General features: G+C 44.1%; 3 protein-coding genes across 4 annotated transcripts; 1 reads left to right on the forward strand and 2 right to left on the reverse strand.

The window, feature by feature from the left end:
* Positions 1-20,842: 20,842 nt before the first annotated feature.
* On the reverse strand, positions 20,843-47,761 carry LOC8035028 (charged multivesicular body protein 4b). 2 transcript variants are annotated; one of them, XR_003916793.4, is made up of 6 exons: positions 47,387-47,761; positions 45,521-45,698; positions 42,722-42,836; positions 40,434-40,557; positions 34,395-34,531; positions 20,843-21,119 (listed from the first exon to the last, which is right to left on the reverse strand). XR_003916793.4 is itself a non-coding variant. In XM_029968366.4 (5 exons), the coding sequence occupies exons 1-5, from the start codon at positions 47,568-47,570 to the stop codon at positions 34,455-34,457; spliced, it is 678 nt and encodes a 225-aa protein (XP_029824226.2). In that variant the 5' UTR covers positions 47,571-47,737; the 3' UTR covers positions 34,095-34,454. The 2 variants fall into 2 exon arrangements, 1 of the variants encoding a protein (XP_029824226.2); XM_029968366.4 differs by lacking the exon at positions 20,843-21,119 and having other exon boundaries at positions 34,095-34,531; positions 47,387-47,737.
* Positions 47,762-48,101: 340 nt separating this feature from the next.
* Positions 48,102-50,639, forward strand: LOC8035027 (EKC/KEOPS complex subunit Tp53rk). Its single transcript, XM_002410899.5, has one exon. The coding sequence runs from the start codon at positions 48,234-48,236 to the stop codon at positions 48,918-48,920; it is 687 nt and encodes a 228-aa protein (XP_002410944.3). The 5' UTR covers positions 48,102-48,233; the 3' UTR covers positions 48,921-50,639.
* Positions 49,398-59,087, reverse strand: LOC121048341 (paired box protein Pax-1-like). The gene is made up of 3 exons (XM_042287401.1): positions 59,063-59,087; positions 58,697-58,945; positions 49,398-49,708 (listed from the first exon to the last, which is right to left on the reverse strand). Exons 1-3 carry the CDS (start codon positions 59,085-59,087, stop codon positions 49,398-49,400), a joined length of 585 nt encoding a protein of 194 aa, XP_042143335.1.
* Positions 59,088-69,753: the final 10,666 nt, after the last annotated feature.

Here is a 69,753-nt window from a genome sequence, read left to right on the forward strand (position 1 = left end):
CGAACTGCCCCTGCTTCTAGTGAGGTCGTGAGAGAAACTGGAGCACAGGCAATACCGCTCTGTAGAACCACATCTACTTTATCAGACAAGTTGCTGGAAGATGCACGGTCCTTTCTAAAAACTTTATGGCGACGTAGAACATTTGCGTGTGTGTCCCCAAGATGAGTGTCCTGTAGGCATATGGCCGCAGGTAGAAGCTCATCGAGAAAAAAATGATGTCATCAATATTAGAAAAAAGGTCGAGGCAATTCTACTGCATGATACTATAGTTCTTTACCATTTAGAGAAGAAAAATATATATACTACGAAAAGTGGCCTAAAAGAGAGGTTTGTCAAGGTTTAAAATCTGTCTTGACACGCGGGGTGCTCTGTTTTTAGGAGAATCTTTCTGCCTCCAAGTCTAGTCACTGGCGACAGAAAGAGTAGACTCCTATCCTGAGAGGGGAGCATCCCTATCGAACCTGAGCCCACTTTCTTTCTGGGCTCCCCTGTTGCCACCGGCAGCTGACCTTTGGAGATCGACTGCTTCGGCGGCTCCCCGGGCTCCCTCTGGCGAGCAGAGGCGCGAGGGGGTTGGTCTCGGCCCCGAGGGGGTCGAAGTGCCAGGTAAAGAGGGGGATGTCATGCCTTGCTCCGGGGTGGATTCTGACGAGGCAGCATCCACCCTGCTATTCGGAAGCGGTACCACTGGCACCGCTCCCGAAGAAACTGGAGACCGCAACGAGAGGCGAAGATCGTCCGGAGACGTCTGTGTTCCAGTCGAAACCATTGGCCGTATGGGTCCCCTAGGTACTGCCTAGACATAAGAGCCATTGGATGCAAAGGCGAAGCGCTCCTTTGCATAAATGTTAGAAATGTTTTCGGTAACCTTCAAGGTATAAAGATTTTTTTTTTCTTGTTTCCATTAAGGGCAAGATCGGGAGTATGCTGGATGCTTACCGTGACAGCTGTCGCTCTGAACTTCGTTCACACACACATCAACCACATGCTCCTTACTAGAGCACTTGGCGCAGGTGTCGCTACCTCGACAGTTCCGTGACCCGTGGGCGAACCTTTGGCACTTCAAGCAACGCTGGAGGTTCGGCACATAGGGCCGAACACGGCACTGAAGGTAGCCTGCCTTTACAGCATTTGGAAGAGACGTGGAGTCGAAGGTCAAAATAACATGCCTTGTTTTTGCGTTCTACATCATCGCGACAGATGGTTATGCGCCACGCTGCAACAACTCCCTGCCCAGGGAGACCCCAACTATCTCTGTATCTGTTGAATATCGTGCAAGTCATCTTCAGAGATGACATCTTGGACAGTATTTAACTTTCGGTGAGGGGTCATACTAACGTTGTATTGGCGGAGTTCAGGGCTAGCAGTGACTCACTTTTAAACATTTTAGTGAAAAACCCGAGACTGAGGTAATGACAGGCGACGACAAGAAAGAGAAGGAGAACGTCTCAATTGAGACGTTCTCCTTCTTTTTCTTGTCGTCTGTCATTACCTCAGTCTCGGGTTTTTCACTAAAATGTTTAATATATACCAGCTCACTTGCGCCCTTACGTTCTGCTCATTGACTCACTTTGTTTCTTTGTATTTATTTCAACAGGAACGTCGCCTGATCCCATCTTATTTGCGCTGAAGTTAGCATCAATAACACCTTCAAGCACTTTGGACACCAAAAAGCAAGTGGCTTTTCGCCCTCAGAGTGCAGAACAAGAAACTTTGGACATTTGAAAAGATCGGGGGACTTGGTGGCAAATTCAAGGACTTCGGTGCGACCTCTTTTCGGAGGCCGATCGGGAGGTTGTAGTATGGCACCCATAAACGATGGGAAGAAAATTCGGTGCCTGGGTGCACCGCCCACCACGGAGCCCGACAAGGGGGTAGGTAATGTGCCATAGCAAGAATGGCTTGTCTGACATAATTACACTACCAGTGCTGTCCTGGCACGATACCCGAGTGTGGTTGCAGGGACAGGACCTGCTTCCACCCAACGTTGGCCCTTGCCGCCTATTAAGGTAAAAAAGGAAGGAAGAGAGTGCAGAAGAAAAGAGAAAGAGGTGGAAGGAAAAGTGAAAGAAGGAAGAAAGAGGGTAGAAGAGGCGACTGATTGATTCATCCTGGACGGGCAAAACCCGTCTACGAGAAGCGGGGGCCAAAGTGGTATAATTGCCTCGCCCGGGGGGACCCGAAGGGTTCAAAGGTACCCCGGGCTTAGCTCAACCATCAGGATTCTCTTTTCCCCGGACATAGGTTAAGCCACGCCAGGCGCGTGTGGGTGAACCGGCACGGGGTTCGTGGTGACGCCACTTACCGAGCACCTACTAAAGCAAGTTCCTCCTGCGTGTGCGTATAGAGGCCTAAGTGGCTGGGGTCCGTAGTGACACCACTCATCAAGCACCGAACACCTAAAGTGTGGGCGCCCCCTGCGGGGAAAGTCAAAGAAAAAGCTCGAAGTTCCTGGTTTCAGCTGCAATGCAAACCATTAAACGCCTTTCAATTGAAACCACGCCTCGCTGTATTATTTTGGACTGATGCACAAGCACCGACGATTCTTTGGTTCACGTCCAAAATGTCCCAAGATTCGGTTACGTAGATTTTAGCTTTTATGAGACCCCCCCCCCCCTTTTAAAAAAAATCATGTGCTGTCGAATCGGGTGATCTTGGAGGTCGAGGCATTGGTGCTGCTTGTTCAATCCACCGATCTGGAGAGTTGATGTTAAGCCAACTTCCAGCGCCAGACGAAAAATGTGGTGGTGCTCCGTCGTGCTGAAACCACGCCTGTCACAGAGCTTGCAGTGTCAGGTCGCAGGCAAGGTCATCAACAAATTCATTGGCATCCACTGTGTACTTTCAGCCGGCGAGATTGCCCTCCAGAAAGTAAGGTACCAATAATCTTGTTGCCGAGGATGCCTCACCAGGCGTTGACAGACCAGTGAACCTGATGGTTGTGTTCTCTTAACAAATAAGGGTTCTGGTCTGACCAGTAATGCGCATTGTGAAGCTTCACAGTTCCGTCGCGGAAGAATTTTGCTTCATAGGTCCAAATTACTTTGTCGAAAAAGTCAAGGTTCTCGGGCCTTCGCTTTAATTAAAGCCCAGATCTAGAACTTAAGCCGTTTTTCAAAGTCCGCTTCAGTGAGGCCCTGGTGTAAACACACATGGTACGGATGCAGGTTATGCTTCCGTAGCACATTACAGACGGAAGTGACGCTGCTGCCGCACTCACGCGCAATCTCCCGGGTACTGGCGTGTGGGCGGACTTTCACGTATCCAGAGACGTCATTTTCATACTTTTCACTTACGACAACGGCCTTTCTGCGCCTTCTGTTATGTACAGAACCTGCCTTCCGAAAATTTGCGAGCACGCTCGCAAACATTTCTGGGAACCCGACGATCCGCTAACGAGCAGCGTACAGCCGTGTGGCCAGTCGGGAATTGTCGTTCATCTCACTCCATGCCAGGACCTGGTCCAAATTTTTTGTGACTGAATACCTGAAGCCTACCGGGAAGCCATTGCAGAACCGTTCTGTGGTACACTGAAGACAGGACAGCTGGGTTTGCAATAGCGCCCGTGCGTCGAAGACATCAGAGCAAAAGATAGCTCGAAGGCAAGAAGCCGGCTTTGCCCTTTAGCAGCACTATTTACGACTCTATAGAGATCCGAATCAAATCTGAAATCGTACGCCTTCCCTGTGAAGGAACCAGCTATTTACACGAACAATACTGGTGTGTCTCTAGCGACTTTCAAGGGTAAAGGTGTCATTTTACGAGTATTCGCTTACGTCTCGGACAGATACTGTTCGACGTTTTAATACTAGTAAAACAAAACTAACAAAAATAAAACACGTTTCTCAGTGATATTGCGCAGCAAAGCAAAGCAACTTGTCGCGGCCGCTAAAGTTGCTTATCGCTTTCGTCCGCCAGCTACGGAGCACCGACTGCAATCAGCTCCGGGGCGCTGTGACGCAAAATAGCGACGCAGATTTCGTCATTAACACGTGGCTGTCCGGCATCAAACGAGGGTTGTTCTTCAGGCGGGCATCGCGCGCTTCGTTTCGCTATCGACAAACTCCCGGACCAAAATTGAGCAATGAATAACTCCAACTGTGGGCTCGATCCAGGATTTTCAAAAACTGGGCTGGCCTTCGAGATTGATTGCCTCCATTTCTTCAATATGATCATGTTTCCTAAAGCATCTAATGAAAAGTTTAATTAGTGAAGTTTCGTTAGTTAGTCATTTTTAGTTGCATTCTCTTTTGAACATAATGTCCGCCTGGCCGTATAACTCACTTGCACAGACCACATTTGTGTAGCTTTCATGGCTTTCTTTATAAAAATCTGTGTTCGATAACAAAATATCCTGTAATTTTACGCAGCAGGGAATATTACGGGCCATTTTTATTGATAAAAGAGTGATTTTTAGGTTTTATAGTTATTTTCGTATACAAAAGCGAACTTATTTTTTTATATTGCTACTAGATCAATTTTACCTCCAATATGAATTGTACCAGTCAGCGAACTGTCAGAGACAAATGGCACGAAACAAGTATCAGTGAATAGCCATCATCGTAAGCTATCTGGTGATGTAACTTTTGTCTTAATGTTCTTTGCGAAAAAAAAATTGTATATAGCTCCAAACTTGTTACAGTTCTGAAAATTTAATATATTTGAAACCGATGATTTTCTTAAAAAGAATTATGTCTTTATTTTCTCCAAACTTTTTATTTGATAGCCCAAAAGGTCTAGAAATACAGGATATAAGTTTTGGGTTTAATATTTTTGTTGTATTTCGGGGACAACCTGTTAAATAAGCTAATTTTAGGACAGTCACTCAATCCTTGGTTCAACTATGCTGGCTTCACCGCAATGCTACTGGCGGCCTCAGTAATAACAGATGTTTTCATAAGCTACTTCACAATAATTTATTTACAGTGTGTTTATTTTTAAGCTTAACAGATTTGTTAAAAAAAACAAAAGCCGTGAAAGCTGCACTAATGCGGTTTGTGGAGGTGAGTAATACGGCCAGGGGCATAATTTAATGGGCAAATCGTCAAGCTAAATTAAAATAATTAACTAAAATGTGTTAATTAACTTTTTAATTAGTAAGAATTGACATATGGCTCCAATTAGAAACTTACTGGGTGTCATCGAAAAACACTAAATCAGTAATTTTTTTTTTTTTTTAAATCCTTTAAGCTCGTTGGAAGCCCAATAGTGCGCCAAAGTTACCACTCGTGAAGCAGGCACAAGGCTGGGGCTATGATATGAGATGGAACATCGTGCGGGCACGTTATCTCACGCTAGCCTCGCTCCTTCTGCACGATTGGTAACTTTAGCACTCCACCGTGCTTCCCACGCGCTCCAAGTCTTCCTAATATTGACTGATTTAGTGGTTTTCAGTGACGCTCAGCAAGTTTCTAATTAGAACCATGTTTATTTTCAATAATTAAAACGTTAATTAGCATATTTTTGTTAATTAGCCGACTGATCGTTACAATTGGACCCCTTTACTATGTCCCCCTGGCCGTATAACTCACCTGCACCAACCGCATTAGTGTAGCTTTCACGGCTTTATTTTTCTTAATCTTTAAAAGAAAACAAAATAATTTGTATCTGTTCATAGCAACTTGGCTATCTGGTTGCAATTTGTGGACATAGTACAACAAACCAGAAATAAGATATATATATATAAAGGCAATAAATAGTCATAAAACGACGTACAAAATTTAGAAAAAATCATATTGAGTTTTTGACACAATTCATCATCTGGCACTTCAAATTTTTCTTGTGTGTGAAACTGTTTCGTTTAAATTTTTTTTAAAGGGCAGTCTTGTTTTTTAGAAAGATAAAACTACTGCACACATCTAAAAAACAACTCTGAAACCCCCTCCCCCCCCCCCCCCCGCCCCCTCCCCCGGACAAGTTTTGTCCGAATTGAAATGAAACCACCCTCATATAAAAATTAAATTGAAAACAAAAAGATAGACATGACATACCTTTACTGTTCTTATCTGAACACATCCCGCATGTGTTCAGTATAATCCGATCGCTATACGACATTGTTTCTGAGGCCTCAAACCAAATTATTCTCCTTGCGGGAGACTTTAATTTGCCTGACTTAGAGTGGAGGGATGGCACTTGTGTATGCACGATTGGTAGCCGAAATAATCTTGAAATGAAAAACATTGTGGATACGTTTGGGCTTCAGCAGTATGTGAGTGAACCAACAAGGAATAATCACATTTTAGACCTCTTGTTTTGTAGCTCTCCCTATCTTATTAACACCGTTAATATTATCCCTGGTATCAGTGACCATCACGCTGTTGTGGCAAATATCCAAACTGAAATCAAACGAGTAAATTCATGCGAATCGAGGAAAGTCTTTTTCTTTGAGAAGGGCAATTACTCTGGGTTTTCTGAAGAGCTTCTTGACCGCCTTCCCGTATTTGAGTGTCTTTCTGAGGAATATGATGTTCATAATTTATGGGATGTTTTCAAGAAAATGTTGCTTCAATTAACGGATAAATATGTTCCCTGCATAGATTCTAGAAAGCTAAAAAAACGAAGAAAACCATGGGTAACTTCAAGTACTCTTAGGATAATTAAAAAGCGAAGGAGAGCATTTGATAGATATAAGAAGACCAAAAGTAGTAATCACCTTGAAAAACTGGCTGAGCTTACGCGTGAATATAAAAGGAGCATAAAGGGTGCTAAGGAACAATATCTTAATACACTCAATGACAGATTAAAAACCAACCCCAAGCTTTTCTGGAAGTATTTAAAGGGATGTGGATCGGATGCAGTAGGAATAAGTGAAATTACATATAATCAACAGACAGTTTCGGATGATACAGAAAAAGCAACGTGCTTCAATAATTACTTTCGGTCTGTCTTTTTGCCCAAACACAACTATGTTAATCCATCCACTGTTAGTACGGTGGAATTAATGCAGCCAGTTGAGCTTGGCATGAGTGGTATTGAGAAGGCGTTAAAGAACATAGATGAAACAAAAGCAACTGGACCGGATGGCATTTCTCCGCGTGTACTAAAGCGATGTGCTTACCCAATTTCGGTTTACCTTTATTTAATTTTTTCCAAGTCACTGGACACAGGACTTTTGCCAGATGACTGGAAGGTAGCTCATGTCGTCCCTATCCATAAGGGGGGTCCAAAAAAAAACGTCGTAAATTATAGGCCCATTTCATTAACTTCCGTCTCATGCAAAGTCATCGAACATATTTTATATTCAGAGGTAATCGGTCATATGATAAGAAACAACTTGCTGATTAATGAACAACATGGTTTTCGTAAGGGGTTTTCATGTACTACGCAACTTGTTGAATTTTATCATGACCTTGCATCTGATGTCGATGAGGGAGGGCAAATAGATTGTATATTCTTGGATTTTAGAAAAGCGTTTGACACGGTCTCACACTCACTTCTTCTCAACAAACTAAGAATGTTAAATCTAGACTCGGCTGTGTTTAGATGGATAGAAAATTACTTGTTCCAGCGTCGTCAATGTGTAGTACTGAATGGCAAGAAATCTGATTACGTTGATGTAACATCAGGAGTTCCACAGGGCTCTGTCCTGGGTCCACTTTTGTTTTTAATTTATATTAATGATATTTCTGTTGGAATTTCCTCTTGTATTCGACTTTTTGCTGATGATTGTGTAGTGTATAGAAAGATTAAGAGTTCAGATGATGTCGCCCAGTTGCAAGCAGACCTTGATCGTATTCAAAGTTGGTGCTCTATGTGGAAAATGAATTTAAATCACAAAAAGTGTGTTAACCTTTGTTTTACAAAGAAAAGGAAACAAATTGAATCTCAGTATTTTATAAATAATAACCCTATAACCAAGGAACTTACTTACAAATACTTGGGTGTCATATTGTCATCTGACTGTTCATGGAATGCCCACATAGAGGAAGTAGTCTTAAAAGCTGGCAGGGCAATGAATTTTATCCAACGTAACTTAAAATGCTCACAACCTAACTTAAAGACAACTGCTTATTTAACATGTGTTAGACCCATTTTCGAGTATGCATGTGCTGTCTGGGATCCAGCCCAAAAAACGTTGATAGATAAGCTGGAGAAAATACAAAACAGGGCGGCTAGGTTTGTTCTTGGACGATACGGGAGGAAAGAAAGTTGTACAGAAATGAAAAAAATGTTAAACTGGGAACCACTTTCCGTACGTCGGGAAAAACTGCGACTAAAATTTTTATACTCAATAGTTAAAAATAAAACGGGAATAAATAGCGAGACTTACTTAAAAGAACCCTATTATGTTTCTAGTCGTAATGATCGTAGTCTTAAAATTAGAGAGTACCGCGCTAGGACATGCATGTTTGCAAACTCCTTTTTTGTACGAACAATTGCACAGTGGAATCGGCTGTCTGAAGAGCAAGTGTGCTGTTTCAATGAAGACGTGTTCTTTTCATCCTTGTAACCCCCCCTGCTGTAACGCCCTCGGGCACTGCGGGGTAGTCATTGAATAAAGAATAAAGAATAAAGAATGTATTTGCTACGTTCCAGCTGCATGCAGGTTTGACGGTTGATATGAGTTCTCTGTGTGGACTTTTTAAAAGTAGTAGTCAAAAACACTCGGATATTCTTGCCAACTATATATGTGACGAAGATCTATTATCACATGACTGCACTTTTGAAGTAAAAAAAAAAAACGGCGTAAAAAAAAAAATCCGCGAAAGAATGGGTTTGTTATTTGTGTGCAGGCTGGATAGATAAAATCAAGATGATTTAAAATTGATTTATAATCATGACTTAAGTCATAATTTTCCGTGTATGGTTTAAATCAAACCTTCCTTTCCAGCGCTATCGGCAGGAAGGACGCACCGGCAAGGTTGCCTCCATGTCGTCATTCCCACAAGTTCGGTGCTTTGTGGCGGGCGGCGTCCGGTTGATTTGGGCTATTTTATTCTGACTGCCCAGATCCGGGCCTTTTTTAAACTCCTCTCGTTGACAGCATTTCAGGGTGAAAACCCGTCGCTGCGTGGAAACGCTTGTATGGCATCGTTTATCTTCAAACTTAGAAAGATTAAAGCTGTTTCCACATATTTTTTTATGTTTATCTCAGCGCCTCAAGTGTTGATGTATATTGTATAGAAGTATTCAAAGCTTGCTCTGAACTGTTTAAAGCATAAATAATGTTGCTAATCTTTAATACAGAAAAAAGATTGCCCTCGCTCTCAACAATAAAAACAGAAAGGCCATCAAGAGTGTCCAAATGAATTGTGAGGATTTACGGCATAATTACCATTTTAAATGAATTGCCGCGGTTTTTTTAAAGCTCGGGTACATTGAAAGAATCAGGTAATAATAAATTTTTGATGGGCAAATAAAATTGAAAAAAAAAAGCGACACACATTTAGGAAGGAGTAATTTAGATTTAACAGAACCCACAAAAACTTTTCAGTAAAGCATACTCCACTCTTGAATAAATTTAAACCTCTATGGATTATTCTTATTAACCTTCGGAAGCACATGAGAGGGTCGTGCGTGCAACTCATCTGAAACCATCCCCGTGACGTGGCGTAACAGATTACTGGGATTCCGTGTTTTCGGATGGTGTGTGTGTGTGTGTGTGTGTGCGCGCGCGCGTGTGTGTGTATGTGTGTGCGCGTGTGTGTGCGCGTGCGTGCGTGCGTGCGCGCGTACGTGCGCTGGCGCGTGCGTGCGTGCGTGCGTGCGTGTGTGTGTGTACGTGTGTGCGTGTGTGTGTGTGTGTGCGCGCTGGCGCGTGCGTGCGTGCGTGCGTGCGTGCGTGCGTGCGTGCGTGCGTGCGTGTGTGTGTGTGTGTGCGTGTGTGTGTGAAATTCGAAGGGTGTTTTTGGAGTTTATTTTTCGCTGAAAATCCGGAGTTTATCAGAGTTTATTTTTGTAAATTCCCAATTCTCCGAAATTCAGAGTTTAATTTTACTCTGTTCTTATTATTCCAAAATAAAAATATTTTCCGGAGAAAAACGTACACTAAATTTATATTTAAAAAATCACCAGTATCGAAAGATATTTCTGCAGCTTCATTTTACATTGGCGTCCTTGCAATTGACAGAATTAACTGCCCCACGACAAGTCTTGAAAACAAGTGTTACTTCTATAAACGTCGGTACTTCGAAATAGCCGAACTCCTGGACGCATAAAACCTTCAGCTGCCCTCCCTATGCTATGAAATCTACAGATCCCCATATTTTACTGTAATACAAACATTCGGCAGAGACCAGGGCCGTACCCAGAAAAAAATTTCGGGGGGGGAGGGGGGGGATATCGGGGCAAACGGCGGCCATTTTGAAAATGTCTATTGTCTTATTTTCGCCTATGAATCATGTGCATCGGTAGCATATAATAGAGAGTTATAGCAAACCGGAGAACCGGTCCCGGTTTGGTACCCGGTAGCCGACCGGTGCCACTGCGCGTGCGCAGAGGCCTTGACTGTAAAATCGGCTGGCTGCAAGTCCACCGACCAGGGCCGTACGCAGAAAACTTTCGGGGGGGTCAGAACCCCCTAATCCCCCCCCCCTGGTTACGGCCCTGGCAGAGACGCGTAAGACTGCTTCGGAATGCGAAAGAGTTCCTGCATTCTTACACGCAGCGCATTCCTACGTGCAGCGCGCCACGTCTTTTTTTTTTTTTTCGCACACGGTGCTCCGGCGGTGACATCACGCTCCCCACTGCGCAGGCGCGGCGAACCCCGCCGGCTTCATGACGGTTTCCGTGACGAAGCATCCGCATTGCTGTGCCTTTCTTTGTTTTATTTCTAAGGCGCGTCCGCTTTGTTTTTCAGCGCCCCCGCAGGCTTCCGTGACGAAGATCTGTGTTGCTGTGTTTTTCTTTGAGTTTCCTTGAGTATTTCTGAGGCGCGTGCTTGATGACGTATTGGTGTGACCATCTTTCGGGCACAACGCCGCCGCTTTTTCGAGTAATGGGACAAGTAAGGCTTTCGCCTTAAAATACAACCCTCCTCTTTTTAATGTACACAAAAACGATGGTCCAATCTGAAAACGTGAACAGTGGCTTTTGTTGCGGTCCAGAAGTACACGCCCACGAATCCGAGGGAAGCCTTTAAAGTGACCGCATAAATCGGCTTGGTATCGTGCTACGATTTACCACAGGGGTCTGCTATCCGCGTGTAGCCCGAAACAACCCATTCCCGTTTAAACCTGTCCCGTTTCGTCCCACTCCCGAAACGGCCTTCCCGTTTGAACCAGTTCCGTTTCAACCCGTTCCCGAAACGCCCTTCTTATTTGATCCCGTACCCGAAATGCTTTGCATTTGAACGCGTCCCCTTTCAACCCATTTGTATAAGGCCCTCCACATCGCAACCTCTTCGCGAAAAGCCTCCTTCGTTCTAACCCTGGACTGCGCACCTTCCTTTCAGACAAGCTTAAACGTAATATATTCCTACTTCAACCACTTAAAACAGCTTTTTTTCTTCTTCTTTTTTTTTTTTTTTTTTTTTTTTCAGGTGGCTTTTAGGACGTGCAAGCGCGAAACGGATTAGGTACACTGCGCGACACTGTTACCGCGAACACGACGGTGTTAGCGGTAACAAATGGTGTTAGCTAGTAGGCATAAAGTTTTAGCTTAGGCTAGTGGCCCAGATGAGCACTCCCAAAGACACTAATAGTTTTGATGGCAGCCTTTTGATTCCATGAATCAAAAGGCTGCCATAAAAAAATGACGGTAGCTTGTTCGCGCTAATAGTGTCGCGCTCTGTACAATAGGGAGTTTTCGTAGATCGTTTCCGCTGTCCCGCAACGCTCTTCGCAACCAGCTACGCTAGCCGGAACTCTACAGTCAAGGCCATCGGCGTGCCGGCGCAGTAGCGGCTGCTTCGTTGCGGAGGGCTTAGCGGAGCGGGAAACGCGGTCTACGAAAACTCCCTAATAAGGGAGTCTTAGAATAACGTACGCAAGCACTTTGGGTAAGCTAAAATTAGCGTCGCACTAGGTTTTACATCGCGAGGCTATTTTTGGGGTACCCAAAGCGCTTGCCTACGTTTTTTTTCTAAAACTCCTTAATAGTGAACTGGATATATTTGAGAGTGATAAATCAGACAGGTTGACAGGCATATGATTGGGACTTTATTTTGTTTAAAATTTCAAACCCTGAACCCTCGATCACACAGGAAAAAATCATAGACCAGAAAATGCCTTCGCCTTGTTGAGGAAGTCGAACAGGAAAATCGTGTGGCATTAGAAAGGCTACACTCGAATTCTGATAGTTTGCGGTCCTTGCTGGCCCATTTATGCTCCCTGGCCCTCACGGCACCACCATTTGCAAGTTGCTGCAAAGATGTCCTTGCCAAGGCCTAATGCCGTTTGATCAGATCGATGAAGCTGTAAATGTTCGGGTGTGCCCTCCCTGACACCGCGTTTATATCTTACCGTGCCAGGACTCTATGTCGTTGTTGGTCCGTGGTCCTCGGTTTTCGTTGCGGTTTCACTGTTGAATGAAAAAATGGCGATTCGTCCGGGTGCCATCAAAATAGTCTAGCACGAAAGAAGTCATCCTGCGCCGGTGTGACAGCGAGAACTGTTGTGCTTGTTTGCGGTACTGTAGGCACTAGAAACACCAGAAAAGCGTGCAGAAAGTAACTGCTGGTAATCAAATCTCTAAGGTTGTTTCAGGAGCGCGAGCAATAAGGTCACCAAGGAGGACAGACATTGGATGCTTGGATCGACCCAACTGATAACGAAGAATGGTCGATGCGGGAAGGTCGTTTCGGGATGGGGCGAAATGGGAAAAGATGAAACGAGAAGGTCGTTTGGAACCGGGTCGAAACGGGAAGGTTGAAATGGGAACAGATCGAAACGGGAGCCACCCTGCTATCCACGCACCCTCTGACTGGCGCCACAACCGACAGATGGCGGCAGCGGCCCCGGCGTTCCAGCGACGTTTACACTGAGAGAGTTTGGCCAATGGGCGAAGCTTGTCGCCCACTATAGTCGGATGCAACCTGAGAACAATCTTTTAGCTCCACCCACAAGCGCATTGCGCCCATCTGAAGTGCCTCCGCCGTCGAGAAAGTAGTTCGCTAGCAACGCTGCTTTTTCTTCCTCCAGGAAACGTGTCTTAAACTAAACTACAATATTTATTTAATTAATTCAGGACATTCAAATAAGTTAGAATACGTTTTTGTCAACGAAATAGCTGTTTAGTAAAGAAAGAAAGTCATGTCCAATGTACCGTCTTCCCAATTCATTTTCTGTCCAAGATACTGTCTAACATATCGTCTTCCAGCGCTAAGCCTTGCGCCCGCTTCGAAATTCTCGTTGGCGATAGCGTCGCTGGATTCTCACGTTGTCGCGCAAAAACTGCTGCAAACGCAAGCCGATACCATTAGGATTTCGTGCCGTAACCTCGGGCACGTAAAACACGGTGCAAAAAAGCAGAATAATTGTCACGAGAAACTAGCGTCGCGTTGCTACGGCCAGCAGCCATGTTGAGCTTTTTTTTTTTTTTTTTCAAAAGGATTGCGATTGGTCCACGGAATCGTGACGTCATGAAAACGATTGGCTGGCGTTTCTCGGCGTAGGATTACATTTTCCTCTGAGAGGCATTTCCGGTTTTTTCTTAGCCTGCAACCGACTATAGAACCAGCGGATTTCGCGGTAACACGAAATGGCGTTACTTCTTTGTCTTGTTTATTCCTGAAAAATCGCATAGAGTTCCTATGAGTCAGAACCACAAAATGGCGGACGGAACTAGTCATACCCCGGTTGTCAGACTACGCTGCTGTGGTTGCCAGGCTGTCAAAATCTCCTTAAATGGGTTATGACACGAAAATTAAACGGATAGATTATTCTTGAAATGGAATGCTCATCAGCTACTTAATTATACGCCAAGTTACGCGATTTTTAGAGCTCTGGTAATTGCAATAATCAATTTACAAATTTTTACCAATTTCATCTGGCGAACAGGCAACACTGCCCAAGTTAGTCACAAAGGGACGGAGCCAGAACCTCGGCAGGCAGGGGTTGGGGTTACGTAAGCTGAGGGAGGTCTCTGAGACAGTGCATGTGCAAATATGCACCATCTCAGAGGTCTGGGGACAGTCTTTTCAGATAGAGAAGCGGGTGGTGGAAGCTAACCGGGTGATAAGGGGGATGAGCCGACGATCTGAGTACGGAGTAATGGAAGTAAACACGGTGGTGTACGATGCTCGCTCCGACCATTTCACGTGGGACATCTACTACAGTGGAACCACAGGTAGCACGGTAGGCGATAGGATTGGACGTCACGTCGTACATTTTTTGGAGCGTTCCGGAGCCCTGAGGGTGCCGGCGTAAATGAGGGCCAAAATGTAGATCCAGGGGGGAGGGTTTGGGAGGGTGGGAGGAAGCCTTGCAGAAATAGGAAAAAGAAACAGCTTAACATAGGGTTCATTAACATGCGGGGGGGCCGGAACAGAATAAAGTGGGAGGAGATTGAGGAGCAATTAGAAAGCGAAAACTTTGCAGTGTATGGATTAGCAGAAACACATCTAAGGGACATGGAAGGACCACCATACTACCGGGAAATCATTGGATGGGATGCAATCAAGTCAATGGGGAACGCAAAAGAGGGGGATTAGGGGTGTTAGTGAAGGGTCAGGAATGGGAAAGGGAACAAGAGGGCTGCAGGGAACACATGTGAATCCTTTGTGTTGTGTATCTAAAAATAGGGAGTGATGCAGGGGAGGAAAACGCAGAACACTTAGCATGTGTATCAGGAGTCGTTAAGGAAATTGGCACTAACAAGGAAATAATTATCTTGGTGGATATGAATGCGCATTTGGAAGACTTTGATGGACATACGGACACAAGGAGGAAGTTAGAGAAGTTCTGCGAAGTTCTTGATCTGGTATACGCCTCGCAAGTGGGCTCATTTTCGTCTTCTGCGCATGAGAAAAGAAGTAGCGGTGACGTCAGAACGCCGAGCCCTAATTGGCTGATCGCGACCTCCTATCTGAGCGTCGTCTGCTCCTTTGCAACGTCGTCTGCTCGCAGCGTCGTCTGCGTCTGTCTTACCTTTCCTGCGACTTTCGGAAGTCGAGCGAGCTCGACTTCGCCTTTCAGAAAGGGCAGACGAAATAACTCGAGCGGTACGTTGTTTTTGCCTAACAACTAGCAGACGCGCATCAAGGAGGGAAGTCAAAGGACTCACTGGCGAGGTGTCGCGAGGCGCCGAGGTTTGTTTGCTAAGAACCGAGAGTGAGCGAGTTAGTGTCCCGCAAGTTCCCTCCCAAATACTTTTTTTCTCCTTTCGTGTGCGGCGAGACTCCTCACTCTTTAACGGCATCGGCGGGTTGGCGCAGTTAACGTCGTCTGCTTTACGTCTGCTAGTCAAAGCGATGGCTGCTTTACCTTTCCTGCGTCTGTCGGAGATTCACCGCTTTTTTACCGGCGAGAGTCACCGTTGCCTCGGAAAACAAGGAGATATGACAAGAGGAACAGATTGACCTCCTAATCTAAAATTGAGGTGAGCGATGAAAGTATAAGACGGGAAGGGTTCACAAGGGTCGCGCGGGCATATTCCATTCAGCACGCCAGCCGGTCGTGGGCAGACGGTCGCCGAGTCAGAGTGCCTGCTAGGCCTATCTGCCGAGCTCGCTTGGTCGTTGTCGGTGCAATCGTGGCCGTTGGAGCTATTCCCGGGGGTTTGTGGATCCAGCGTTCTTGTTCGTCGCCGTCTGTTTCAGGTACCTTTTACTTTTTTTCTTGCTGCTTGAAGTCGGGATGCGTGAGAAGCGCACGTAGAAAAATAAACGTCCGTTGGTCGTCGCGACCGCGACGCTGTCGGCCATGCTGATTTGATCGTAAGTGCGTAAGACAGCTTCGGAGCTGTTGTAGGATTTCGTCGTAACCTGCGCAAAACTTACGAAAATTTCGTTTCGTGAATACGAATTTGTTCTCAAGTTTTGTCTTACGCATGTTTTTGGCGTAAGATCGTTTTGTGAACCAGGCCTCTGGCCTCTGCACTTTCGAAAGTCGCAGGAAAGGTAAGACAGACGCAGACGACATTGCGAGCAGACGACGTTGCAAAGGAGCAGACGACGCTCAGATAGGGGGTCGCGATCAGCCAACCAGGGCTCGGCGTTCTGACGTCACCGCTACCCCCTGCGCAAGAAGCAGATGAACTTGCCCTCCGCATTGGTTAACGCTCAAGTAAAATGTGATGGAAAAATAACATAGGAAAGAAAGAACTCGCACTTGACTATTGACTACTGTTTAATGTCGAGGAAGATATACAACAGAGCAGATTAGGAGGTATGGAAATAGATGAGGAAGGCACAAAAAGTCTGGGGAGCGACCATAAGAGAATCAAGATCAGATTTGGCAAAGTAAAACCAGAAATGCAAAATCAAAAACAAAAGGGTGGGAATGACTTAAATGATAAACATATCTAAGCGAATCGGGAACATAGTATCCAAGCAACCCGAAAGAGATAGGATATATGAAGACTTAGTGTTTTCAAAAGAGAGAGAAATATCGAATCAAAGAAGAAGAAAGAAAACTAAAACGCAAGCTCAAAAGCTGTTGGGATAAAGAGGTTAAGGCAGCAATATCGAGACGCCAAGCGGCATCTAGAGAACACAGATGGGCAAAGAAAAAGGGGGCCACACTATAGTCAGTTACAGGTCAAGAAGGTAGCGGCAAATGCCCCTCAAAGGGAATCAGATATCCCTCCGCCACCTCCGCATCCAATAGCGTTCCACCGCTTCCGTGACGTCGCGGCCAACGCGCGAGGAAGGGCTTGCCTTTCTGTACATATTTGCTTTATCTTTCGACTTAGACTTAGCATTGTGGAAGCCACGAGAGGGAGATTAGAGTTCTCCCCCACCGACGGAAACAAATACGACTTTCGGGGATTAGCTTCCCCCCCGATGGATACAAAGGCTGCTTTCAGGGGCTCGGTTCCCTCTCTGATAAATACAAAGGTCGCTTTCTTAAAAAGTGGGATCGGAGACAAGTGGGAATCCATTGAAGCGGAACAAGGAGCGTTTCCAGTGAATTCTTCTTTCGACTGCGGAGGGACTTGAAACGGGCGCATCACGCTTGTGGGAGGAGCTTCTCCTACCTTCTTGACTTGTAACCGACTATAGCCGAAGTAACATCAAAATGGGAGTAATTTCAGGAAAGGAAGCGGGATGCATAAGCATTAATACAGGCCAAAATTGGGAGGGCAGGGGTCCAGTGGATGATAGAGATAAACCAGAAGGATAGGAATGCGGCAAAAGGGAGGTACCCAGTGACCGGAAATTGAGCAGGATGAGAATATTATATAAGGGCAAGGGAGACAAATACAGTTTTGAATCATGCAGACCAATCACAGTAACTTCAGTAATATGCAGACTATAGCTATGCAAATTGTAAAAAGAATGGAAGAATGGGCAGAGAGAAAGAAGGTTCTGGGGGAGCTTCAAAACAGTTTCAGGAGGGATAGACGGCAGATGATAACTTATTCGTAATCACTCAGTGCATAGAGATAGCAATGACAAGTCAAAGGCCATTATGGGTAGCATTTTTGGACATCAAAGGGCTAGGTGAATCAGGAAAAACTTTGGGACCTACTGAAGGGATATGGACTAGGGGGAACCATGGTCAAGTTTCTAGAATGGGTTTATACGGACAATAGAGTGGTTATAACATGGGAAGCCGAAACTACAAGACCAGCAGCAACAAAAAGAGCACTTAGACAGGGTGGCCCATTGTCTCCCCTGCGCTTTGATGTACCTCAGTGAGATGGACAAAAGATTAGGGCAGTGCAACCTAGGTTTTGACCTGACTTACATGGAGGAAGGACATAAAGTGAATCAAGTATGAATTAATGCATCCAGACGACATTATACTCGTAGCAGAAAGTCGTGAGACAATACAGGAACTGATTAGGATTTGCAGCAGAGGAGGGGACAGTTTCGGTTTAAACTTCAGTAGGGACAGGTCAGGTATAATAGTTTTCAACGACGAGAAGGGGGAACCCCTGGAGATACAGGACACAGTAATAGAAAACGTAGAAAAATACAAATATCTGGGAGTATGGCTAAGTGAGGGAAGTATCTAAAAGAACATAAAGATATTTCGGGACTAAAAACAGCGCAAAAAGACGGAAGGACTAGACGAAGTAACAAGGACGCAGCGCTGACTTACAAGCCCAGCCCCCAACCCCCCCCCCCCCCCCCCCCCCCCACTCCCCCCTTTTTTTTTTTTTTTGCTTGTTCGTTGTTGGTTTTTCTTTTATGATTTGTATTTTTGTCTTATATGTATAATACTTCACCCATGTTCGTGCACCACACAGTAGACCGCTAGGTTGTTTGTGGATACTGGAAAATAAAGCATTATTATTATTATTACTATATAATAACTATACTTACTCCGTCTCACTAAAACTGTAGTACAGCCAAAGCTACAAGGGAGAGAATGTATCCCGACCTGTTCAAGAGGAGGGAAAGGAGGAACGGGGGAATCCCAGCCCTTGTCTCCCGTTCATCCTTTCCCCCCTCTTGGAACAGGTTGGCATACGCCCTCTCCTGTAGCTTTGGCTGTACTGCACGGTTTTAGTGCTTTGCCCACGGTTTTAGTGCTTTGCCGTAAATTTCGAATTTTATCGGAGTTTGTTTTTGTTAGATACCACAATTCTCAGAAATTCGGAGTTTACTTATTTTGCTGTTTCCTATTTTTCAAGAATACAAATATATCCGGGTTATGTTAGATTGAAGCGAACGCGCGTGTATCTTCAGCTGTATTTCGCGTTGAGGCAATACTAATTTGTCGCATGACAAAAGTTGCAAACAAGTGCTGCTTCGACAAATGTCGATATCCTGGAGAAAGTCGCTGGGAAGCTCGCATTTATTCCATCCTATCCATCTCTTCATGGGGTGGAGTGGTAAAGGGTGCACCCCCTTCTATGAAATCTTTATGGATCATAGCTTTCAATGCTACAAAAACACAACCCCTTCTTCCTCGTGGCCCAAACTGAAAATCGGAAGTGGCTTTTGTCGTGACCCGAAAGTGCAATGACATGTTCTGAATGAACCTTGACAAGATAAGTGGTAAGACCCCTTTTGTCAATGGTCCGAGATTTAAAAGAAAACTGGGGTGGCATTTTTTTTCAGGACCATTGAACCTGTGCACTTACCAAACTTGAAATACCGACTTTTTTTTCGGGCATTGGTACATCAAAATTCGGAGCTCAAGCGATAAATCTGAATTGACGAGTTTTACCGGCGGGTGCATTTTGGAGCCCACAAGACCATTATGTGTCCCCCCCCCCCCCCCCCCCCCCCCCCGGGGGTTTATCAGAATGATCAAGACAATTAAAGAAGTTTTATTTCCCTCATACAGAAACCAAATAGCTGACCCATAACATGCGAACGTGTTCGTATCACACTTGCCTTACAATATTTGGCTGGATGTTGCCGATAACAAGACTGAAACATGAGGTGAAAACTTGCTTGTAAATTTTATTTTGTGAAAGGGAAAGGTAAAAAGAAGCCCAAACAAGTCATACAACCACCCGGTACCACTACTGTGGAGCACAGACGGTGCAAGCCATTTACCCTCAAAGTAATTCACAATTCAACAAATACAAACTCTGGGCGTACAACCAGCGATAGGCATAGTCCATTACCCAACACGAAATGCGCAAAACCCCTGCATTTGTCAATGAAAAACCTCGCCTTTCCTTATAACTTTTTTATCGCAAGCGGGTCAGTCCATACAACAGGTTTCTGAATGTGACCAATAGGTTTACTTCAGCAAAATGTGGTAAATGTGGCAATGGAAGTGCTAATGCAGATTTCAAGAAAGCTCATGTAGCTTTATCATGATTGGTTTTGTTCCGCTGTTTTCCTCAGGCTGATTGGCTTGGCAGTCTGTGATAACGCTTTGTCCTTCTGCTTTCCCAGCACCGCTATCTATTGATGGTAAATATGGAACTTGCAACTGTTGCGTTTTTTTTTTTTTTTTCATGGCGTCAATCTTTTTTTTTTTTTTTTATTGAATTTAGAAATATTTCTGGGCTTCTATAATATACATATGTGAGCCTTACAGCAGACTCCTATATGTGGTACCGCCTGCCTTGATCACTCGATTTGAAATAATTGGATCCATAACCCGAGCTTCTTAGCCATTGCTTAGCCAGGAGTGTTGGAAATGGCACTTCTCAGGCACGGTTTTGCCCTTTCACCCACAATTTCAAGCATGCCTTTGTGCACCATTAGAGCTAGGGTGTTACCAAGAATTAGTATAACCGGCTTCTTCCAGTGGCCACGCACCTAAAAAACTATTGCTTAATGTCTCTTAATCGGGATGCTAAAGTAACTTCCTGCTCAAACATTTTAAAATCAATATTTGCAATATAAAACTCACAAGTACCAATCTCCTTGAACTAATCACAAATTTCAAGGAAGTTTGAGGACTACAAAAAATCAAGGGCTTTCAAAATTTTGAAAATTACTTTCAATTCCAGGATTTTCAAGGACCCAACAAACCCTGCTTGTCACGACCACACAATGCCAAAAGTGAGACAAGCCAATACCCAGCCGAAAATACTGCCGCTGGTTCTATTCCTGCCAGTAGTTGCTCTATTGAAATTTTATTAACTATCTGCAACAACTCAGTAGACCCTAATCCTTAGTGTTGGCTATCATACATTGTTCTCCACTGCCGAGGTCACTGTAAGCAGTCAGTTGCTCGCTTGCCTAAAGCATTTATTTCCAATGATTACATCAGTCATTTTAATTTGTGACCATACGTCATATACCTGACAGTTGTAGCCAGGTTAACAGACAAATCATGCAATGCACAAAGCCAACAAAATGCCCTAAAGCTTCCAAGGACGCAAATTGCAGTTTGTCCTGCATATGCAGGTTATGAAATTGTATTTTATTAACTGAATATATTTACACAGCTGAAAACTAGAAAGGACACCCTACCATGCTAAGTCTGCTTAAAAGAACATCACAACTGCCCTATTTTCGTGAAAATACAGCAAGGCAGCAATTTTAGGTAGCATTTGGTTTCCATACAAAGCTGTACCGGCCACCCTTCTTGCAGCTAACCAACAAAGGTGACTGAATCATTGTTCCAGTGGCAGTAGCTCAAGTCAAAGTAACGGAACTCCTGAAAAGAAAAGAAGACAGTTGTTACCAATATGTCTGGTGTGCAAATCTGGACATTAATCACACAGATAATGAATTCCGAGAACATCACCTGCACCACAAATTACAAGCACCCTGCGCTGGGATTGACATAGTAAGTGAATATGTCTGAAGAGTGCACCATCTTATGTTGGATGCCCCCGAGCACTAGTACTTCAGCATAAACTGGATTGCACAGATCGGTGAAGCAATGAAACAAAGGTAAACAGGACATACAAGCATCTGTATATGTTGTATTTGCTGCTCTCAATCTTGAATAGATTTTTCAAATAAAAAGGTCAGATGACAAGGCGATTTTGCATATCGGCCTCCAGTACCAGATTCAAGAGTGGACATGTGGTTTTGTTTATCCCGGGTCTCCTATAGACGTTTGCAAGTACGGCCTAAAGACGCCACCATCTTGCTCGATTGGGGTGCGGTTGGGCGTGCCATAATCCGATTACGATGCCTTGCTAATGCATCATGATCAAATTATGGCCACACCCAAGCGCACCCGGAACGAGCAAGATGGCGGAGCCTTGAGGCCGTACTTGCAAACACATATAGAACAGAATTTTTTATGTTTTAGCACGTGGCCATATTTTGGCGACTGGGGCGCTACCCTGCGGGCATTTCGTGGGGACTGTGGTTGAGCAGACATTGTCCCCATTTTCGCTGGCGTTAAAGCTGGTGTTAAAACCTTATACAACGAAAAAACAAACGGCACACCCAAAGAAATAGTGTAGGCTGTGTGTACTGTGGCATACCACTACGATTTCTGCAATCCCCCGCGCCGCAAGCGCCGTTCGGTATAGAGAGTAGAGTGCCGCTCGCGTCTGCTAGCGAGGCTAAAAAAAATCTGGTCTATAGGCCATGCAGCAATTCACTCATGCCCACAAAGTAGGTGGGGACCATCCACCGATACTAACAATATGAAACAGAGGAAAGGCTAGGCACGGGCTCTCAACTTTAAAGGGCACTGTTAGAATCTCCATACGAGACCACTGTTTTTGTTTCTCAACTCGTGCTCAAAGTCGAGACTAGAGGGCTGGATACCACACATGAAAGAATGAGTTGAAGTTGTCAGCAGTTATTGTTTATCCTGGAAGTTGTTTTCTGCAGGTTCATATATTCTTAACATGTACCTTGAGCTCTCCGCTGAAGTTCCTTTTTACAGCGGTAGCAGTGAGTGCACCTTTCCAGCAAAATCCTGTTTGTACACAAAAGTCCACGTAATTGCAGGAAGAGTGATACCCGGGCCCGTTGACTCTGTCTTATTCAACCCGGGCACAGCCTGATAGGATGCCGACTTGATCCAGCCCGGCCTGAGCCAGGCCCGGATGGAGGTGACTCCACAGTAGCATAAAGCATGCCTTGGGCTCGCGAACAATGCGTGCCACCCAGCCCGTGCAGAGTTCTATGTGCTATCACTCTCTCCCCATCAACATCACTCGTCACACAGCTACACCATCCGTGACGAGATGCTCTTCTTCTTCCTCCCCTACCCCTTTCTTCCCTCCCCTCCTCGTTGCCGCCACCCTTGCAGGATTCTAAAAGTCTCCGCACATGTAGAAAAACAAAAAAGGCGAGGTCCCGGGCTCGTTCAGTTCTTACCCTCAGACATGGCCTGACCACACATTATTCACTCTGTCTTAGGAGCAGGAATGGAGCAAAGTAGATGGGCGGTCGCAGTGGCGCGAGAACGGCAAAGGACGCAGGGGCCCTACTGTTATGCGCGAGAGGCAGCATATAAGCTCTGCAGGCATCGAGACCCCCTTGTTCGCGAGGAAGAGGAAAAAATAAAGCATCAACGGCGAGCTGAAGACGACGGACTGCGGGAGTACAAGGCGGATGCAAAGTGGCGGAGATGGCGGCACATGCACGTCGTCATCCGCTTTGCTGCGGCGAGTGGCCAATTTCAGAAAGCATTCCTGCACCACCCCTTCGGGTACTCGTGCGACATAATAATTATCGAAATGCAAGAGCAAGGTATGCTGAACTTTCACTCTAAACCGTGTTGCAGGTTAAGGAAAGCGGGACCCAAGCTCCTCCCGAAAAGCCCTGCACTCTCTCCACTTTAGCCACGCTGGAGGAAGGCAAGAGAGTCCACTCATGTCCTCTCCAGCGCCGCTAAAGTGGAAAGAGTGCAGGGCTTTGGAGGAGGGGCTTGTCCTGCATTTCTTAACCAGCAACAGGGTATAGATGTGAGAATTTTGAACTGCTACACTGTTGTACTACCTGTGTTTGACACTTGTCCCATGATGTAACTATTGTCATTTATCTTCTATGAGGGCATAAGTAACAAGACTGCTTCTGTTTTTCTTTGCAATGAGGCAGCATTGTGCTAGAGTTTGTGAAGGTAATACATTCACATGTCTAAACCTACAGCTGGACATCATAGTCTTCAGTGTTCTGTCGCGAGTGAAGGCACCTCATCTGTGTCGTCACGGTAGACGACAATGACGTGTTTGTATGAATATGGCAGAAGTGCACGACTGAATTTTGCGGTGATTTTTAAAAAGTGCCAACTGCACTGTAACACTTCTCATATAGCCCAGACTATCGCCACGCAAGTTCAAAGTGTTTTCACCACCGAAAAAAGAAGAAAAAAGAAACTGCATGGAAGGAAGTTCTCTTCATACGATAAAGGGAACAAAGTCGCAGCTGCAACATTGAAAGTGATGTCGCAAAGCATTCTCCCACATTCCTTTACACTTTAAATCAGTATTACCAATGGTTTTTCAGCTTTGGTTTTTTAAAGTATTCTCTTATGCCCCAATCACTAATTACTTAGAAACGTGAAGCAGCTTAGCCATAGTGACAAACTTTTTGAATATTCTTTCAGACGCTACGCTACTGAAGTATCCGTCTGAGATACAATGACAAACACATGCATATTTGACAAACTGGGAAAGGTTTCTAATGTTTTACAAAATCCGTTTTAAAAAATTGGTATTCAACCTTTATCTCCAAAGTTCTATAATGCATGAAAAGCCGCACTTAAGGAGTCATTGAAATTTTGTTTAGAAGGCATTAAACTGACATTTCAGTAAGTGAAGAACCTATATATTAAAAATTTAAGGGGGAACTGACCTGGTGCATACGTCATGTGACATCAATTTTCCCACCAAATTTAGCGGGGAAACTGAATTTCTGCATATGTTCACAAGGTCAGGTCACGCGACATCAATTTCCCTTCAAAATTTAGCAGTTAAACTGAATTTGTGTATACCGTAAAATACCGGGCAAGCGCCCACTCAAAATTTAGAAATAATCTAGAGAGAATGGGAAATGGGCGCTTGCCCAGTCATAAATTTTACATATAAATGTACTGCACGTATTTCCTCATATCTTACAAATTTGCGAATGGGCACTAACGTGGTAGGTCACATGACCAGGGTGTCTAACCAAATATGGACTGAAAACCGGAACAAAACCATTAATTTTGACTGAACTGAAACAACTGTAACCAAAATTAAGCATATAATATTCTAGGTAAGCAAACGCAAAAGGAGACAAGGGACACAAAAAACACATCAGATACAGACAGCGTCCGTGCTCACTTGTGTCCCTTGTCTCCTTTTACGTTCGCATGCCAAGATGTTTAACCAACACGCTCTCCTAATTCAATGTTCATATACAGTGTAATCCACTTATAACGATACCAGATATAACGATATATCGCTTATAGCGATCAAATTTTTTAGATTTGATCGCTATTTTTTTAGATTTGATTTGATCCAGATATAACGATAATCGGCTATAACGATTGGATTTTGCGGTTTTCTCAATATCGTTATAAGTGGACTGCACTGTAATACTGAATCCGAACTGGAACGGAACCGTATATCATGTGGCAGTTAACGATTTGTTGGAAAACAGTTTGATGTAATAAAATGTGAGCTGTGCCTTCTTGTGGGTGGCGGCACAAAGTCAATTATATATTCGAGAAAATGGCATCAGCGGCGTAGTTCTGACTTAAGACGTGGAGACAGCTAAATAATAAAACAGACAAAAATATTTCACCTCTATGTGCAGCGCGACTTGGCATCAGCGAATCAGCACGATGGCACACACTTCTGTACTTTGTTTTACCTTAAGACGGTCAGCAAGGGAGACTATGATCCACCGGGGCCAATCCATAGCTCGAGGGTGTGACGTGCCCTTTTGGTTGGACGGTGCCATGCAGGGAGGGCGAAGTCACGTGACAAGCTACGGATGGCGTGGGTAGCTCATAGCATTTATCGTGGAACATCACAAGGTGAAAGAGAGCCTTCGCCTTGTCATTGTCCACCCCAGCGAGCCACAGCTGCGTGATGCACTGCGTGGCCGATAAGAAATACCGACACTGCAGCGTCGCCATTGGTGACGCTTGTTGCATCACCATAGGCCTTGATGGTGGACCGTTTCGCAGTGCTGAGCTCGCCGTAGATCTTGATGATGGTCCTGTTGGCCGTGCTGAGCTCGAAAGACATAGATGGATGGGGACCTTGAAAATGGGCACATGGACAGCTATCAACCTGGAGGCCACCACATTTTCGTCACTGATCAAATCACAAGGCAACGGTTCGTTGTCGACTGCGGCTCCGACATTTACTGCTATCTACGTGTCCATCTTTAAGGTCCCTGTCTATCTACGTCTTTCGAGCTCAGTGTGGTGAACCGGTCCACTGCGAAGACCTATGGCTCGCTCCATTTACACATTATGGATGTTGGGTATGCTTCACAGATTTTTATAAGCCCTGAGGGCTCTCCACTCTGCGGGGGGGGGGGGGGGAGGGGGGGGGGGGGGGGTGATGTGGCGACGTGTTATTTCCACCATTTCCACAGAGCCTTCGCCCTCTCTTCCCTACCACCGGCGACGCTTGTTGCATGTCCGGCGGTGGAGAATATAAAAAGCAGGCTGTGTGGCTTGAAAAACAGACTTGCTACCCGGATGCAAGAAGTGACGGTACGATCACCTACTGCTGCTGTCAAGGCAATAAACTGCCATCCTTTTTCTATGTTGCGATTCATTCCTCTGCCGACGCAACATCCCACAGGAGTATATCTCACTATGCCAAGAGACTAAAGAGCTATTCTTTGTGTTTGTGTATGTCATATGTGTTTTTCGTTCCTCTTACTGCTAAGTAATATTCTTCAAGGAGAGAAAGCAAACATAAACATCAAAACAAACACAAAAAGGCGACGGCCGTTGGCGTGTTTGTTCTGCAGAGGAAAATCTGAAGGCGCCAAGAGGCATAGCTGCGACGAGCATTTTTTTAAAAATTATTTTTAAGTTAGTTTTTAAAATTATTTTTAGACCGCTTTTCACTGCCTTCCTCTTCTTTAACTGTCATTCAAGCAAGGCGTCCAGGCCTGCGGGATGTGTAGTTTGCGAGTATGGTGCGTGCTGCCGTCACGGTGTCGCTGTTCATGTCGGCTGATTGACTTCATATGCAAGTACTGTTCTTTGGTACTATTTCTGAGTGCCTGTGAGCCCACTTAATTTGACGAGACCAGTGTTTGCAATAAAAAGTCAAGATCACAGACCGAAATTAAGCACATATTTGTTTTGCTGTCCTCGTTTCCAGGCACAGCTTCTGATGACTTTTTCTTAATGCAATAGACGTCGTGTTGAACACACTTTTACTTAATGACTACACTGTTCTAAGAACCGGCTTGAGCCAGTTTGCATTTAATGGAACCGGTAACCGAACCGTTTTTTTAAATTCATCTCTGAACCGGAATCTAACTGGAACAAAATGCAAAGCTACTCAGCCAGAACCCCATCCGGAATAATGACCAGTTCGACTCCCTGCACGTGAAATAAGGTCACAAAACATCGACTTCCCCGCCAAACTTGGAGGGGAAACTGAACTGATAGGTTACATGAAGTGAGGTCCCATGGCATCAATTTTCCCACTAAATTTAGCGGGGAAACTGCACTGGTGTATGGGGCTCATGACAAGTCACGCGACAATAATTAATCCCCATATCTTGCCGGGAAAAATTTGTGTTTGGGTAAAGCAACGTAAATTTCGCCTACTGAATTTTTAGTGGGAAATGCTTGAGTGGAACGACAGACGGACAAAATTTTGGGAGTTGTGGTGGGGGTGTTCTGTTAAAAAGCATTTCATGCCTAATACTTTGTCTAATAACAACAGCTAGACACCAAAGGATTTTGAGACTGCATGAAATTTGTGATACGCATTAGGGAACCATGGAGGGAATAATATCCAACTATGGCCCAAACCAAGAATTTGGCTTACTTATTTGCTACCATTGACTAAAGAAGAAATATCCTTTTCTTTCTCGAGCTGCCTGTTCTCCTATGCTCTTGCCCTTGTATCTCAGCTGCATACAACTTGAGATGGAGTAGAATACAAATGAGAGCCGACGGTAAACCGGCCTTGCAGCTACGGGAATACTGCCACACCAAGACATGTCGGGAAAGCTCCACCTCTTCTCAGGAGGATGGCTGTTCATTACAGGCAATGTTTGGAGACGAAAACTCAAAAGTTAGTCGCTAATAGGAAGTTTTAGAATAATGTGTGCAATTTTGGAGTACGCTACAAGAGTTTCAGAATAGCGTTTCTCCACCACGACGCAAAAGCCCAAGCATCTCACGCTTGTAACGCCACCAAGATAGTCCCATTTTTTATTTCACACACAAAATGCTGAAACGTGAGAAAAAAAAAAAAAATCTTTCAGCTTTTCCACTTTGGTGAAGAAGGAAGAGCAGCGGAGCTGTAGCTTCTGTTCTCGGCGGTGGCTTTCCAGGCGAGTGATCTGCTCTTCTTTCGCAAGGGAATCTGAAGCGCTTGACGCGGCGGTTGTGGACCCATTCACGCTGCTGCGTACGTCACGGCTCCCTCCGCACACGGTCTACATTCCCCGAAGAAAGGGCACGCGACCGATTCATCGTGAGTCCGAACCGAAAATGATAAGAGCGTAGGAAACAGCACGCAAAACAGACGAGGACAAAGAAGAAACACACGTGACGTGCGCTGCGCTCATCACGTGTGTTTCTTCTCCGTCCTCGTCTGCCTTTTGTGCTGTTTCCTACGATAAATTCCCACCAACTCGCCCAGCTACCCACTCTTCTATGATAGCTGGAAAGGTTGCCGCCATCTATGAGCGACGGCGGCAAACCAGACTGGTCGCCTGGTTGCCTGCCATCACTTATAGATGGCGGTAGCTGTCCAGAGGTTCGTATAGGTTTGTGTCGACATTTCTTTAGTACTGGACATGATCCTGGGGAACCTAGCCCTCAACAGCTCCGCTGTAAAAACAGGCTTTTTGATGCAGAGCAACATTCTAAATTTGTTCAAATATGAGTACGCGACAAGAGCAGTCGACCGGTCGTGTCCGCTTGCGTCACCTCGGCAAGAGGGGTCTCGTGTACTGACCTTAGCCGAGAAATTTACGCGCGTCGCAAGCAACAAATTTCTAGCAATCAATGCCCACCTTACTGGGTCTTCCAAACCGAGTGCAATGCCGTCCTGTGTTGAAAATCGCAGTCGTGTGGATGTCGCCGACGTCATGCTCACGATGCCGAAAAAGCAGCTGCAGCTACTGTACCGCAGCGACAGTCCTGGGAGTCTCCCATTTTTTTAACTGTGCTCGTCTTGGCTTTAGCCAATTCCCCATCACGAATCCTCTTTGGAGGAGTGCAAAGACTCTTTGCATATGCACGCAATTTCTGAAAAAGTAGCGCAAACTAAAATAGCACACGCAAAGCGCAAAGCGTTCGGCGCATGCGCAGTGGTGACAACGCTATTTTTGCGTACACAAGGCCTTTGCGTATGCTATACTAAAACTCCCTAATGATGCTTCGAGTAGCCATGCTAATGTCACAGTGTCAGAAGAAAGTTTTAGTATATCGGGACATGTTCCAGAAATCTCTTATAGCCATCAGTAGGTGCTGTGAATGCCAACAATAACCAACAAATGCGCAAGAGAAGATTGCTTTAATCTTTCCCTACAGAAGCCTCTTTACACGAAATATGTCTATGATAGTTTTCATTTAAAATTACACTTTGCCCCATTAGTTTTCCGATTTCAAAACAAACAGAACTCGGGGAAACTCTACCTAAAAGATGACATATCACATTGCATTTTAGTTACCAGAGCACATCTGATATAGTAACTCTGTTAAAAGTGACTTGTAGTGTTCACACTAATGAACAGTACAGAGTAAACATTTTACGGGTCTCTTTTTCATTTTTAGGCTAGGTGGCGCAAGCTATCGCCCATTTAAAGGGTACAGCCAATATGAGGGCCATGAAATGATTTTTAAATTTCTTCCTTCTTAGCTTTCCTCCTCAACTCCCAAATACAATAGCCGACCAATTTTTCGGACACCTATTTTTCGACACGTTCGATTATTCGGACGTTTCCGCCGAACTGTCACTCACCCCATTAACCAAAATTTTCAAATAAAGCTTATTGCTCAATATTTCGGACATAATTTGCGTGATTTCCTCAGTTTCCAGCCACAAAACAGCCACTGCAATAGCACTGCGAGCTTAGTCGCCACCATTTCGGTTGTTTTGATTTTGCCCTGTAGCCGCAATATTACGTCCTACGCAAAAAACAAGCTGGGTTGAGGCTATAGTCAAGTTTTCCGGTTCCATTATAGCCAACATGGCCGCCTTCTGTTCATTTTTATGGTTCTTCCAGTTGTTTTCGTGGTCCGTGTTTTTTGGGTGCAACCACAAGAAGGGCGACCGTTAGCCATTCTTGCGGTCTTCGAGCACAAAGGTTTTTTGCCGGTAGGCTTAGCATTGAAGCGAGCTTGGTAAACTAAATGTTGTCTCCAAATCAACTTCGCTGTTTTTGCCAACGAAGACATTGAAAAAGCACAGCACCGTGATCAAACAGATAAACAAACAAGTGAAAAGTGAACAATATAAAGTGGAAGTTGCACGAGAACTTAAACGTGACATCAAGCAAGTGGAAAGTGGCCAATACGCAGCGGAATATGCGCTGAGATTTGAAAATTTGACTGAAATCAATATTTCGGACCACTTGATCATTCGGACAATTTTGGGGTCCCCTTCGAGTCCGAAAAATCAGTCGGCAACTCTAGTGCAGCATTACCAAAGGTACAGGGGCACGAGTTTACAGCTAGCAGTTCAAGAGGAGGGAAAGGAGGAACTCCCCTCTTGCTCGGACCCTCCTTCGTGTACCAGCACGTCACCATTCTCCCCCTAGAATAGCCTGTCGCTAAAAATTTGGATATAACGTATTTACTCGAGTAATAGCCGCACTATTTATGAACAAGGCCCTTGCTTCTACTTTCCTGCAAAGCACATATACAGCCAATCATCGCGTTGCGCATAAATAACATAGCGAATAATTAGATCGAGAACACGATTCTCCATACAAATGCAGCTTCACAGATGGTATCTTCGCGCAAAGACGTTATCTCTGTCCTGTAAACCGCTGGAGTCATGTTGTCGATCGCGGTGATTGGCAATCAGCGTGCTCCACGGAAAAGTGAACCCTCGGGTTTTCTGCATAAATAGTGCGGTTATTACTCGAGTAAATACGGCAAGTTGCTTTCCCCTCTCTCCCGCACGTGGCTTCCGCGGTACCCCCGTACGCAACCATCCTCCATTCACCCCTAAGCTGATTGTGCTGTGGAAGCTACGTGCTCGTTGGGCCAGTCACACTTCTATCTTTAGTCACACGATCACGCTCCCTCGCACATACCCACGCGCACAGAATGGGGTCAGGTGATGGAAGGGAGACGGCCGATTGATCCGGCAAGTGTGTAGCTCCCACTGCACTGCTGGCTTAGGAGTGAATGGAGTATAGCGAGATAGTATAGTGAATCAGTGCTCTTGTCCAATGTGTGAGCTGGGGCCGGCTGACATGCTTTGGGTACCGCGGATGCACCACAGTGAAAAGGCAGAGAGCTTTTGAAGGAAAGGAGGTACCTATATAATAGTCCGCTAGGTTTTCAAATTTTCGTACCGGAAAGCAAGCTTTTGACTTTCTAGCCACCTTTTTTTGGATAACTAAACAATATGCGATTAGTAAAATCCCAATCTAAACTAATTTATCCCAGCCATAAATTAATTTCATGGTCCCTTTAACATCTATTCATCTATTCATTTTTCCCCCAGCTGGAGAAAGGTTAAAAAATCAGGGACACATGCCGAATCAAAGGGGTTCATGTTTCTTTGCCAACCAATCGCTTCTATTTGTTTTTTCCATTTGCTTCCATTTGTGAGGACTGACACAAACACGGGTTTGTGTCATTCTTTGCCATATCTGCATTTGCTCATAGTAATTTCTGAGTGATGATGAGAGAACCCAAGACAGTTCAACATCAAAGGGCTCAATGTGCATGTTAAGTCAAATGGTAAGGCTCGATGCGGCCACAAAGGCATTTCACCCAACACCGCCTGCTTCGTTTCATTTGTTTTCTACTAGCCCCAGCTTCAAGTCACGTCACCAAATCATGGCGGTATCGGCTCGTCTTCACGGTGGTTTCTTTGCGATAACATTAAAATGCTGTGGTCATCACTATCCAAGTGGCACACTGTGTATGATGTGCTCAAGTGACACCGCCCCTGCCAAGCTGCTTCACTTGACTGTCTCCTTCTTAAAGGAAATAAATAAAGGCTACATACTGAAATGACCCCTTCAAGATAGTAATTGTTTCATTTGTGAAACACTGTGCCCTTCCCAATTCCCATCTTTCTAATCAGCTGCATGGTAAACCAGCCAAGCAATGATTGCCTCATCCTACCCCGCATAAAGACATTATGGAACAGTCACCGTGACGTTGTGCCACCACCTACCTCTTCTCGAGCTAAAAAATCAAGCGGGACATTGTCGTCTCATTCGATCAGCAATGAGTTTCATTCTCTTTGCTCCCGCATGAAGCTGATGTTGCGAAGCAGACATACTATTGTTTCGACAGCGGAGACTTAAAGCAGGAGCATAACACTTGTGGGAGAAGCTTGTACTGAGTTCTGAATTTGGCACTGCCTATACGCCTTTTTCTATTCATATTTCTTGAGCACCTAAAGGTGCGTTCACACTTACGCCTAGCGAAATGCGACAAGCAACCACCATTCTTCACACTGCAGATAATCGGCGAGCAGCCGTCTATTACGTTCCTGCCCGCCACAGCTTGGGTTTGGGTTTTGCTGCTTTCCCATTTTCGTTCTCACAGCTATGTGTGCCTCATCGTTGTCCTACGAAAAACACTCGTTATGTTAGCCTGGGCCCTTCAAAACTGTACAATGAAGCACAATCGCTACATCGGTGTGCACTCGCTCAAGCTACGGCGTTGGATGTCGCAGTACGAACCTGTCAAGCCAAAAGTGGCATGGATTTGCTGCCAGGCCCTGTTCTTTTTTGGGCACTCATTTGAATCGGGGCGCTGCTAAAAAAAAAATATATTTTTTGCTAGCAGTGACCAGAGCCGCTGCAGAGAACTCCGTGGCTCTGTATCCGTGGCCACTACCGCAAACCGAGGCGTGTGACGAGCAACCGACGAGGCGTCGGTTGCTCGTCACAGAAACGTTCGGCGTGTCAGATGTAAACAAACGCGGGCCGCGCCACACGTCACTTCTGGGACACCTCCGATTGGTTAAACCGCCAGGTGACTCGGCGAGTGGCCGCAAATTCGGTCTGGAAGCGATCGCTCAAAAACGGTCAATTTTGCGACAAAAGTTCTTGCACGACTTGTAAGTCTGAACGTGCCTCAAGTGGAAAGAGATTTAGTTCAGGACTGCTATCAGCAACAATGATGCCAGTGTGTCATACTCTTGTATAGTTGGTATATGGAGGCTCTACAAACCTCTGCACTCATTTTGATTAGGAAGTGAAATTTGTATTGGATTTCTTTAGCATTTACACTGCAACACTTAATTGCGAGGCGATCGTAGGCGACTTCGTTTCAACAGCAGTCATATTTACAGCCTCCTAAAACACTAACATCCCGGTGGACTCTGCCATCCGTCACTAACCCCCGTCAATCATAAAACAACATCTCTATTGCTTCTGTCATAGCACCTCTTCGTGCATTTGCAGGGGGAAACATTAGGTTAAATTAAGGGAAGATACAAAATACAGGGGTGTCTGTCACTTCTGCTGCATTCTACATGTCTGGCAAAAATGCAATTTTTCAGAGACCTCATTACAAATGAGAACTCTGAAAACAGCGCCCATACACTTCATAAGCATGTTTAAACCGTCAGAAACTATGTGTGTCATCAGGTCACATGTACCCAGGGAAAACTCTTGGTAGATGGTAGCGTCCCAGAGTGTAAAAAAACGGGTAGCAAGACAGGGAAGGACAAAAAATTCTCTAAACCAACATTTTTTTTTTTTTTTTTCAGTTTGCAATTTTTTTGAGAGTGCTGAATCCACAAGAATTACCAAGTACTACTTGGTGTAATCACTTCTTTATATTTAGGACATGAATTTATATTTAGCTCCACCCCACTGCAAATCACTGGAGATTATCAAGAAGCGCACACCTTGTCAACTCGTGACCAAAACAAGTCGTCAGGTTATCTTTCGGTGCCTTGTGCTGCCAATGTTCATCACAGTCACGAGCCAGACATTGTTAGACTCATCATTTTCCGTAACTCAACTAATAGTCCACTTATGCGAATGCCAATATTCTCTGTCAGATTGAGTGTCACCGAGCGCAAGCCAAATCAAATTTGAGGGTTTTACGTGCCAAACAAACGACGGGCATCTGGCACGCCCCAGTGACGGACTGAGGATTAATTTGGACCACCTGGGGATCTTTTGACGTGCAACCAAAAGCTCGGTTACACGGCGCTTTCTCCGCAATAAGCCTCCGTCAGATTGCGGGCACCTTGGCCGGGATTCGAACCCGCCACATGGGGATCCGTAGGCCGGTGCTCTCGCCTCGAATCACCGAGGCGGCCACCGAGCGCAAGCCAACCGGTGATGCATGCTCCTGTTCAATTCACGAGCTACATTCAGCCATGATGCACCTTACTTTATTATTTTAAAAGATCCACAATGAAACTTGTGTTTCTGCCTCTTTGCCCCTGCCTGCTATGCAATGTACAGTTAACAAAATATCAAAAGTCAATGGACTGACACATCAATGATTCCCCATTATCACATCCAGAATAAGGAAGCAGCCTACTAATTACAAAACATTCTAAAAAAAAACAAATGCCACCAAAACATTGTTAGAGCCTCAGGAAAAATAATAAAACAAATTGACACCCCCCGCACAATGGTAGCTGAAGTGCACTGGAGAGATATTCACCAGGAGCGCTGCTTGCGGATGTCAAGACAGGTGTGTGTGTGTGTGAACAACATTATTCATTCAGGAGGCCCATTTAGCCAGCTCCATCATGTCTGGGTCTTCCTCCACTGCAACCTTTGCCTTGGATGCAGCTGCAGCTGAAGAAAATAAAAAATATGCATTTTAGTAATCTAACCATGTTCATACTGTACAAGCACATGGTATTCATACTTGATGAGCACACGATATTCACGCATGGCAATGTCATTATCAAAACACTCTTGCGATCGCCTCCAGAGCAGAAAGAGATACGAGCCCGAAATGGGAAGCTAATTTCTTGTCATCACCTCCCGACTTTCTACCTACAATAAAACTTCCTCTGAAAGCGTTGCAACTAAAAGAAATACAGCGTGTCCCCCCAAAAAAATGTAATTGTTTTTTTTCATGGCAAAAATAATCTCTACCTTGCCAAATGCTCAGTCTCCACCCATATGCAGCACTAGCAGTCTGGATCACATGCCAAAGTTTCAGAACTAAACGTTACCCAATTCAAGAGTTGCTGGTGATTTTCTTTAACTTGCAATGAGAAAATGAGACCCGTTCCCAGAAGTTGACACCAGTCATCCTCCTGTATTTGTGGGCTTCATTGGCCACCATCTTCCAATTGAAATTTTCCGAAAACCACTCATAACTCGAATAAGATAACGACTAGTTCTGAAACTTTGGCATCTGGTCCAGACTACTAGCACTACATTTAGGCGGAGACTGAGCGTTCAGCGATGCATAGTTTATGTTTGCGGTGAAGACACTGTAAACCGTTTTTCGGGGACACTCCGTATTTTGAGTAGGAACATAAGCACTAAAAATTGCTTTATATGCAGGTTACTACATGCACCAAAACTCGCAACGTATGTGCTCAAAGCTGTACTAATATAACTGTCATTAACGCAAGTAGTGAAAATATGCAGGCAAGCAAGTTCAGGAAAAACATGACGCAAAACACTTAATACTGTAAAGACAAATACCAACAGTCTGACAATGGCCAAAGTAGCTAAAAAAGGTCAAATAAAGTGTGACGTATCTCCCCCCCCCCCCCCCTTTCTTGGCACTTCAGATTTTTACAAAGCACCATTGTGTTCATCACAGGTTATTGAGCAATCATACATATTGTTTTTTAAAGATCCAAAGGCCCCCCAACATGTTTGGTCAAATGCAAATGCAATCACCCGTTTTTATTGCTCGAGCCTCCAGGACCGAGTTTTTGTTTGCCACTTTCAGAAATTGGAGCTTTGGCAACCACGGTCTACCCATTTTTATGTATCTACATACATTTTTGCACTTATAGCAGCCCAATTTAAAAATGTCAGCAACCTGGAATATAATGTATAGTGAAGTGCTGGATATTCCAACTTGCCAGCAGCCATTACATGCATTAACATGCTTTGCCATTGCATGATGCTTTGCCATAACAGCAAAGCACCCAGAGTAGTCATGAATGACCGTGTTGGTATCAGGGTCCTTCAATATGCTTCTGGTCACAGAACTTCCGGTTTGCCACAAGGAGAGAAACTGCTGCTAGATGCACCACTGTAGAGGGGGGGTTGTTCTCGTTTAGCCTCACCCTCTGTAAGCGAATCGAAACTTGTGGTGACAAGTAGTTTTATAAAAACAACTTCTCATACATTGACACTTTGTTACGCCTGTAACTGATCACTGTATGCAAGCACCAGTTATTCCTCATTGATCTCTAACAATAGAACTTACAAATAAGCTTTTTCTGCTTGTTTTCACCGAATGATACTTTCTTGAGCGAAAGAGCCAGGCAACTGATCGCACGGGCTCACAGTGCCTCCACTAGATGGCGCCCATTGCAGCGCTGAAATTTGGCAATGGTATTGAAGTCCTTTTGAGACAGAGAAAAAGAATGAAAGATGACATAATTTTAGGTGATCGTTGCAGAGAAGAAAGTTTAAGCAGCTGAGTGAGTGCACAGAGCTAAAGATGACCTAAGTGTGGTTAATTCAGAGTAGGCCTGAAATTCCGATAACATTTCCTGGTTGCTAGAGTCCCAGTGGTGGCGACCAGACCGGCGGCTCTCTCCATCCTTTCGTCGACGCCAGCGCCACGGCACGTTCCCAAACAAAACACTCCCATAGCGTTATTGAGAAGTTTCATGACCAGAAGCACATTGAAGGAATCTGGCAGTACTTGTATGATTAGAATCCATCCAGTACTTTAATGCATAGGAGTTGTAGAGCCATCTGGTGGGCACTTTTTACAACCACTAAAAATATTCCCATTTACGTTGTGGGGTTGTCTGTAAAAGGCAAGGCACAAAGACAATGTACCAATCAGGTTTTCGCTGCACAAGACAACAAAAACCAAGGTAGGAATTATGCTTCTCTCCTATTGTCTAGCAACTAAAACACTGCCACAACCATCAAGAGTACGACAAGCCACATGCTGGATAATGGCATTATTTCGTGCTAGCAAGAGCTGTTCTCTTGACAAATGGATGAAGCGCACACCTATAATAATTACTACTGTATTGGCCACTATTCATTTTTAATTTACTATATAAGTGCAAAGTCCCCAAAGAATTAATCTTCTTTAAAAAGCATATACTGAAAAAAATTATCCACTTGTAGGCTTAACATACAGTACATTTGATAAAATGCTACGTTCAGGAACGCTTCGTTGGAATCATATTACGATTGGGTGTAAACTGATCCATGAACACAACACAATATAAGTTGCTTTCAGTACACCAAAAAGGAACCACTCAGTCATGGCCAGATAAAGGGAAAAAAAACTTAAAGGAAGTCCTTCCTAAGATATGTTGCACAAGAACATGTCACCCACAGTAATGCAGTGGGTGACATGTGGCAACTTTGATCAAGTTCAAGTAAAAAGCTCAAGACACTGTTCACAAACAAAAGCACAAGAAAGTGGCACTAGCCAAATACAGTGCATCGTGGCTTGCGTACAGAGCAATCGACAGCATAACGAAATCAAGACAGGAGGTAACCAGTATCCAGCAGCCTATACAGTTCCCGACCGATTTTTTTTACTTCACAGAGACCGAAAAAACATCCTAATAATAGAACAGTCCGAAAAATCACCAGACTAAAAAACTTGCCTTTATTACATCTAAGCGGGCTTAAAAAAGCTGTAAATAGTGACTTGCTTCAGGTTACGCCTGCGCGCCTTGTTTCAAGTTAAGCCTCTGCTTGCATTCGGCAACTTTCTATTAGCCTGAGAATCACTGCCATCTTTTTTGGCATTACAATCGAGTACCTTCTGCGCTTTATAGCAACACATCGCGGCAGCGCAACAGATGGGGCTATGACGTCCAAGCCAGCATAGTCCCAAAACACAATTCACCGAGACGAGATTGAGATGAGAGGCGCAAATTCACGACGGCAATGGCGAATGAACAAATCAAAATGGTAACAATGATAATGATGACACGTAGCTAGAGAGAAAAAAAAAAAAAAGCAGCGCAGCGTCACCTAGCGGTACGACTTACAGTGATTGGCATAAGCCATTTTGGAGCACCTGTCGGAGCAGCTAAAACAGTGCTTTGGAGCAGCAAATGTGGCCTTTGGAGCAATGACAACGGTGTTTTGGAGCAGCAAAAGTAGCTTTTGTAGCAGCCAAGACAGTTTCTAGGAGCAGCAAAGTGGCTTTTGAAGCACATATTCTTATAAAAATAAAAATATTTGTTTTAGGTGCTGTATAAATGAAGGGCACTTTGTGTTTTGTTCTGATGTGACGTGTTGTGATGGAACTAGCTGCTTGCATTTTTACTGCTGGGACATCCCACAAGTGTACAGTGTTGTAGGCATTGCCGAGCAATTCCGAAAAACCACTTGCCACCGTTTTACTGGTACCCAACGTGCCAGATTTTTGTCGAAAGTAAGCAAACGTAAAACAATAAATTGCAAGCATCCCGGCTAGTGCCTCTGTCGCGCAATCATGTTCGCATGCACGTGAGGGCAACTTCGGCAGGCTTGCAGTTACGCATGCTTCTTCGTGCGAGCAGAGACAACGGCTGTTCAATTGAAACCGAAGCCATGCCTCTCCGCTCCGTCGCCAACCGATTCCCAAAATTGTATGCAAAATGTAACTGTCGAGCATACGACAAAAAACAGTCCAGCGGCGAGTGCTTGCCAGGCTGGCAAAAAGGTTCAGCAAATACGAGCCAGGGTCAAAAAGTTTTTGGAGCACTTTGTGCAACGACTGAACTCGAGAGACACAAGCGCGCTCTGCGGGTTCAGCGTGCAGGCATTGCCTTTTTTGTTTTAGCTCATTTCTCTTCACCCACTTTCTTTCGCGGCAAAATTTTCACGTACCGTGGTCCCTCTCGAAAGAAAGCACATTGAGAGAAACCTACGTGATCAATACTTCGATAAAGGAGTCTTTGAGTTAAAGAGTGATTTTTCTAGTAACGTACAATTTAAACAAGAACAGGTATGCATACCTGCCAACCTGTGGACTCTCAAATTCGTAAAACTCACGCGGCCGCGCAGGGGAGGGGGGGGGGGGGGGGGGGTCTTTAGGCGAAGCAATATGCAGTCACCCTGCGAAACGCTTACGTCACACGTGCACGTGCTAAGGAATGCAAACTTCTCTCCACTTTTGGTCGGCACGAAGCACGGGAATTCCGACGTGTAGGACTTTCAGGAACACCTCAAAGTACCTCTTTTGAGGTTTGGAGTTCGACATTGCGCCGCGAAGCCACCGCGACCAGGGGAATGCTACGATTACAAGTGCACCAGACACACACAGAAGCCGCATTGCTCGCCTCGAAACTGGCCGAAACAGAGAGGCCCAAACACGTTAGAACATGCCGAACCAACGTGCGCCGCCGAACACACGAACAAAGGCTTTGGGTTTTGGATTGGTTTCGGATCCGTGACTAAGGGATAGACGGGTAGTAAAAACCACGACGCTGCCATGGACGGTACTTATAGCCCTCTTGTGGCGGTACAAAATACCGCCAGCAACAATTTCATAAAAAAAAAAGTAAAAAAAATAATTTTTATATAATTTTTTTTTCGTAAAATTTGAAGCAAGGTTCGTAAAATCGTAAAGTTAGTCCCAATTCGTACATTTTACGAAAAATTCGGAAGAGTTGGCAGGTATGGGTATGTTGATGAACTTGAGGCGGTACTCAGTTTCATTTAGAAAGCACCATATCTGCAGCGACATGGGGACGGCAACACCCGATGTCGTGCGACCACGGTGACTGGAAGGCAGGGACCAAATATAGTTTTCCCACGGCCGTTGCTTTCAGGAGCCAGTGCTTCAGCTTGCAAAGTAACCCCCGCCGCGCAAAAACGTGGTTTCGTTTCATGGCATGGCGGTAATACTGGTACCCGGCACGCTAGTGTTTGAGCGTCCGCACACACCCGCGTCTATCGGGCCGCTTGCGCCACATAACACACGCTTGCTTAATTACGGCACTCAGTTTAGTTTCGGTTTTGAAAGGCGACCGAAATTGGATTTTTGGCACAGGCTTGGTGCAGAATACCCATATTTTGGCAAAATGTAGCAGGATGTAGCAGGATGTAGCAGGGTTAGCCCCTTGGTGCAGTTTGGCGCAATGGGCGCAGCAATCCTATCACTGGACTTCGCACTACTCAAGTAGTTCTGTCAAACCAAGCCAATCCATGTGCAGCCAACATAGAATTCAAAATGGCCACTTCTCGGTGGTGTTTTCTGCTGATCGCTCGCGACAATTTTGTCCGAAAAATTTAACATTCGGACTTCAAGCTGTTCGAAACATTGGTCGTGAATATGCACTATTTCTATTGGGTAGGTCACGGTTCATCCTTTAGGTCCGAAATATTGAACAAATCCTAATCATCGGCGTCCGAAGAATCGGTCGGCGATTGCACATACCTAAGAAGCCCAAGTAAAATATATTTGAAAACTGACAGTAAAGAACAAGTGAAGTAGTGCTGCCAGCTCGGAACCATTTCCCACAGGATGAAAGCACTGAGGCTTGTAGGCTAGAAAAAAGTAAAGGCAGACAATGGTTTCCCCAAAACTTACGGACGCGGGCAGGTTCTGCCGTGGGCACCTCGGGCAGGTTCTCCGTAGCTGGACCAGCCACGTCGATCAACTTCTCGTCCAGCTCTTCTTGCTCCAGCGACTCTAGCTCCTCGAGCAGCTCATCCTGCGTGAGCCAGATGGAAATTCTCAATTAATGCAATGCTGTGGCTACAGCAGCTTGGCATGACATGGGTAATCGTAAGAAACAGTTTCCAGTGCCACACACTGCTGCAACTGGCATTGTATGTTTACTGTTAAGTTCACTCCTCTGTAGTGCTCCGATTGCAGAAGTACACCTGCCTGCCATCCTAGATACAGAAAGAAGAGACAAGCAATCGAGCTACATCTGTGAATCAAATAACAGATATCAGACATGGAGACTTAAAGGGAAACTCTGCTCAATTCCAAAAATTTTGTGATTCCGAGTGATTTCACATTAAAAAGCACTAATAAAAGGCACTATGTCATTTGCTTCACGAAAAATAGGATATATCTTGTGAAAGCTTACTTTAAATATGAGCAGAAACCAAAACCGAAACTTCGGCCCCATCGGGCAACATAGGCCTCAGGCCGCCAAAAACATGGCTACCATGTGGTATGAGCGGTCACGGGATCCTCTACGCGACGACAACCGCCACGTTTTCGTGTCTAGGATATTTGACGACGTCTGCACCACTGCGGCATGAGTCTGCGCACGTAGCGTGAATGAAACTCGAGACAATAACCACTAAACGGCGAGACATTGACGGCGGCAATGGCGGGACGGCTCCCAAGGCTGAGAAACGCGCTGCGCAGGCGCGCTACGCCAATAATGTGAACACCGCTGAGCACCGAGAGGAAATGCTGCTGATGTCACCTGCTACACTTGCCCGGAGAAGTAAAGAACAAAAAGTAGCAATGTTGATGACGTCTATCTAAATGTTAGCTACACCAACACTGTAGCCTTGACTGAGCTGTTGATTGTGTCTCAATTCGCCCACTAAAGTCAGCCCATTTCGGCAACTTCGCGTGTTTGAAGGTTTGCCGGATCATTTAAGGAACATTTCAACAGAACTAGGTCGTAATATTTGATGTGTGGTCTTTCCAGGTGATACCAGAGAGGACTGCACTGTTATTTTTTTTTTTTTTTTTCAAAAACAAAAATTAGGCGGAGTTACTAATTAAGATAGAGCATGTAATTTTGGGCGTTGCGCACTAAACAAGGGGTATCCTATGCCCAGGAAAGAAGTGAGGATTAATGCAGATTACATAGGGATCTGCGACATGCAATTGAATTCTTGGGGACATGTTGCCAATAATGCAACCTGCCTCAGTCAGATTATGGATGTTTAAGCAGATTAGAACCTACCACTTGGAAATCCGAAGGCCAGCACTGTGCTTTGAGTCATAAAGGTGGCTTACGGACTTCCTAATCTCATTATCAACAAATAAATTGAACTGTGATGTTACAATAAACATGAGCTCAAAAAGAACAAGCAAACAACGATTGACAAACAATGGACTTGCAGCTGCTTCAACGTTTCTGAAAGAGATGAACGAAATTTTTATTCTTTTTCAAATTGGTATCACTCACTCTAATGAAAGCGAAGGGTACAGTGCACAATTCACTTATAATGACACCACATATAATGATGTACTACGCATAATGATCAGTTTCTAGAGTTTCTAGACTAGAAATGACCAGTTCCTAGTCCAGATACAACAATAAGCGGTTATAACGATCAAAATTTCAGGTTTTCTCATTATCATTATAAATGGATTGCACAGTAAAACTTTTCATTAAAAGTACACTGTCAATTTTTTCACTTCTGATATTACGACTATATTACATGCACTAAAGCTGTGGCATGTCAGCAAATTCATATCCTCCTTAGTTACACGCCGTTTATTGCAAATATAAGTATGTACAGTGCTCAACGAAACTAAATGAACCAGTGAAGCTCGTGGCCCGTACAGACACAGTAACTCTAGAGATTACTTGATTAACCAAATGGCAGAGCCATGTGGTTACTCTAGGCTAGAGTAACTCTATACGCTCCTCAAGCGACTTATACAAGGTTACTCTAGTGGGGCCAAATGCTGCGCAGGTCCGTTTCGTTTCGTTGAGCACTGTGAATTAAGACTGCGAGAATTTTGAATATTTAAAATTTTGGGACTATTCTATAAGCATTACAGATAAAACGCTCCATGAGAACATAATTGCAAAAGCTGCCAGTCCAAGAACTTTCAAAAGGAAAGGTGTGGTAGCACTTATAGAAAGTGTTAAACCACTGAAGAAAATTGCTTACGTCATCCACATCAGTGCCAAATCCAACAGGGTTAGAGATTGCCTCCGAAATTTCATTGGCAATTTCCTGCTGTTCCTGCACCTCATCCATGAGGTCGTGCACCTTGTCCACATCCCTAGAAAAGAACAACCTTGCGTCACAATATGCTCAGCCCCACACACAATAGTGGTCACGACGGCATGAGGTGCCTGACTCGTGCATATTGTGTTATACTAATAGATCATCATTGGCAATCAGAACATCCAGCCCAAGCTAATGTCACACATGTCCAAACCTTACACATACCTCTCAAGCCTATCGACCAGTTGAGAGAAGTGAAAGAAACCAGCACTTAATTAATGGCCTGGATTAATCTAAGAAACGGCGTTGCTTCTTTTTCATCCTGTGAATCTATTCTCATTGCCAAAGAGCTAGCAGTTTTAACCACAATAAATTTCTACGCTCTTTTCCGGTACAATCCTACCAATGGCACCTAAAGACCAGGCCCGCGCCACTCCTCGACATCACCACTAGCGGATGCACACAGCGCTGTCTACAGGCACGTAGCCAGGGGGGAGGCCCATGGGGCCCTGGCCCCCCCCCCCCCCCCCCAAAATCTGCCATTTTGCTGGAACCTCCTCTCCCCCCTCTCCCTCATACAGCATTTTGTCATGGGCGCCGCGCGGCGCCGCCGCCGCCCCCCCCCCCCCCCCCCCCCCCCCCGAACCAAAATCCTGGCTACGTGCCTGGCTGTCCAGCCAGCATCCATGTCGCCGCAAAAGCGTCTCTCAGCATCTCGTAACAAGAGTAAAGCTAGCACATGGCGACGCCAAGGCGCACGAGTCTGGCGCTTTGCTGCAAACTTTCGTCGAGCTGCAGCGCATTTGCCACGTGAGGCGGGCCAGGGATCCACTAACAATGACATAGTGTGCCGGCCTCCTAGATGATATAGCTTCTGTGGGGTACTTCTACATTATATGCCTGCCCAGTCCTAAATGTAGAATTCAATGTGTCATAGGCCATTCTCCAAACTGCATACAAGACACATTTCCATGTTCAGATAAGCTGATCAATCAGGAAGTTTCTTTACCTTTCGTACATGCATAAAGGTAACCTTTAAAATTTTAATGCAGTGGAGTATGATGTCAACCACTATTCATTTCATATAAACTGAATAGCTCGAAAGATGGATTGGTGCGCTGCAAACAACCTCACAGTGAGTGAACCCCACTACACAAGATCATGTCGGGGAACAAGCACACATTGGCGAGCGTTTACAGAGAAACCACCTACATCTGACAGCGGCTCGCACCATACAGTATATATGTTTTAGACCAACTAGCATGTTATATAAAGCAATTTGTACAACCGTGTCTCGTTAATACGGATCCCGTTAATGTGGCCATCACGCTGTATAGACAAAACTTTGGGGGATGAATGGGGTAAGTACATGCATTTTTGTCTCGCTATTATGGACGACTCACATTATGGATGATTTTTAGAATGAACAGTGGTGTCCATATTAATGAAAAATTTAACTTCCTCCTTAGAAATTGAACTTTGTCCTCAAGGATTTACATGACCAAGGGAAATGTTTCTTTGAGCTAATTATGTCATCTTCATAAATGAGGTAAGACAATACCTAAGGCAACAGCCACCATGTTTACCAAGAAAGGGAGGGAAGCAATGTGCCAATGAAAGGAAAGAGTAGTTCAAGGTCACGGATAGCTGTGGTGCATACAATCGTACAGCCATTTTTAGCAGTACAGTGTTTGCACCACCACACCAGTGCTGTGCGCTGCACAAAGTTCTAGACAAACACATGCAACCATACAACCTCGAACAGGCAAATGTTTTGCAACCACTAGTGCAGCGCAAGGCAGTGGAGAGATGAATGGGACACGAGTTTAGTTTCTAGTACCACTCAGAACATGCCAGTGTCATACAGTACCAAAAGTATACTCAATATTAACACCCGACTTGGGCAGCACAACTTTTGGGAAACAAAAAACACAAAAAATAAAAGCTAATAGAGAAATCACATGAATTGCAAAAAAAAAATGCTACCTTTCATTATATACCTTCACTTACTTTCAGTGTAACAACATGGAAGTGTTTATTGAGTGATACAAATAGAAATATGCAAATGAATCAACTGTATTGGTTGAATGAGAGAAATGCTACAAAGCCACTGAAAAAGAATCTTTGGTGGGGCCAGGAATCAAACTCCGGGTCTCACCATTGCCCTACCCCCGCCTTGTCTTTCGGAGTTCTCTTTCCGCGTTATAAATGCACCCAAACAGACAGTATTCAATCAGTGGTGTTCTGGAGGCACACACCACTGCACGGAATGCAGTACAACATTTTTTGGCACATTCAGCATGTTTGTCCCTTTTCATGCCAATATTAAACGAAGCATTATAGCAGCTTATATTATCTGTCAATGCTTACACTTTTGTTACAGGGCACTGTTTACATAGAGGCATCTGTGTGGTTTGTAGCATGAACCCAGAAATATGAGAAACTACTCGATACAAATGTGATAAATCACTCTGGTCTCCCTAAGCGATGCTAGGTGCTACTTAGTTCTCAGGGTTTTGCTTTCAGGGTAAAAAATGCACCCCCCTCCCCCCCACGTGTGAGCTTCTAAAATATAATTATACTCAAAACCTTCACAAGTTTTTATGGCACAATATCTATGAAGGCCACCCTGTCAAAACCTTAACTTCATAGCCACACCAAGATAAAGAGAAGCATAATCTATCTCAGATGAAGAGGACATAGGAACATTGTAGCTATTGCACTCAACATAATACTTACATGTTTTCGTGAGCATTCTTGAGGGCCTTGGCAGCCAGGCCCATGATCTTGAGAACTTCTGTGTTGGTGTTAGCATTTTCAAGTGCTTCTCGCTGAAACTCTATGGTGGTCAGGGTGCCATCGATCTGTGCAAGCTGCTTCTCATACCTGCGCTTCCGCTTCAAAGCAGCAAGGGCGGCTGAAATCCAGTGTATGCCAAACATTTAAGCATACAATAAAAAGAATCGTCACAGCAATAGCACAGCCTGATACAGCCAAATTAGTTTGAAACAGTTGTCACAATGCTGTGAAGTTCAAGTAAAATTGCTTCGAGCTTCAGGGTTCCAATGTGGCAGGAGTTACCATACTTAACAGCTCAAGAAATATATGCCAAGGAGAATATGTGCTGCAATAAAGAAAACCACAAACTACATCACATAGAGGTAAAAAAGACCAGTTCACCTAAAAAACAGCACAGAAGAAGCAAGCTTTGTTAAGAAGTATGTTCTGCCTCAGCCAATGAAGAATTCGTCAAATTTGCAGCTAGAAACCTCTGTAGTATGAACCACGTAACTACCTTGCAGAAGTACATGTGTGTCAAAGCACTTTGAAAAGCTTGCATTCAGAACTTGATGTTAGACTGCATTGTGATGAGACCAGAATACTATAAAAATAGCCTCGAAGAAGCATACAACGAAGCATAATTTGCATCCAACTTTAAAGACCTTCAGCACGCCTTCCCCCTTTTTGCAGTGTAACTCATATGACTGCCAGTTCATCGATCATCTCTATATCAAGTTCATTAATTATGGAACCAGAAGCTAAGAAACTATAATGGCTACAGAAAACCTTAAATAGACTAATAAATGTGTGTCTTGCCATAAGGCCTAGAAGCTGCTACTCCTGAACAACAAACTCAAGGGTGGCTGTTTGAGATTAGATAGATTTAACCGGATAAAATATTGTGTGTGTAAGAGAACATTGTAAATCCTACCAGTTTTTGTACAATTTGCTTGCAATACATGGTGGTTCAGATGATGTCAAAACATAAATTACTGGTACCATGTGTGCAATCACATTTTGTGTTATTTCCAAAGATTGTAATGACAATAAGTATAAATTTGGTGTTAGCATAGCACTGTAGTGAAAATCCTTTCACAAGTGGTCAAGTGGCATTACTGTCAGCAAGCAATACCTGCTAAAGAAAGGTAGTCTTACGAGATAAATTATGTTCCATAAATGGCATACACCAAACGTTGTCACTTAAATGTCAACCAAAGCATTGACTGCTTCCTCTCAAGGGAACGAACACACTAATTAAATTGATTAACTACGGGTATGTCTATTTATAATTCTAAAAACCTGAGTAGCAATGTGTTTCGGCAGTTAACTTTGAAACACAGTGGTTGTCAAAATGCCCCACAACACTAGCTACGTACTTCCGTCAGCTCCCTGGCTGCCGAGCGTTTTTTTTTTTTTTTTAGCTACGATGCGATTACACGCTCTAGTACTCGCAGTTTTGTTTACAGATCATTGGACGCTATTCACAATTAGTTAGTCAAAGATCGGTAGAGCAGTTCAGCCGTGTGACTCATTCAAGATATCTAACGTGAGACACATGATTACAACACCTCTTTGCAGAAGACGCAGTTGTAGGATAGGCTTGAAACGTGGTGTGTTTGTAAAGTTTGCTCATCCTGACCAACTTCCGCAGTTCAGACAACCTCTTTGCGAGTGTTGGGAAGCCACGATTAATCTACATACTGACACGTCAATATTAATCGCATGACGGCTGACAATGCGTGGCTTGAATCTCATCAACGACGCGACGGCACTTTCCATACGTTGCACACTGGCACGTCAAGGCACAATGCTGCTGCCGCTCACCTCTCTTGTTCTTCGTTCCGTGCTTTTTGGCTTGATCTAACTCTAGTTTTACCTTGGACTCGAGAAAATCCTGCTTCTTATTTAACATTTCCTCTATCTCACGCAATCTCTGAATTGCCTCTCCAGGGGAAGGAGCTTTTTCGCCGCCCTTCCCACCGCCAAACATTCTCGAGAAGAAGCTCATAGCTGCACGATTTCTGTTTCTCGTAGTTTACAAGTCAAACTCCGTAAATGACTGCCGACCTCAAAATGCCCCACACTGGTCAACAAAGTGCCAGTATCTAAAAACGCAACGCGAATCTCCACCCCAACTCGATCCCCACAGCCTACACACACCGTGGCCTACACCTAACAACCGATATTTGCGAAAGTTTCGTATTGCTACAGTGCTAACTGGTGGCGCTGCAAGAAACGCAAAGATTTAATTTTTTTACCAGAACTTTTATTAAAACGCTTGCATTAAGAAACAATAAAATTATTTTCGAATACATATTTTATTTAGATAAATAAATAGGACACATTAAAAAGAAATTTTCTAAATTACGAGAATCAAAATAACTACACTGTAGCTCATATTGGTTTATAAAAATAATATAACTTTTTTCAACACTTTACTTAGTTTACTTACCTGCAGTAATCTTTTGGTTTTACAGGTTTTTGCAGCATGTTTTATTTCTAGTTTTGTCGCTGAAACAGAAACGTGAGATACGTGGGAGCAACAATGGGTGAACATGGCGACGGTCTGTGATTTTGAAAAATTGCGTCCACGCCGAAGTCATCCGAGCTTGTACTGCTCCTTTTAGTCATTTTAGACACGCTAGCGAATTCACCGCTGTATTTATATACGATGGACGACTTTGATGTGGTATTGTTCAAACAAGGAGCAGAAGCGAAGGTATACAGGGGCGTGTACCTCGGCAAGGCGGCAATCTTCAAGGAGCGGTTCGTAAAAAAGTACAGACACGCCGACTTGGATAAACTGCTTACTGCGGAGAGGATCAAAGCTGAAGCCCGTGCCTTGCGAAGGAGTCGGCTAGGCGGCGTCCCGGTGCCTGCGGTGTACTTTGTTGACGTGACTTCAAGGCTCATCGTCACCGGGTTCATTGAGAACTCCGAAACCGCGCGCGATTCCATCGTTGCTCTTCAGAGGGACGCCACAAAAGACAACAACAAAAAGTGTTTGGAGTTCCTAATGGACAAAATTGGCGAACTGATAGCGCTCTTGCACAAGAACGACGTCATTCACGGGGACCTGACTACGTCCAACCTGCTGATCCAGAACCGCGACTCGCCTAAACCGGCCATGTACGTGATCGATTTCGGTTTGAGTTTCATCAGCGAAACTGCGGAAGACAAAGGCGTCGATCTCTACGTCCTGGAGAGAGCGTTTCTCAGCGCGCATCCGGGGATGGAGGTTCCCTTCCAGCGCGTTCTCAAGAGTTACTGCAAGCACTACGGCCACAAGGCAGGTGACATCATGAAGAGGTTCGAGGACGTGAAACAGCGTGGTAGAAAGCGAACCATGGTAGGCTGACGCAACGAGTTACGTTCGCTGGGTTATCACAGTGTGCTCAGCTCGTTTCAGCAACATCAATGAGGGCCTTTCACACAGCAAAATGTGTTTTTTTTTTTTTTTTTTTTTGTAAATGCTTTTTTTTATTATTATTATTTTTATTGAGAAAACATGACAATCCACAAACAATAAATGCAACTGTGACTTTATTTTAGGTGTAATAGTAATCAAACCTGTACACATCAGCCTTCATCAAATCTCAGCAGGTGTCAACTGCCTATGCCCATTGGAGATTAACTCGATTGTGACCACAACTTGATGTCAGGTTAGGTCATTCGTAACGGTTAAAAAGAGCAACAGGACAACAAACAGAAAGGAAGACGTGGCGCTGTGTCTGTGTCTTCCTTTCTGTCCGCTGTTCTGTTGCACTTTTTAACCATTATGAATCACCAACTCGCCCAACTCTCCACCCTTGTCAGGTCACTGTTGGCGATTGTTTTATGTGTGCCGGTCTAGGATATCTTTTATGAAGAAGGTTCTCTTTTGAGCACGGAGTCCAATGGACATGGGCAGATGGTGCTCAGTGTCGGACTGGCCATCTGCGCTGTGCCTCTGTGGCTTTGATCTTCCTAGAGTACGGCGTAAGATCCTGTTGATTGATGATATGCTTGGCAAAGAATCCCGTGGGCAGACTCCGTCGAACAGCAGCCGTTCTCGGATCTCCCACGCAAAGAGGGCACCATTTTCTTGCTTGTACTCGCGAATCTTGCGAATCACCAATGGTGTTGACACTCTGGGCTTGCTGCCACCTGCAGGAAAGTTTTCAGATTTAAGAGACTGGACATTTGGTTATCAGAAGGGTAACAGTCATGTCTTAATTCAGTTTGTGAAAACTGATAGACTTCGGAAATGGCCAATAAATTCTGACAGTTTTTCTTCCCGGCTTTCCCTTCCCTCCTTTCCCGATTGCTGCCAGTCAAGCGAACTAAATCTAAGCAACTTCACTGAGTCGACCCCAATGCTGCTTTTCTGCCTATTATGGATTATCTTGTCCCCGCATATTCCTAAAAAAGGGGCAGCTTCTTTCTTCTTCCATCAGCAGGTGCAAAAAACAAATTTCCCGCTGAAGAATATTTGGCAGGTAGGCTTTTAATGGCATGAACGGATTTCCCTCAGTATAAGTGTGGGTGTAGACCTATTGGCAAAGGTTGGACAAGTTCAGTGGCTCAATCATACTAGAGGTAAGACTGCAGGCTGCAATGCTTAAGATTTGCCGGATGACGCTCTGACCTTGTCTGTCTTTTCCTTTTCATTCCCTATTCCTGCTCTGTACTGTGATGCATAACAATGCTGCAGGGGCCAGGATTCCTTTATACTACAAGCCAGAATAAATATACAAGCTAACTTAATTCTTAATGAGCTTGAATGCAAATTAAGTACCAAGAGTTTGGTCAGGCCTACATGACTTTCTTTAAAGCTATGTCTTAAACCTGAAACAATACAGTAGACATTGGCATCACTTTCCCACGCAGCTGAAATGAATCTTTTGCTTGGCCACTTCTCCACAGTATTGCAGTGCACGTTGGTGTAAGTACTCCAGGGTAAGGAAACGTGCACCTCTATGTGCTTCTTTTGCTTGCATGCATTCCGTTGACGTGAAGGCGCTTCAACTGCATGGTGTCACCTTTTAGTCCTTGTTTTTGGTGGAATAAAATGTAGCAGACTTTTTGTGGAAACCTATTATCTAAGCCCTCATGCCAAAAATTTGTGAAAGAAACAATGATATGCAAAATAGAATTTTTAATATGGGCCTGCCTAGTGTCTTGATCATCTGTGTTGACTAGGGCTACGAAACTAGTCCAAACTAAAGCATTAGCTTGGATTTCTAATGTGCTGGCATATAATTCGTGTTGTTTAAAATTTTACAGCTACATCTAGAAATTTCATGGGGTAACACTGACACTTAAAATAAACGCTTGACGAAAATTCTGAGCTTGCTAGCTGCAGACGCTGATTGATGCCTCTTGCTGAATGGATGGAGGCCAAAATGTTTCAGTAGTATGATAATTGTGCGCTGTGGTGTACCACACTTCATTTGCCTATTCCCATCTATGTTGACTTTGCATCTTGTCCACTGCCTATTATATGACCACATACCACAATGATTGTCTTCACCCAACAGAATCAACTGAATGTATGATTTGTATAAAACACCTTGTAACCATTCTACTAAAACTACCAAAAGAAATGGTATTACTAAATAAATTAGGGTGCCTTTACACATCTGTCATCTGTAGGGTAGAGACAATTTGGCCATTTTCTATACATGGGTTGCACTGACATCAGATCGCATAATTTTGACCACCATGTAAGAGGAGGAGAAGGAAGCGACTTTTGTAAGACTTTTGAGTGACGGGTTAATATTCTATAATCTGGGAGGACAACAGCGACGCCTGTGCCAATCCGGGAGACACAAAAGAGGGTCCTGATAAGAGGGGAGCTCCTTGGCCTTGTCTCCGATGGTCATCGGAGCGCTCTTTGTATGACGTGCAACCCATGTATACACAAGCTTGCTGCCATTTGTGCAGCATGTGCAAACAGCAACTGATGCAGAAAAATATAATGTCCCCACCCTGAGACATACAATCGAAATCACAAACATAGTGGTCCTAAGTCAAAACAAACAGGTGCATTAATTAACATCACAGCCATTTTGTCCAAATACTTTGGAATCATGTCTAGGACAAAATGAAAGGCTTCATCAGCAAAGGTAATTCTTTTGACACATCTAGCTTATCTTCGGTGTTAATTTAGTACTAGGTGTTTTCATCTCAATTCAAGCACAGTTTTGGTGTCGAAATTTTAATTTTGACCAAAAATATATATGTTGTGGGGTCATTCTTGAATTGAAAGAGAGCACAAACGGCAAGCTTGGCGGATTTCTTATTTTTGAAGTGGTGGACCTTTGAAGTGGCCGAGGCGAAAACTGAAGTTCTTCCCACCGGTCGGGGATTGCATGTTTGACTGCTCACTATTTTCTAATTTCTCAATAAGAGCACTAGGCCTCTTTGTTAACACACTCGAAGTAGATTTCATAAATGTAAAGAATTAAAAAGAAACTTGTATTTTTAAATAATTTAAACAAAAAAATTTGTCAATCTGTGTTCCTTTGATGACTTGGCAAAATTTGACAATTTCTTACGTGTGGCCTATTTAAGATTTTTTAATGACCTTGGCATCACCAGTGAGCTCAAATCTATCTCTTTCCGATAAACACAAATTTGATATTATGCGTACAAAATAAAATTCTTCACATATAAACAGGAATGTTTCGAAAGTCTAGCAATTTCAAAACCGATTTTCTCAAAAACGCGCATTTTTTTTATTTACTTCTTTGTTTCATGAGCAGCAAGGTATAGTAGTGGTTTATTACAAAAAATATAAGTATAACATATAGTAGTTTTTTTTTATATAACCATAATTAAAGGGGCACTGACACCCCAAAGGTCGTATTCTTTTTTATTGTATAAAACGATGCAAGTTGTAGTCATAAACACGCAAAAAAAACCGCATCGCGAAAAAAAATTTCCCCGCGCGCGCGCGCGCCTTTTTATTTTTGGCGTTTATATTTCCCGCGCTCACCTCCTTGCTTCTTTTGATCGGTGACGTCAAAAATCAGGAAATTTAGAAGCTTTGTAGGCGACCTTTCTATAACATTTAATCACGGCAATCGTAAAACATGTTTTTTAACGCAATTGCGAACGCAATACGGCCTTTCTTTTTGAAATACCGAAAATAAGATTTCGGTGTGATGTCGCTTCCTGGATTTGTATGCTCCCTCGGAAAACTTGGCGGCGCTCGAGCGGAGGATTATCGGCGAGTCGGGGACGAAACCGGTTTTTTTCCCGCGCCGGCACCCTTCTATCCCGCCTGCTCGCCTCCTCCTCGCTTCAGGCCGCGGTAGCAACGGCGCTTAGCTTCACAGCGTGGAGCGGAGGTCCGAAAGAAAGTCAAGTCGCAGGAGACCGCAAAATTTGACTCACTGCACCGGCGCGGATCGCGCGGGAACTTCAAATTCTGCATTTGGAAATTGTTTTTTTTAATTCAGAAATACTGAATTCCCAAGTTTCAAATTTTGAGGGTAATGTCCAGGCATCGTTTTCAATCGTTTCGGATAGTAAAATAAAATATGATTTTGATGTGTCAGTGCCCCTTTAAAGCTTGAACCTTGTCAGATGTGCGTTGCAAAAACGGCAAGCTTTGTTACGGAGTAAAATGCCCTTAACTCCGCATTACGCACAATTAATTTTTAAGGTTAGATATTAATTAAGGTAATAATATTAGGTAATTGGATGGACGGATGGATGGGTGCTAACGGCTGTACCTTTTATAACGGGCGGTAGCTTGCGCCACCTAGCCTAGATATTAAAAACCAAAGCTATGATTCCTCCCTTCGCCCTTCTAAGCCAATTTTTTTCACCAGGATGACCTTTGGAGGACCGGGAAAACAAACAAATTAAAAACACTACTTCCTGTTTCTTCCCCTCGGTGAGGGAGTCGCCAATTTTCCTCTGGTCAAATCTAGTCGGCGTTCCCCCAGCGCCGGGCCCACTGGGAGGCAGGGTTGAGTCTTTGGGCCGGAGTCACGCGGGAGGGAGTCTCAATTTTCCTTATTCCGCCTGGGACAGGTGGGACAGAGGAAAACTGGGGGAGTTAGTTGTTACGAAATTAATCCCTGGAGAAGGGGAAGAAGGGGGACAAGTGACTGATGCAGGACCGAAAAAATCTGCGTAGTCCTGTTGTCGAATTAGGGACCTCTCCATTTCAAATGGAGAGATCCCTGGCTTCGTAATTATTGTCCAGCTCGCTTGCACCTTTGCATTTAATTGCATTATCAAACTTAGTTAGTTGTACGTCATTTCATTCTTCCTAGATAATTTTCACCAGTCTTCTAATGTCCTCTGTTATTAAAATGCACTTCTCATCCATTCTTGCATTATGGTTTGCAAACCTCAGCGCTCCGGCTGAATCATTCGCCTCCTCCGGGAGGGCGGGAGCAAGCCCTGTGCACCTCAGCACAACATGTTGTCTAGTCATTCCCTTGGCATACGGCACATCGCGTATCCATTTCCTCATAGTTTGTCCCATATGTCCTAGACCTCAATATTACTGTTCTAGCCTCGAATAACAACGACCTCCTACGTAAATTATGATACCAATGTTCCTTTCTTATTTTCTGTTTTAAAACACGAGGGAAATGAAAAAAATTGGGTGTTCGAAAAAAATCGGTCTCAAGTTTGCTGGATTTTCGAAACATTTGTTCCTTCAAATGTACGTAGCATATCTTGCTTTAGGCATTATGTATTGAATTTATATTCAATAAAACGAGCTAAGCCTGAGCTTTCCGGCGATGTAAAGGTCATTAGAATATCTTGAGTAGGTCACAGTTTAAAAATTTGCCAAAATGTGCCGAAAATCATCAGAGACACAATTCGACTTTTTTTTTTATTGCAATAAAACTAGTCTTTTTTACTTCATTGAGAGTAATACATCTATTTGAGAGTGTTACAGAAGAGTAATAGTGCAGCATTTTGAGAAGTAACAAAATAGCGAGTAGTCAAACATGCGATTCCCGACAGGTAGCATAAAAATCGTTGTCTGTCTTTGATGATTTTTGGCAAAGTTTGACATGTCTTTAAGTGTGACCTACATAAAATAATTTAATGACCTTAACATCACCGCAAAGCTCAGGATGAGCTCTTTTTATTGAATACAAGTTCAATATAATATCTCCAAAATAAAATACGGTACACACATTTGAATGAACTGTTTAAAAAATTCAGCAAATTCGTGAGAGATTTTGTTTTTAAATCCCCATTATTTATTTTCGTTGTAATTTATTAGTGTAAACTATGATTGTGGTTTATCAATAAATATAAACAGAAAATATAGTATACTAGTATTATTTGTATGACAGCAATTAAAGCTTAAATCTTGTCAGTTGTTCGTTGTGTCTGCATCCTCGCATGGTATATTCTGGCCAACATTGTAGTGTGCTATCTCATTATTTATAACATACTGCAGGCCAGAAACTGGCCGAAGCAGCAGTGGATAGTAATAAACACAAATACATATAAAAAACACTTGTCAAAATCAGAAAAAAAAATTTTACTCTATGAGTAAAACTTCGTGTTTTCGGAGTTTATTTCTCGTGAAATTCGGTGGGTGTTTTTCGGAGTTTATTTTTCGCTGCTAATTTGGGGTTTATTGGAGTTGATTTTTGTTAGATTCCCAATTCTTTGAAATTCGGAGTTTATTTACTGTGTCCTTAAATTTTAAAAATTCGAAAATAAAATAAATAAAGTCCGAGTACAAGACACTTTGTCCTGAAGGAACCTCGACGTGCTAAAAGGCAAACTCCTTTTGTCCGTAGTTCTAGGGAACTGAAGCGGCATATCCTCAGGACCAGTGACCCTGTGCTCTTATGAAGTTTATTCGTAAAACACCTTCTTTCTTCCTTTTTATTTTGTCGTAACTTCGAAATTCGGAGGTTTTCGGGTAAATCCGAATTAACAGAAAATTTGTCGGGAAGTGTTTATCAGATTTTTTTCCGAAAATACGAAATCCTAATTGTGAGGCAGCACCAGCAGTTGTACAGGCATACCTGCACATTTATAAACTCAAATGTCATGCTAAAAAAGAAAAAAAAAACTAAGAAAAAAAAAAAGAAAGGGGGGGGGGGGTTGACTTACAAAACCCAAACTAAGCCGAAATACGCAGTTCACTAATGTAAAAATATTAAGAAAAGTAATTGTCAATTGGCATCACAAAAATTGTTAGCCTCATAAATGCTAGAAAATAAGGAGTTCCTTTCCGAGATGGCGTGGGGAAAGAATGAAAACTTTAAACGATTAGTGCGTGCAAATACTTGTGTTAATGAGTATCGGTTATGGTGCCGTGAAGGTCGTGATATTAGTGGGAAAAGATAATTATGTGTATGAAGTCGAACATTGTTTTTTTAGATCAAAGAATAAGAATTTAAACTTGGCTAGCTTACTGCGCCCTGCGCAGTTCAAGCGTTGCTATGCTATTTACTTCCATGAGCTGTGATGGAGGGTCTAACCTTTTAAGTTTTCCATAGATGAATCTGACCGCAGCCTCTGTACCATTTCTAGCTTTGAATTTTCTTCTTTTTTTTGTGTTTCTGTGTGTGTGTGAAGGTTCCAAATAAGGCTAGCGTACTTGAGTTTCGAGGGTATAAAAGTGTTGTAAGCTAAAGGATTGACACTGGATGGTATTTTCATTAGCTTGCGCTTAAGGAAACCATGGTTTCCGAAATGCGGATGAACAGAGATTATTGAAATTAAAGATTTAAAAAATAAATATTTTTTAGAAATGGTCACTTCGAAATACTTGTACTCAGAAACTTTGGAAAAAGGGGAGCCACAGATATCATAAATAAGCCCAAACGTAATTCTTTTTTATTTCTTTTAATCAAAGTGAAAATTTTTTCAGCGTTTAATTTTATTTGCCATTCGGCAATTCTTGAAAGTGAATAGTTTGACATATATTGGTCGGATGAGCTTGTGATGTATTTAAACAAAACACAATCAACAGCAAAGAGCCTCATATTTACAAGAGTCGGACCCTTACAAAAAAAAACATTGAGTTTCAATTGAGTTTTTAATGTATTTTATAAGAATACATTAGAAACACAATTGAAACTCATTGATAATTTTTGTAAGGGGAGGACACTGCCCTGAGGCACGCCCGAAGAAAGCACAATGCATTTGACGATTCGCGGTCAACGTCAACAAATGCATTCCGACAATGAAGGTATAATTTAATCCATTTAAATGAAGGGAGATCACTATTTTCTAAGATAAATATGATTTTTTTTAATGAAAACTCATGAAAAATTAATTCTTTTTTCGTGACAACTTCAAACGCTTTGTTAAATATCAAGAAAAATAACATCTGTCTGACCCGATTTATTAAGGCTAGCGGCGAAGTTGTGAACGGTGGTTACGAGCTGCATAGTGGTACAAAGCCCCTACTTGAACCCATGTTAGAAAAAAGATAAAAAGTTATTATCTTAAAAAAAAAAGAATAAATAGTTTCAAACTATACGCTCCATGATTTTGCAAAACGTACACGCAAGAGAAATAGGACGATAACTGTTTAGTGATAATGTGTCTCCCTTTTTTAACACAAGGACTACACGTGATAAAACCCAGCCGTTAGGCAGCGCGTTAGTGAGAAAGGAAGTTCTAAATATTACCCTCAAAAAGCCTGCCCCAAGGACTCTGCATATCTCCGGAAAAAGATATTTGGAATCTTATAAGTGCCTACTCCAGCTTTCGTTTTCAAGTATAATTTCATTAACGAATCACCTTCATATGAAATAAAATCAGCAGTCATAAATGGCAATGAAGAAGCGCGGCAATTCATATAATCTTCCTTATTTCCGAAAAACTGAGTGAAAATAAAAATAAAAATACAACGTCTGAAATGCTGAGCAATTTCTTTTTTATCCGAAACAATGCTGTCATTTATCGTAATCTTATCAACTCTCTTATTTTTATTCTTATATAATATTGAATATGTATTTATTAAAAATACCTACACTTCAGCTTTCTGGTGATGTCAATGTCAATAAAATATCTTAATTAGGCCACACGCAAGAACCTGCCAAGCTTTGCCGAAAATCATCAAAAAGAATAGAAATCGAACTCTGGCAGGGTATTTATGCTCGCCGAAGTTTTTATTTGTACATGACATATGAGAGCCCAACTACCCAGAAAACTAGACGCGGCTCGAAGCTCGTTTTCTTACCGCCCCAAAACCGCCGATCGAGAACTGGCCAGTTTGAGTCGCGCTCAGTCTTTTCTCCATGGTCACGTGCCGTTTGTTATAGTTTAGACAACCACCAAATATAATCAAAGTCGTTGGTCACCGAAGACACACACACAATATTAAAAAAAGAAAAGAAATATCATACCCATCTTTTGTGGATTCTAAAAAGCTATATCACAGCCACGTGACTTCTTCCCTAGTCCAGTTTTGGTTTCGGTTTCGAGCAGTTGCATCTTTTGACTCTATTAAAAATACACGTGACGCTGTATCGAAATATTCATTGGGTAGTCTTGTGACACCATAATGAATCGCCTGGCAAAAAAAAAATATTGGGGGTGTCAGTGTCTCTTTAAGCATAATAAAAGCTAGTCCAAGAGTGTCACACAAGAGTTCTAGTGTTTTTATTTTGACAAGTGAAAAAATAGCGAGCGGTCAAACATGCAATCCCCGACCAGTGGGAGAAACGTCAGTTGTAAACAAAAGATTGTAAACAAAAAATCCGTCAAGATTGCCGTTTGCGTTTTTTTTTTGTTTTTTTTTTTCATTTAAGAATGCTCCGAAAACATATATTTATTTTGTCAAAGTTAAAAATTCGACCCCAAAACCATGCCTGAATTGAGATGAAAACGCCCGCTGTATATTTTTTTTATTATTAATATTTTTTTTAATTTCGTTTAGTCGACGCCAAGTGCGTTTCCAGATCGGAAGCTGAACCCACGAATCTGCCTTTCTGTCGATTCTCTTAATAAAATAAAACATATTTGAAAATAGCCAGCTTAGTCAGGTCTTCCCTACTGCATGCAGCGTCACCGGGCCAATAAGCGCCGCAACTTCCATGAGAGCTACCCTTCGACAGACCAAGTGACCTGAGGAAAACCGCAAAATAGGAGGTCACCGGGTCATCGCTGCCGTTTCTCGTGTACGCTACAGCAAACGTATACCGATGGCGCCCGGCAGGATCGAGCCAGTCTCGGTGAACCTTGCCAGTATCTTGGAGACACAGCCGTGAGAGACGAGAAGCTGGCGGGAAATGTCACAGGGTCTGTAGCCGAAGAGGGCCAGCTCGAGAATTCGAAGGCGCACGTGGAAAGGCAGCGGTTTGCCGTTGGCGAAGCTACCTCCGAGCTGATTGACGCCACCGCATGCCGAACCTGCAGCCGCCGCCGCTGTTGCGCCCAAGCAGCCTTGACCTGCGAGAAGGCCAGGACTCAGAAGCCACACAATACCATGCGAAGCGGAATTTTTTTTACGTTTCTTTTTCTATTCTTTTTTTCGGGGCCGTGGGGCGTAACAATGCCGAGAAGAACGAACGCCTCGAAGAGCGCCTATCATTGTGATCGACGTTCACATTTGATCCACAATGATCGGACTGGTGCGCCACTTGCGCTAAACTGCCCCCCCCCCCTCCCCCCCTCCCCCCCCCCCGCCCCCCGCCCATTATGAGACATTTCATTAAAAAATGTGGGGAAATTGCGCCAACGCTTTGGAAAAGGTTAATCTCCTTCTCAATAACGAAACCAATAATTGAGGCCCTCTCTACATTACCCAGCCGCTACGATAGACGTGTAGAAAAGTTTAGAGCTCCTGATTATCGATTCGACTGATGTCCTACAAGGTACTAACAATGATGGTACAAATACATTTTGCTATATTTCTTTCTGTTTTCGTGGTCTGTTTGAGGCGAGCGGGTTTGTCGGCTCTGTTCAGCACGCTTCACGCCAGGCACCGGTGTGCTGAGGAGAAGCAAAACTGGCGCAGCGTACGTCGCGCGAAGTGCGCTTTGAAAACTCCCCCTCAACGTGCACACTACTTCAGGTAGTACAGCGTGCGCTGTATGAATGATAATGGATCACGCAAACACGCTTATTATGCTTCTCTCATCGCGCGTGAAACTCTGGCAGCAGTACTAAGTTGCGGTTGCCTTCGTCCCCTGTTCCAGAAAAGATTCAAAAAGCATCTCCACGGCGAAATTTGTACGTAGCGCGATGGTGCATATCTCGCTTCGCCTCAAGGTAGCCGCGTGCTTATAGCAAACACCTTTTCAAAAAGGTATGCGCGTGGAAATTATTTTTTTTTTCTTTCTAAGAACATAGTGCATGAGTTTGCGTTACAATAAAACAATTTATAACCAGAACCTCGGCTATTATAGAAGTATATGGGATAGGCTGAGATGTCCTGAGGACCTGCGGGCATCATAAACCGTAAGGATTTTTCTTTTTTTTTAAACCTGCGATTGAAGGAAATATTTGGGTAGAGCGAGAGGTTTCTAAATACCCTCGACTATAGCTCAAAGATTTATTCGAGCCAAACGAGCTCTAGCAGCTTATGAATGGAAGCTTGGAAATATCGACTGGATTTTTCGTTGCAAAATCATATTTATTGCCCAAGTGCTGATTATGTATCCTCATAAAGCCATGCCGAGATGCAAAACACCGTTGCAGTGCATTAATTAAATAACGAAAAGTTTGCTCTTGAACGAAATTATTAAATGCATATTTTTATCGCAACCTTCGAACTTGAACAAATCATTCAATAGGCCGATCTCACCGAGCGTTCGGCGCATGCGTGACGCTGCCACAACTTTAGCCCACAGGAAGAACGCGGCAGTGCACGAAAGGGCTCGCACTGTGGCGTGCTCCGCACGCGCAGGACTGCACGCACGTGCAGAAAGGCGAAAGTTCCCCGAATGCATCGCGGCAGCGGCGGCGCAGCCAAACAGCCTGGCGAGATCGGTCTACTTGATATTCAAGATTATTTCGTTCTAAAATGATCGCCGTCGTTGATTATTTGATATTATTCGACGTTATACTTGATTCACAATTGATTCAAGACCTAAAGTTGCTGGTCATGTCCCTCGCCCATCGGCGCTTGAAAAGCGGCTGTCGCAATGCGGCATTTCGAACGAAAAGGGGGGCGGTTCTTATCAAAACATTTTCGTTGCCGTGTCTGGTGCTTTTAAAACGCAACCAAACAGCCGGGTGAGTGTGTACGGCTGTAGCGTCGGAAGTATTCGGGTTACGGGGTATTTTCCCTGCCATTCCCCGCTTTCTATTTTAGTTGGGAAGGCCAGTGCACGAATCTCAGAGGAGGTATTCAAATGTAAGCCCCACCTAGAAGACAAGACCCATTTCCTTGCGTCACCATCAACGCCGGCGCGTCTCGCAGCGTCGAGCGCGACGACAGCATTCGACGTCGCCCAGACGTCTGCCGCTTTGCAGCGACTCGAGTCCAGCTCCGGTGTGTTGGCCGCTTGCTCCGGCACCCACGAACAACGACGTCGTGCGACCGCCTTGTCTTCTAGGTGATATCCGTCGAGCGTCTCTGCTCGAAGAAGCAAGCACGTGCAGCTGCCAGCCCGGCAAAGTTACCTTATAGGCCCGTAGCTCTCAAGTTTTGAGCAGCGCTCCAGGCGAGAAAAATAGAATATTTGGCTCGCGTTTCGAACATGCGTCAATACGCTTCCCCCACTAAAGTTTTTTTTATACTCCGTGAGAGGCTAGAAAAGCGAGCTCCGAGCTTTCAGTGTACATACCTGCCAAGCACGCGCGCTCGTGCAGTGCGAGCATCGTTCAGGAGAACATGCTTTAGCAAGTATAGCTTCGGCTTCGCTATCAAGTGAAGTAAAACATACGGGCTCACGGAAGCTATCAAAGAGAGCAATACAGTAATAAAGCTGAAAGGAATGTTTATTGGAACGCCGAGGCCGCGAGCTGCATATTTCTTTTTTTTTTTTATTTTAGTTTTTAGACGTTTTGTTATCGCGCGTCTACAGATGCTGATAGATGCTTGCATTCGAACGCGGCACGTGCAAAATCGAACGTTACAGCGCCGCCTGGGTGGTGCTGCCAGCATGACATGGTCGCGTCTTGAGGACGCGCTCGCGCCCCCTGCCCGAGAGCAACGGGTCTATTCAAGCGCAGGCTAGCTGCACGGGCCTGCACGCGTGGTAGCCATGACGCGCGTCTGCGGCACAATTTCAATGAAAGCGAAAGTGCTAGGCAGTGTGCACGTGCCAATTCGTCATCTCCCAGCGTGCGATATCCTCAGCTCAGCACGCGCATATTCGTCGCTTCGAAAAGCGAACAAACCACGCGCCATGCACACGAAGACTAAAAATAAAACCAACCAAAAGCCCCCCCCCCCCTTTTTTTTTTTTTTTTTTGAAAGGGCTTTGTTACAGCGTTTTAAGTGAAAGCTATGCGGAGTGCAAGTATCGTCTGCTACTTTTACGGCTGTTTCGGTGACGTCAGAACGCCGAGTTCTCATTGGCTCAGATTGGAAGGATAGTGGGTAGACCGCAAAGCAAGCTGCCTTGACGTCTACCCACTATACTTCAATCAAAGTCAATCAGAACTCGGCGTTCTGACATCACCGAAACAGCCGCAAAAGTAGCAGACGATACTTGCGCGCCGCATAGGTGCCCGTGGCCTCGCGCGTTTTCAGCGTCTTAAGCTGTACACTGGCTCATCACTTCTGAAATGCCAGATGGCGAATTCCACAGGCCCTCGGCGCACACACGTGACTTCCTTTCTCGCAGGGCATCTCGCCTGCTCTCGCCCATCTCGCCTCGGAAGAATTCGTAATGCCCGCCGCTTGCTTACCCCTTGGCTCGACAGCCGGTTCGTTTTTCATAAAGGAGAAGGTTTTGCCGCGCTACGGGCATTCCGGCAATCTTTGCTAGAAGCTCCTGAGCCATTCCTGCCGCTCGTGCGTCGAACACGTGTTAGCGCCGCGATTGCGAAAACGTTTTCGAAACGACCGCGGCGGCCGCGGAAAGGGGATTCCCGGGCAGTTGAATGACGGGAAGGCATCCGCCGATCCCGGAGCAGTGGTCATGCTCCACTGGGGATCCGTAGGCGGCGCGACTCCGAACCCCGTTCGGATCGTGTGCTCCATTCCGGATCTGGTCAACTGATCCCGGCGCGCTCCAAAACGCCCAGGGGAATTCGCCAAGAAAAATCAGAGCCCAGCGCGCGATCATCACAGCCCGGCACGAGCAGGTGCGTCGCTTCGGAAAGCACGCGCTACACCCTCGAACAATGAAAGAGGCACTTGGAGGCACCACGCCAGAAGTTCGTTTCTGGAATGCTCAACGTGTTTCTTTTCGATCATATTTTTATCCGTTACTCCCGAATCTGTGACGGCAACGTAATCAGACAAACGTTTGCGAGAAACAAAAATAACTTGAGAGGGAAGCAAATCACGACTGCCTCAAGAGGGCAACCCTCTTTTGGGGTTCTGTCGTTTTTGTCAAGTTTGACGACTGATAAGACGCAAACTACAAAAAGCGCATAGCTGGCGTATTTTATAAACGCGTTGTAGCTTATGACAACATAGGAATGTTTATACAGATTTGGAGTTATATTGCGTGCGTGAACAAATCACAAACTTGACTACCCTGACGTGTTCACCCTATATTTGTGAGCTGTGATCTCGTAACGCTCTAAGTTACAAAAATGAAACTTTTCGCGCAGTTTTTATTCTAAAATAGGCTATCAAATGACATATAATGTATTCCTGTCGTATGTAAATAAAAAAAATCTCCGTTGTTCCGACATGTCTCAAAAAGAAAGTTCATTAACTTGGAGGCACAATTATATATACAGGGTGTTTTTTTTAAGCTTAACAGATTTGTTTAAAAAAAGCCGTGAAAGCCACGCTTATGCCGCTCGTGGATGTGAGTTATACGGCCAGGGGGACATATTATAGGGTGCTAATTGTAACGATCAGTCGGCTAATTAAATAAAATTCGTTAATTAACTTTTTAATTAATGAAAATAGACATATGGTTGCAAATAGAAACTTGCTCAGCGTCATCGAAAACCACTAAATCAGTAATTTTCAGAAAGACTTTGAGCGCGTGAGAAGCGTAGTAGTGCACTAAAGTTACCACTCGTGGAGCAGGTATAAAGCTAGCAATTGCGATAAGGCGCCCGAAAAAAAAAAATGGTTTGCTTTTTATGTTTATATAGCCTTGATGGAGATGCGCCACAACGGGTAATCGGTCTCTTTGCTGTAGATGAGAAATTTAGCCAGTGCAGTACAACCGCTAACCTGGGGTTTTTAACGTGCATCACGCAGTAGTGATCACACGAACGCGTGCCGGTACGAAACTCATCCAGATCGAAACGGGCGGGGGCGGCGGGGATCGAACCCAGGAGGTTCCCAGCGGAAGCTTTCGCTCCACGCTCCGCTCAGAAAGCCTTGCACCTGCTCCACGAGTGGTAACTTTAGTACAATACTACGCTTCTCAGGCGCCGAAAGTCTTTCTGAAAATGACTGATTTGGTGGTTTTCGATGACGCTGAGCAAGTTTCTAATTGGAACCATATGTCTATTTTCATTAATTCAAAAGTTAATTAACGAATTTTAATTAATTAAACGACTGATCGTTACGATTAGCCCCCTTATACTATGTCCCCCTGGCTCTATAACTCACCTCCACAAGCGGCATAAGTGTAACTTTCACGGCTTTTTTTAAACAAATCTGTTAAGCTTAAAAAAACAAAAACACCCTGTATACTGTAAACGACAAAATTTTTTGCGAGGACCTAATTTTCGGGAATTTCGCAAATCGCTACATTTCGCCAAAAATACATCCCGCGAAGAATTCGGGCAATATGTGAACGCTAGAGAAGCTGCACTCGATTCGCGAAAATTAGAACCCGCGAATAAGTTAAAATTTTCAGCTTTGCCCCGATTCGCGAAAATTTGAGGCCGCGAAATTTAAGTCGTTTACAGTATATATATATATATATATATATATATATATATATAGAGAGAGAGAGAGAGAGAGAGAGAGAGAGATACTGTAAACGACGTAATTTTTGCGAGGACCTAATTTTCGCGAATTTCGCGTATCGCCTACAATTCGCGAAAAATAGGTCCGGTAAAATGTACACACATTGGAATCTATATATTGAAATCTCGCCGCGTCGCGAAAATTAGAACCCGCGAATTATTCCAAAACTTCAGCTTTTACTTAAAACGCGAAATATTGAGCCAGCAAAAAATAAGTCGTTGACAGTATATATAATTCAGAGGAATACGAAAAAAAAAGGGGGGAACGCACATCTGTTCGTCTGTCTCGGGTGTTTGTTATTATGAATAGCCACCCGCTAGCTTGATTTTCAGGTATCGCAGTAGACGTGAGGACGACTTAACGTTTACTTTCTAGAGCTCAGGAGACACGGGCTGAGCCGTCCTACTTTTTTTTCTCTATAAGGCGTGCATATAGCGTGGAATTATTTCCTGCGCAGATTGTCGACATGGGAGACCTGAAGGTGACGAAGTTTACCGGAGCATCGTTACTGAACAAGGTCCTCCAGAGCAAAAACTCCTACATGTCCGACCATCTGGAGGCACGCGCCGCAGAAGCACTCAATAAGCTATTACAGAGGAGAGCGAATTATTCCAAAACTTCCGCTTTGACTTAAATCGCGAGATATTTAGCCCGCGAAAAATAACTCGTTTACCCTACATAAAAACAGAAATCTCCGATTGGGGGCGATGAAACAATTTTTGTACTTTCAGTAAATACCGCTTAAAAGAATTCCTCGAGATTGATAACCTATAAAACACGCGTTAGTTTTTTTTCACCACGCAATAAAAGACGAAAAAAAAAAACATTGGGAAAAGCGAGCAGCGTTTACCAACTCGCAGCCAGAACGAGCGGCCACATGATCTGGAATCAATTATATGCCGCCAATGTTTATCATAGCTAAAAATCAAAAGCACAAACACCAAGGAAAAGAAGAGGGGCCAATGTTTATCATAGCCACGCGCTGGGGATGGCAAAGCGTAGGACACGCGCTGAGTTCCACACATTGTTAAGATTCGGCTAGTCCTGTCATCGCAGCTATTGGGCCCGAACACGTACCCGAATGCGTGTCGAGGTATTGACCGTCACGAGCCCAAAACTGAATGCTCACGGAATGCTCGTGTCCATTGCATGAGCCGCATTTAAATATCGTCACCGCGGGGATAACAAAGTTTGATGACAAAATCCTGGGGATAGCATTGTTGGCAACGCCAAAAGTGCGATCCCCACAACGTTGTCATCAAGTTTTGCGAAGAAGAGAGCGAAAGAAAACGTCCGCTTTTGTCATAGAAATTGCGCGGCGACAAAAAGGCTTCTTGGTCAGGGGCGTTGCGTGCGAGTATTCTTGAGTCCCACGAGTGCCAGTAAGCTCGAGTAAAGTGAGAAACATTCCTACCCAATATCGTTGCACCACTCCTTTAAGTGGAAGGCTCCTGGATAGAAAGACCATTTTCGCAAGGCTGCAACGGATAATATCAAACGGAAATGAAGCTTACGGATCCGTTTGACCCGTTTTTATTTCGTGCATTTGAAATTCTCTTCACGGGAAAGGAGAAGAGCATCAACAACGACGAATGTTGATAACCGCTGCACTGATTACCAAAATTGATCGTTCGTTATTTTACGTGAAGCTATTACATTAAATGCTTCCCGATGGGAGATATAAACAAAAACGTATAGTTAAACTGCTCGTCGTTTATTTACGAGGAATTTTTCTTGCTGGTCGTGTTCTTCAACTGAACCGCGGAATCCAATTAAGTTCAAATTCACCGGTTGTGAACCTTGTTTGCGACGTTATAAAACTGCCCCTCGGCCCCGTCAGCGCTCTAGTATTCGAAGCATTGGGGTTCGTATACGCTGGCTCACGCAACATATCACCTTCCAGAGACATGCGTGCGAGCAGTAATCATTTAATCACCCGTCTCTCTACCATCCTTCGTAAAATCACTATTTGCACGCAGCTTGTATTCTGAAACCCAATTTGACGTATACGCGCCCAGGTGGATACCGTTCGCGAGTGGAAGGTGAAACGATGTCTGAGTTAAAGCAATTTGTATTGACGCTACGAACTACTTTCACTGCACGATCCTGCTCTAGTTCAAAGAATATAGTATATTGAACAACTATTAATTGCTTATTGTAATGTTTAAGAATATCGAAGGTTCCTTCCTCTCATCGATCCATCTGGAAAGCTGGTGTGGAGTGCAAAGATTATAGGTATTACCAAGATTAAAACGACGAGATAACCACTTGCGATATCATCATTCAGTGAAGAATGAAGAGATGTGAAGAAAACCTAAACACAAAGAATGTGTACTACACTCATTTGAAGCTGAATATTAAAAAAAAAGTCCCCTACCCTCTTCCTAATGGATTCAAAACAAAGTTAAAGTCAAAGTTTATATTTGTTAAGTTAAACGAAGCTTTAAGAACGTCTGTGCGCGCGTGCATTGTTGAGCACGCCAACTATGCACCATAAAGCCGGGGTCACACTGCTTAGACATCATACAAAAGACAGTCTGTACACAGATTCCAACTCGAGTCACCGCGAGATTTGTGCTTCGAATGCCGTGTGGAAATGAGTTCAAGGAGGAAACTTGGCACGCGGCATTCGAACCACGAATACTGCGGTGACCCGTGTTTGCAGATTGACTTTTGTATGACGAATGTGCAGTGTGACCCTAGCTTAAGAAAACATCAGTGAGTTTACTTTTTTGCTGAACATAGATATAGTCAATCACAACGAACAATGGAAGGACCCCAGCGAATGATGGTACTCAGAATACAATTGAACAAAAAAATGTATGATATGACCGCATTGACCTTGAGCATGACGTTTCGCTTGTTCATTGTCCTGGCGCGCATCGCATTTTCCACACCTAGGGCCCTAAACTCGTCAAATACAAAGTTGGAGGCAAAGTTGACGGAGCGCGCCGATTGGACAATCACGACAATGACTTCGCGTTTTTCTCGTCGACATCCAATCGGCGCGCTCCGCGAACTTTCGGCTACAACTTTGTATCTGACGAGTTTAGGGCCCCTAATTGTATTCTGAGCTTTGGCATACAAGGCGAACTAAAAATGCTCGTGCTTCTACAAAATGTTGTCGGCCTTTTCATTCGTCGAGCGTCCTCCGTAGGTCGCAACGATTGGCTGTCCGAGTGTTGTGAGGGGATTACAGAACTCGGACAACCAATCGTTGCGACCTACGGAGGACGCTCGACCAATGAAGAGGCCGAGAATATTTTTAGACATAAAACGTGAAGTGCACAATGTGGCGTCGCTAAGCACGACGTGCGCACGTGAAACATCCCACATTTCATCTTAGGTCTAAACATCAAGACTATAGACCGATTGAAAATTTTAAGCCATGAATTTGGTGATCTTTTATCCATTAATTAGTCGATTAATCGATCATGGACTCTAAGAAATGTCTGCGCGTTTATTTACCCGCAAAACACTCAAAGAGCCAAACTCTGCGATCTCGGAAATCAGCTCAGCGAATGATGAGGCGGAACATCCGTTTAGACCTAAAAATGAAGTCTGCGCTACGGCATTACGCAATGCAAAGCGTCATGCTTGCATTGCGTAATGCCACAGCGCAGGCTTAATTTTGAGGTCTAAACGGATGTTTCACCTCATCCTTCGCTGAGCTGATTTCGTAGATCGCAGAGATTGGCCCTTTGAGTGTTTTGCGGGCAAGTAGACGCGCAGGCATTTCTTAGAGTGTATATGAAAAATTATGTAATAGTTAAACAAAAAAAAAAAAAAATCCGAAATTATAGATATAATATTAGACATCAGGGGGACACAATTTGTGGGATTTGTTTTGTAGTAACGATGCAGGAAGAGTGCGTCTTTTTAATGAAGTAATTTTATTTTATTTAATAGTTTCTTTGGCATGCATTCAAATGTTATGGGCGGACGACAGAAGTAAAAAATATGACAGAAAGAAAACTATATACACATTTTGACTAAAGTCAAGTAGCCAACTAATATATATGTTACTTACCTCGAAATGTTTATTTCAATCAAATATGGGACAATTAACATACAAAAAAAGCGCGGTGCTTCACTGACTTCTATTCCCCTTTACCGCAGGCAGTATATGACAACATGAAAACAGAGCTCGACGCCAATAAAAATAAACATTCTTCTGGCATGAAGCTATGAGCACCAAAAATAGCATAGCTTTAAGGCAAGTTTACTGTCATTCGCTGAGTACCGGCTGTGAGTGAGCCACTGACCTTGCAAGAAAATACAAAATTACGAGCTTAATAACAAAGTTGTTCGCGGACAAGATTGACATCAGGTCGAACTGAGCACGCACCTTCAACGATTTTCTCCCGCGTTTATGGGCACTTTTAGCAAACCATTACCGGCAGTGCGGTACGCGGAACACGGTAACAGTTTGCTCAAAGTCTCCTATAATAGCGAGTTTTAGTAGACCGCTTTTGTGCACCCGTTCCGCTCTACGGAGCGGCACAATCTCTAGTGCGCATGCGCAGCCGCTCTGAGATTGAGCGTAGCCGGCTGCGCAAGCGCATTTGGGCAGGCTCTGAGCGGAGTGGAAAGTTTATACGATCTACTAAAACGCCCTATTAAGTAGCAGCACGCACCAGCATGGCAAAGATGATGCTTATGGTAAGAAGTCTTCTTTCGACCGATGAATCGGCGACGAAATTACTGGGTGAATAATCTATTTATCGTTCCATCAGTAGGTTAAGCGATTCATTTTGCAGCCCTGCTGAATAAACGCTCGGCCTCGTCTTTCACTTCATAGATTGCGCTGACTGGCTCCCAAGTGCTCTAAGGGACGCATAAGCATCGTTCTTTTTTCTTTTTTTTTTCTTGCTTAGAGTCTGCATATATAGTTGCTTCTGCATTCATAGTACACTACGATACACTCGAGAAACCAGTTATTGATCGCTCTCTTGTCAGTTCAACCTGAAAAGAGTCAACTGTATTGCGGCTCAAGGGTTTTGCGGTCTCGGTGGCAAAAAGACGTCCACCCCTGTTGCCACCGAGACGGCGCACGATCATTGGAGCATGGCACCGATCAACCCTCTCGTTGGTTGAACTGAGTAAAAGAAGACCAGTTGATTGGTGTTCAGCATACACGTCGTACGGATGGAGGTAGAGTTTTCTCTTTGCAAAAAATGCCAAGCGTGCGTCGTTC

The sequence above is a fragment of the Ixodes scapularis genome, unplaced genomic scaffold, assembly GCF_016920785.2.
Source record: "Ixodes scapularis isolate PalLabHiFi unplaced genomic scaffold, ASM1692078v2 PGA_scaffold9__187_contigs__length_104089568, whole genome shotgun sequence".
Taxonomy (NCBI): Eukaryota; Metazoa; Arthropoda; class Arachnida; order Ixodida; family Ixodidae; genus Ixodes; species Ixodes scapularis.

Excerpts from the sequence above, each read along its gene's own strand:
- LOC8035028 (XM_029968366.4), bottom strand. The coding sequence starts at position 47,570 with ATGAGCTTCTTCTCGAGAATGTTTGGCGGTGGGAAGGGCGGCGAAAAA. Across the intron at positions 40,558-42,721 it reads TTGGCACTGATGTGGATGAC|GATGAGCTGCTCGAGGAGCT; the intron begins GTAAGCAATTTT and ends TGGCTCACGCAG. Across the intron at positions 34,532-40,433 it reads GGCAGAACCTGCCCGCGTCC|CTGCAGCTGCATCCAAGGCA; the intron begins GTAAGTTTTGGG and ends TATTTTCTTCAG.
- LOC8035027 (XM_002410899.5), top strand. The coding sequence starts at position 48,234 with ATGGACGACTTTGATGTGGTATTGTTCAAACAAGGAGCAGAAGCGAAG.
- LOC121048341 (XM_042287401.1), bottom strand. The coding sequence starts at position 59,087 with ATGATAGGCGCTCTTCGAGGCGTTC. Across the intron at positions 58,946-59,062 it reads AGGCGCTCTTCGAGGCGTTC|GTCAAGGCTGCTTGGGCGCA; the intron begins GTTCTTCTCGGC and ends GCCTTCTCGCAG. Across the intron at positions 49,709-58,696 it reads GATCCTGCCGGGCGCCATCG|GTGGCAGCAAGCCCAGAGTG; the intron begins GTATACGTTTGC and ends ACTTTCCTGCAG.